The sequence below is a fragment of the Phalacrocorax carbo genome, chromosome 4 (genome assembly GCF_963921805.1).
Source record: "Phalacrocorax carbo chromosome 4, bPhaCar2.1, whole genome shotgun sequence".
In the NCBI taxonomy this organism is placed as follows: domain Eukaryota; kingdom Metazoa; phylum Chordata; class Aves; order Suliformes; family Phalacrocoracidae; genus Phalacrocorax; species Phalacrocorax carbo.
In genome coordinates, this window is record NC_087516.1 from 27,600,571 (window position 1) to 27,672,659 (window position 72,089).

The window sequence follows — 72,089 nt, forward strand, 5'->3', positions numbered from 1 at the left end:
AGTGGCCCAAGGAAGTGACTGTACATTACAGTGTGAATAACTGGGTTTATGATAGCAACAGTGCACTGAAGTGCAGGGAAACGCTGGACAGCACTGCATCATTTCTTCCCAACAATTTTGAAGCAATCAGTGCTAAAAGAGGAAAGAATAATCTGTCATCCCAAGCTTCTCCTTCCTCTATAGATCAAAAAGTACCGGTTTTCTGTTAGCAAACAGAAAGGAAAGGCCTCTCTCCTCTGTTGGTGGTGCCTCTCTAGCCGCCTCTGCACCCGCTGTGTGCCAGCCTTACCCAGAGACTGGCTCGGAGAGCACCTGACATCCCTGTGCTGAGGGTGGCTCACCAGTCGAGGCTCCTCCATCTGCACTAAGCTCTGAATTTCTGTTGGTATAAGGCCAGCAACTTCATCCAGCCTCAGCGTGGGTTCATCGGCCAGTCCAGGCAAGCATTTGCTATTTCCCTACTCCTAGTAAGGTTTTGTCTGAAGCAAACTGAGTGAGGCAATTCTGAATTCTGTTGCTGAGATCCCCAGAGCCTAAATGACTTAATGATTCATCCCCCTTGCAATTAGCTCAGCCATTAAGTAGACCAACCCCCTAATCCCTTGCCCTCCACCTGGTCTTTGTTCAACTCTGGACTCAGTTATGGGTTACAGTTATGTGGAAAAGTCAAACCGGTCTCATCTCTTCCATGTCCATGGATGGCTCTTCTGCCTTCAGGTCTCATAAAGAAATCTTTAGGAAATCATAGCTATTAAACTCTCCTCAGGAGCACACAAGACAAAGCTGATATGTTTCTGTTGTTCTGAAGGCTGTATGAAATGTTATCCTTTCCATTCCATCTAGGATTTAATACTTTTGTATATACATAAATATTTCCTTCACCAAAACTGATATCCACCTTATCTTAAATTAAAAATAGCACAGTGATCCAGGCATTGGATGACTTTTCTTATCAGCTAGTGGCCGTATGGGAAATCACCATGTATGCAGATCGTCTTCCTTATACAGGAGTCAGCCTGCTGTTACCTACAAAAGAGCAGTCGGAAAAAAAAAACAGCTTCACAAGATTTTGGAGTCTTTCTTTTCTCAGCAATGATCTGAAGACATGGAGAACAAACAACATTTAAGGATTTATGAAGTTTTGAATAAAAGACACCCACAGAAAGAATACTAGTGGTAACATTAGCTAGTAATAATGGAACTAAATGAAAGTCCTTTATCTTATTTTCATCACTCTTATTCCCACATGTGAAGTGAGAGCTAAGCTGCATTATTATATGTTATTATCTCTAGAGAATCTACTGTCTACCATCACAATAACAATGTGGTTTTCTAAGGAAAAAAAATGATAGGAAGAAAACTGATTATGATTTTCTCCTCTGAAAGCCAGAGATGCAAAAAGAAACCCAAACCCCTCTAAATCACCAGTAGTCATATTTTTGGCTCAAAAATATATGTCAAAAATACTACACAGTGGAAAGTTTCAGAGAGGCATGCAAGATCTATGCTTCAAGTTAGAGATAGGGTTTTGGTAGTCATTTGCATGCTCAGCAGCAGAATTCCCATACAGCCTACAAGCAGTAACTTGTATGTACACCCACAGAAGAATAAATCTTACCAAAAAAGGGTCACTTACGCCACTTACATGTTAGCATTAATTCCCTCAGAATTGAAGTCTCAAATAAATACAACCAACCCAAAAACCCATGTTGGATGTAAACTGACGTGAAAAACTTTTTCATAATCTAAGAATAAAATTTTAAAAACATAAGCCTACTCACACTATTTATAAATCCTTTTTATTTCTTTATGTGACTCTGTAACTCCAGTAAAACTATATAATTAAATCTCTCTTGTCTCCAAGGAACATTTAAGAAATGTGTTTAAATAAGGTCTCTCACTAATGAAATGTTGACAGCTCAGCAGTAGGACTCAGCAGCTGTTTAACTGAACATAGCAATGCGAAAGGAAGGCCACCACACCCAGCTACAAACGCAGGGAAAATGTAACAATGCAGAATCCGATTATCGAGTTGCGATTTGTCCAAAATATTGAAAGCAACATGTAGGCCCATCATGCCTATGTTGTAAAAAGGCCTGTAAGGATTTTGTATCTGGTATACATATCAATATATGTATTTATGAGTCAAAAGATGACAGCAGTTTTATACGTCTGGTTTTGCACTTTATTTAGCTGATATGACCCTGAGATGCTATCTCTGAACATGGGTAGTCTGGAAAGCATACTTGGGTACTTAAGAAATAGTGATGAGTCACATGAGGAAGGGCAGTACTAAATTGAATTTCACTAGAGTATTAGTTCTTTCCAGCCATTTTATTCCAGTGTCGCTGAATGCCAGATCCTTTTAACCCTGTGCTTGTTTATTTTCATTTTTCAACAACAGGCTCGACACAGAAAGATGGCCTGTGTCTCTAGTGGGAGCTAAGAGAAATAGATTGATGACGAATCACGGGACAGGGTTGAGGTCTCTGTGGCTGCTGAGGCTGTTTCATGAGGAGCTCTGAGAATGGAAATGATTCTCTGAAGCTTTCATGTTGATTTTTTCATCTTTGTTCACAATGAGGAGGGACTATATACAATCCCTGAAAATTAGCCTTGAAAACTACCATGAGTCTGAGCATCGTTTTTCTTTCTGAGCAGAGAATAAATCTCTTTTGAAAGGTCCTAGATTTGAAAAAAGGTTCCTTTGTCATTGAAACAATAATAATGCAGTATGGATACAGGAGAGAATATTCTTCCAAGTGAATCTGTGCCTCCGAGTAGCAGGTTATTCTTCCAAATCTTAACTGATCTGGAAGTATTTGGAATGTGATATTTATGGAGAAGGACTGTTAGATTTTAGGCCAGATTTCGAACAAAGATGTTATAAAGTCCACCTAAAAAGTCGGGAGCACATTTTCACACCTAGAAGGCCTAAGCAGAACTTACAAGAAATGTGTACAAATATTTTGCTCTACCATTAATGTCTTCTAATCTTTAGCTTTTTTTTTTTTTTTTTTTTTTTGCAACACAGCCTTACGCATAGTTTCCAGTATTAATGATGGTTAAACCAATCTGAGATGGGCTCAAGCAGAGCCATTATGGAATCATCAGACAGAAAACAACTTTTTTGTCATGTGTTTTTATGTTGGCTCCACAGCCTAGCAACCCTTTACTTGACAGTGACCCTCAGATGTGTTTTATGCTAGATTCTGGCATCCAGACCTCCTTCCCTGGGACTCTTGTCGTCATCGTTTGGGAGGCAGCTTGGAGGAGAAGTGCACGCTCTGTTCTTAATCCAACATCAGATAGAACACATCTGGACTGCATAAGTGGCCCCACAAACTAGGAGGTTCACAATTCTTCATGGTGCTACTTGGTTAGAGGGAACTTAATGTTTAGCTTAATACCAGGCCAGTACATTATATGACAAACAGTCTGGCTGAGCAATTATCTCTTATGACATGCTTTTTTGTTCTTTGTTGAATTGGAGAATTTTTTCCTGATTCATTGTGTCTATAATTGTATGCTATAAAAGAGATATTTTTCTCTCCCTATTTTTGCCTGTTCAGCTAGAACACAGGAGAAAATATACCAAAGATCTTAATGAAGATCAGCATATAAACTCAATCCTATTCTAGACTCTAAAATTTGTGGCCACCGAAGATTTCGGTGGCCAACTACAGGCTAGTGCTTCTGGAGAGACAGCTAAGTTACATCCTGTGACGATCACTTGCTTACATGACTAGAAAAAACAGAACTACAAACAATGGACTTTGATACTGGCTGTGTAAGTGAGGAAATAAATGATTATGCCTGTTGTCAGAGATATGACATGGATCAAATTTTCCAGCCACTATTCCTACTACTGTAGTCAGTGGGCTAGAAGTATTTGACAGGATGTCCTGAAGAAGAATGGGTCTGTGCCTCATATACCTCAGATATTTAACACGTTTAAGAGCTGACCTTTTACTTTGTTTAGAGTAAATTAAAAAAAAAAGGGGTTTCAGCAGAAATTGAACTACCTCATAGAGATAGAAGCTGTTCAGGAACCACTGCTTATGTGTTTAGCTCAGCAACCTGGTTCTTATAGAAATCTACCATGGAAAAAGCAGAAATGAAAGAACTATGCTGAAGTGGATGTGAATTTCAAGTTAAAGATAGTCATTGACTACCTTTCCAGATACAGTGTAGAGCATTTCTCCCTAAAGAGTTTGGAAATGGAGGCCTTATGCTACCCCCAGCAAAAAGGGTAGCAGAAAGATCCCATATGTCCTCTTACCTCCTTGTGCATTTGTGTGTGTGGCCAAGATACATGTGTTCATTTCCTCATTCATTTAACTCCATTATATAAATTGAAGAAAGAACATACACAACTCACTAATGTAAACAGAAATACAGTCACAGAAAACCCGCCATTCTGTCTAATGATTGTTTAACAGAAGTTAAATGAAATTTACAAATAATATGAAATGGCATTGTAAAGCACTTGTCATATGAATAATTAGACATTATAATAGCAACAGCATGCTCAGTCTGTTCTCATCTGTAGTATTTCTGTTTAGCAGCTGCTATGCCTGACAAACAACTGCCAGATGCAAGAGTTCCCTGATGGGTACTGGAACATGCTCTGTGTGTCCTCCTGAACTTTACTACATCTAAAATGTTATTCTGGACCTGCAGGAAAGTAAACAGATGTTTTGCCAGCTTAGCAAATGGGAATATTCCTTCTGTGAGCAAGAGGGAAATGCACTAAATCTGTTGTAGCTAGAAGCATGTTTAGCATTCACTGTTCAAATCATCTACTGTTGTAATGTCTAGAGCATAGAGTGTGGTATTCACAAACTTTACTTACTTGTAACAGAATAAATAAACTCAACCTTCCACATGTGCTTTTACAAATCAAAATACCTCCTTCCCAACAACAGACGGGAAGTCTAGGGCTCTTGAATATCTGGGTCCTGATAATTACTCTACTAATTGCGCATTAACAATTACAGATTACAGGAATATGCTTCTGATTACTACCAGTGTAATAAAGTTAGAATGTTGCAAGCAGACTCTGTAGAGCAAAGGAAAATTAGGATCACAGGACATGTCACTGTGAATTCATGCCCTTTGTCTGATGATGAAAAACACCAGTGTGAATGGTATCAAATCAGCCTACAGATTTGCTGTATATACTTGATAACCTGCAAATGCATAAGGCAAAATGCCCCCACTTACACTATACATCAAAACAGAGAATATAATGCTTTGTCATGGTGTAAACTGCTCTATTAAAATTATGACATGTTCAGAAATGAAGAAGGCATTTGCTGATTTCAACTTTATTTCTTTCTTTTCTGGACATTTGTTTTCTTCCAGAAGTCTCATTTTCATGATTCAGGTTTCATTTCACTGCTATTTTAATACTACCAATTCTAGCAGTTCTTTATACCTTTTATTTTCCGACAATGGGAATGTCATGAGGTCCATTTTTACAGTAATTTCAAACAGTACACTCTACATTTCTTCAGCAAAAAGCAAACAATTTTTTGCTGCTTAATACACATGGCTAGATACTCTTTCAAGCATTTTGCTACAGTTTAATGTTATTGCTTTGTGGTTCTTTCCTGAGGTGAATCTGGTAGTGCTCCAAACTTACAGGATCTGCCTAGGACAGATTCTCTACTGGAATAAGCTACTGAAATTGAAGTATATGTATGTGTATATATATTGATGATGAACTCTGACAGCTAGATCTCACCTACATATTAAAGAAATTGGGTCAGGGTTATAAATGAGACTAGAGTTTCCTTCTGTTCTCTTCTGCCCCCCTTTTTTTTTTTTCCCTTCCTAATACAGCCATAAAGGTCTTGCTTGGCATAATGTGATTGCTACATTAGCTTAGTTCCAAGCTTTCACCTTAAAAGCAATAAAGAGTTTGGCTCACCTGACCTAATTTCAGTAATTTAAAAAATAAATATTCAGACTAAGCTTATTAGTTAGGCTTTCTCTACATTCTCTTTCATGGAAGAAAGATGGGATGAATTGCCCCCTGCAGCCACTTTCCTGCATGGAGTGTGGAAGATTCTCAGATGTCTATATCAGAGCAGATATTTGTCTTTTAGGCTGCACTGTACAACACCGTCCCCCAGACCTCACCCACTACTATGATCTTGATTCTGTGTCAAGAAGAAGCATCACAAGTCAATAATTAGCAGAAGCATCATCTTCTTTGTTTCTTTCAACTTAGTGATAAATTTGAACATGATAAAATGTGTGGATTTTACTGGAAACCATATTGTTTAGCACATCAAGGTAATGGGTTGGTCCAGTGCCTTGCGAGATGAGACAGAGCCAAAGAAGGGGTAGTGGATGTATATCTTCTTTCCAGGTGTTTTTTTACAGAGTGCTTCTCTATTCAAGAGACATCTCTGTAGTGACAATTTTTTATTCTGTGTGCTTCCACTTTATGCTTGCTGGACCCTCTGGCCTCAAATTAATCAATGGCAGAATGTTAGGACCAAACTAAGCAGAAACAAAAACTAACAATAGCCAAACGATTCAGGAAGAGTCATAATTATGGGTAAGAAATATCTCATTACTGCAAAACTCCGCCACGTTAGTTTTTAATAGACACTGCTCATTAAATGAAATAGCCCTTTGAACAAAGTTTGCCTAGAGAAGTTAGAAAACGATAAACACAAGTATAACAGCTATCAGGGTGCAGCTGGGTAAGTGGACTTAGTGTCAGCATTTACTACAAATTTTATTCTACAGGAGGGACAGAGATGCTTAGTCAAGTTCTATCCTTTCTGCCTTTGTTGACACCATGCACCCAGCAGATGGTACAAATATGTGCATTTCAGGTCTTTGAACTCTCAAATGTCTTATGTCATGAATACAGCCAGTTTAGTGTCTGTAATGTTTCCTGCTGGCTATGTGCACTTATCCCAAAAGTCACATGTTTGCCTACAGCAGGTCCACAGTGGGAACATCAAGATGAAATCTTATGTGTGTAAACACCTCTGTCAAGGGGCACTCTCCACTGTGCTTAACTATTTTTCTGCAAAGAACTGCATCGTGTGTCTCATTTCTCATAACCAGACATAAAAACGTTTCCCAGTTAATAAGGAATAGCCATGAAACTAAGCAATAAACTGATTTCCTACTAAAAGAGAGAAGATGCTAACAGTATTTCCAGTTTTAAAAATGTGGTACTGATTAATTCAGTATTCATGGGTCTAGAGAGAAAATGAAGCTGTAAAGAGTGTGTAGGGAATGCTTAACAGGAAAGTGAGAAGGGGATGGGGTTCTTGATGCTGCTCTAAGGAATGCTTTGCATTTTATTTTAAATGGAGTAAATAAATAAAAAAAAAACCCACCCCAAAACACTATAAGTAAGGGTCATCATGCAAACTCAGAACCAGCCTGGGAGTCTAAGGTGCTCCATGGTACTGAGTAGACATAGCCAGAAACCTCACATGTGGGTTTTTTATTTTTACATCTAGAGCTGGGTGCCTAACATTGCACCAGCCCCTGCTTGTGATTTGTTGGGATGGGGGAATTTTCTTCCCCTGCTGTTGAATCCACCTTACCCTAATTTTCTTTGATACTTGTTGCCCCAGTTAATTAGCTTTCTCCTGTTTCTTTGTTCAGATTCCCTTGGCCCAGTCTCTTGAATAATTGACAAAACAGAACAGAGGCTGTGGTTACTGTGTGGTACTAGCTGTGGCTCAATTTTGTTTAATAACACCGTGTTACTCTGTGCAACAAATTGTAACTAATTGCCTCTCCACTGCTCTGCCAGTCTGTGGAAAGGCCAGCGTCACAAAACACCACGTCAGCTCCCCGCCGAATCTCTGTCAGCTTATATAAAGAGCAAACTTTGGCGAATGAGGTCTGACTGGTAGCGGAAGGAAGGGTTTTGATGAAAGAAACGTGCCCATCATTGACTCCAGTGCTGAAGTTCACGATTTTCACCACAGATGTAATATACATAGACAGCTTTGGCTCTGCAGATCGTGTAAGAAGCTCTTCCTTTCTGCCTTTCTCAGCAAACAAAAACTGCATTCATATAAACTTGTGTAATTTCTGTTATTGTGTTTTGTCATGTGTGGGTTTGAATTTTTATTTTAATCAGTGAATGTAATTCCTCCCTTTCTTGCTTTCTTCTTTAGTGCTAAAAAGTACACAATGGCTTTTTAATATTTAATTGATGAGATCGTTTTACAGGTTTTAGTTTAAAGGTAACCATAGCACAAACGCATCCATTATTAACTGCAGAATGCAAGTGTAGCTTCTTGGGAACCCACTTTAGTTTAATATGAGAACCCCTGTCAACAGAAAACAGCGCTGATATTGTTGTTAAGTGTGACAAACTGGCAAATGCAATGGGCACCACGCTTGAACAATGCAAACTGCTTATATCAATGCAAGAGGTGATGTTTAAAAGTGAGATGAAGGCAGACAGTGAGAGGCTGTCGAGGAAGGTTCGATTCCGTGTTGCATCCTCGCACAGCGGGAGGGTGCTGAAGGAGGTGTATGCTGACGGGGAGGCTGCTGACTCTCTGGACTCCGAGTATGCCAGTAGCTCAGAGACCGACCAAACCAGCCGGCTGAGCGAAGTGGACGGGCAGCAGAACGGACACGTAGGCTCCGAGTGCGACGAAAATGAGGACGATCAGGATGACTTGCTCATTTTAGTAAGAGCCACTAAAGAGAGGGGGTTTGGTACAAAGCGAGTCAACATCCTCAGCAAAAACGGCACAGTCAGGGGAGTCAAGCATAAAGTCAGCGCTGGTCAAGCCCTCTTTGACAATTTGGCAAAAATATTTCAGGTAGGTGATGCCGTCCTGCTTGCTGTAAGCCCTGTGTCTGTCCCTTATAACTCCCCATGTTATTCTTTCCCTTTGTCCAAACCTCTCTCATTTATGGTTTCTCAAACTCTGAATTTGATTCTGCCCCATTCCCAGTACTGTCCACTTGATGTTCTTGCTTACTTTTTCTAGTATACACCGGCTCCGTGCTCCAAATTGACAGTGATGTTTTTCTTTCAAAATTGACCTAAAGTTTGCTGACTAGAAATGTGTATGTTGTGCTTCCCATGTATGGATCAGGAAAGAAGCGTAGCAGAGGAATTAACTGGGGCTTTATCAGAAATCTGTACAGAACCACTGTACAGGGATGTGTCATGTTTCCGCTCCTATTATATTAGTTCCAATGAGTTTAAGATGTTATCTACTGTCCCTTACATGTAAATATGTATACTTGCAAATGCCATTGTGTTTAATCGGCAAAGGAGATCAAATTAGATGCAGGATGGCAGCAATGACAGTTTTCCTATATGAAAATTTCAGAGGAATGAAATATTAGTCACAGGTCTCTTTTATTAATGTCTGTTTTCCATTTATTTTGTAGAAGGAGAAGAATTTCTGTATTTGAAACAGTATATGCCATACTGACACCTTAGGCAGAGAAATATAGACCTCAGAAAAATAAAGATAAAAGTTCTAAAAAATTTAGCTTGTATATATAATTTATCTGTATATGCTATTCAAGTCTGTTAGTCATTATCCAAACAAAAAGGCACAGGTATGGAACCAAACTATTTCTAAAGGTTGTTATAATCCAGAATTAGGATGGTCACTTAAATTAACTTGTAAATGGCTTCAATGCATTGTTTTAAAAGCATTTATGTGGTTTTAAAGCACGGGGAATTTGATACCAGTAACAACTGTTGTTATGTATTGAGATGAAATCTAAAAGCATTTTCTTACTTTGAAGATAATTCATTTCATAACACGTTTAGAAATGGCTACAGATTAACATTCCCTTGCTTCTGAATAGGAATGTATCCTCTATGTTGTACCTAAATTATAACAGTCTTTTTGTTATTGCCAATGTTCCTGTGGAAGATGGATATTTCAAAGATGAATTAGCTGTTCTTTTTTGTTCTTACATCACATAGCTTTCAAATATCTTGCTTTCATTCAAGCCACTCAGTGAAGAGTTTGTCCTTGAGTTCCCTACTCTGATAAAATTTGTTAATAACTCGCCTTTTCTAAGTAGACATGAGTTAGTGTTAACTGGGGCATGTCTGGATTCTTCTCCAACCTTGATTCCAAATACTTTTCTGTGTTTCACAACATGGAGTACACCGGTTCACCTCACTAGCCTCATTCCCTCCTGAAAGCTTCCTGCCACTGCATCAGTGACACCACGCTAAGAAATCTGAATCACCTAAATGAATGGAGCCATCCAAAGACATACGCACCTTAATTAGTGGCTGTGTCATCTTGCTGTTTCTATCTCCAGTTTTAGGCTGGAAGTTCTTCAAGAAAGGTTCATGGACTGAAATCAATGTACTTAGATTGCAGAGAAGTTTCTTTTATTCCTAGCAGAGTTACAGCTAGGACCAGCACGCTTTCCATGCTGGAAGAAAGGAAGACTTGAGAGGAGGCATATCCATCTGATGACTTCAGAAAATGGTATGCAGCCAAGTCTACCACAGAAGTCCATAGATGAAACCTGTAAAATAATGAATGGTTTAAAAGGTGATAAGGATCTTGTATTGACAATATTTTACAGCAGAAGAAAGTGGAAAAAATAAATTATCAGGAGAAAACAAACCAGTTTTTCATACAGCACATAATTAAATCTATGAACTCTCTGCTACAGGCTTTGTAAAGGCCGAAAGAATAGGCAGGCTTTGAAAGCAGATGAGGAAAATATATGGGGCACTGAGAAGCTTCTGCTTAAGCAGGTCTAGATGACTGATTTCCAGAAATAACTGTATATTCTTACCTTAAGCATCTACTGATCAAAGGCATGTATTCAATAATACAGAGAACATCATGATTTGAGGTTTCCACACAAACAAGTTCCCGTTTCCCCAGAGATAAAGTTTGAAGTCTAGTGAAGAAGAATGATTGTTTGTGTATCCTTTATGTCATGCTGTGAGCCAATTTTCTATGCCACATGGTGAACACAGAGGAGAGCAAAGCACAAAGACTGGCTTTCAGACTGATTTGGATCTGCTTGATCCCAATGTGAAACATGATCAAAATCCATCCAAATACAAATCAAGTTATGACCTTTGGGATGAGATTAGAGGATGATTTCTAGTTTTCTGTAAGTATGTCCCAGACAACTAATTGTGCAGTAATACGAGTTAGAGAACAACACGAGTTCTTAGTTCAAACATACAATAATATAGAAATATGTCTCTATTAGAAAATATAACTCAAAATCTCTTATTCCGGGCATTTTTTTGTCAGTTCCTCCCTTGATTATGTGAGGTCATCTGCAGTTACATGTTTCACTTCTCTTAAATAAACAACAGCAGATGTATAACAACAGTTAAGATGTACACAGCCTCTTATTCTTGAGGAGAGCCCACCTCAGCCCCCTTGATGGTTCAGCAGTAGATGACCTGATTATATATTTCTCAGAACCAGTGTCAAAGTAGGTATTTGTAATCGCAGAGTATGCACATGAACTCCTTCTGACAGTCGCAAATCCTGAGCACTGATAAATTCTTGAATGCAAACACTTCTTATTTAGTATTTAATGTATCACTTATTAACTAAAACATGTATGCAAGAAGCCAAATACTGAGTATGTGTTAGTGTTCTGTGATCCAAAACTATTTTTTTGAGATTTTTTTGCAGTGTCAGCATTCTGATTCTTCAGACCACATCTGCAAACTCCTCTACTATGCTATTACCAAAATCCCCAGATGCTCCCTGTGATAGAGAAGAGATCCTTTAAAACAAATCACTTTGCTCAGATATTCTAGGGGTAAGCAGGAATTCATTAACTGGGCTTTGTTTAGTCATGCAATCAAGAGCTTTGATGTTTTCTGTTCAAATACCTGTGCTAAAAGCAATCCTATGTATTTTAATGCTCCATGGAATATTTGGGGTTTTGAATATTTCTTCCACATTTACTAACTACAACCTTTCTGCAGCATTGGTTTAGACAGTTCTTTCCCACAACAGACTCATTTAGAAAAAAATCATATGTTCTGGAGTTTTTGGGAATTTGAAAAGAGTGATGTAATATAGAAAGTATTTCTAGATGAACAGGTAGTTTTTGTTCTTGTTATTGTATGATACAAGCCTGGATTGAGAATGTATGTCTACTGCCAAGTCGATGTGCATCCCCTGCTACATCTTCCCACATCCATGCACTGAGCACTTCCATCACCACCAGCACATCCGGCCACTTCCCATTTCCACCACTCCTTCAGAAGGAACTAGGTCCCCTGCATTAGTCTGTCTGATGACTGTCTGTGTCCCCAGATGTGAGCCGCTGCAGCACTGTGACAGTAAAAGGTCTCCCATCAGGTTGGCCCTGCATGGCTGGTGAAGATGCTGTGAGTGCGGTGGGAGAAGCTGTGTGCTGGGGACAGGGGGAGACAGAGCAGGACATGTCTGGGTGTTATCTCAGCTTCATGACAGGACATTTTGGGGGCAGAAAGGTGGGGAAGAGACCAACCCTACTGATGCTTCAGGGGAGCAGGGTTTCCATGGCAACTGGTCCAGCCTTTCCTTCCCAGGGGTGGATGCCACAAGGAGAGCGTTGACATAGCAACCACATCCTTGGGGCGGAGGGGGTGAGAGGACGTTGCTGTGGCAACGCCTCCCCAGCCCCGCGCTTGGCCAGGAAGGCTGAAGGCCAATCGGTGGTCATTGATGGAGGGTAAGGGATGGTCACACATGTCCGGAGGGGCGTCCTCCTGCGGGGCTGGCAATACAGCGGTCAAACAGTTGGGAACATTCTATTGGTGAGAAACGAACACTGCTGAAAAGTCTGAATAACAGAAAGGGTCTGGAGCTCACAGTCTCCCTGTTCATACACTTCCTTGGTATGAGTGAAATTATCTCCTGCTGAAACACTAAAACTGATGGTGTCGGCAGCTCCGGAGTTGGGGACGTGACCCGCTGATTGCATCAGAAGCATAAGTCCCTTCTCTGAATATCTGCAGTAATTGTGGTCTTATTTCAGTGCTAGAATTTTTGTTTTGTAATACTCTAGAATTAAAATGCAAATGGGCATGAATATTTCCTATATTTTCCCATATAAAGTAGTAGAGAAATGGTTCTTGTTTCCTTGAAATAAATATAATTGTCTTAATGACCAATTTTTATGACTAGGCCATCCCTGTGATGACTTCCAGGTGACACACAGTAAAAATCCTTCAGTTGTCTGGTATAATACTAAGTAGCACGGTGATCATTTCATGCCAGACCAGGTTTCCATTCCAATGTGCAAAGTAATGGAGCTCAGCCAAAGGTTTTACACAGGTCTCCTCTCATTTCCACTGTTTCAGCATGGGTCCTTTCCTCCATTTCCATGCTTACACACTCCACTGGCCTTCCAGCCTCCTCTGAAAGGTCACCTTCTGCTAAATTAGCTACAGTTCTCATTCTCAGGCAGGGCCTGCTGATGTCTATTACAAAAGGGCAGGCCTGGTTAACAAATCTGATTAATGCCTTTGTGAACATTGCATCGGAGGGGATATGGGTGAAGAACCAGCCATAATGTCTGGTCTTTATGACATTTTCCAGCATGGTGTCTCAGGTAGACTTAACATTTAGGGTTTCAAAGTGCAAGTCAGTATTCAGCCCAATAAAGAATTAGCTCACTAATGTTTAGAGAGAGAGGTGGGAAAGAGTTAAGAATCGGGTGGAAGTTTGTTAAGAAAAGGAGAGCTTCCGGGGTAGTTAGGTTCACTTTCATCTTTCTTTACTTGCAGGTGACCTGGAAAAGTGAATACAGATCAGGACACGCAGAGCTTACGAACCAGTAGGGCTAGCTAATACCATAGAGAAAATAAAATGAAAGACAGCAGCAAAAACAACTGTCTTTCAAAAAAGGCAGATGCTGCAAAGTTCTGTTAAGGAAAGTTTCTGGGGCAATAGTACAGGCAAAGGTTTCAGGGCGGGTGGCACATTGTATACCACTCCAGCCCCTGGAGCATATACCACTACAGTCCCCAAAACTCCAGGGAGAAGAGTTAGAGGGGTCTACACATTCACTGGAGAATTTACGAAGTTGTCCTCCTCACTTCTTTGGCAGACGATCAGTGCTGACACTCCAACATCATTAGACTCTTTGAATTCAAAGACCTCTGCTAGGACGGGGCTTTCCCTTCATATTCTCATGCATACACACTGCCCCGTGACTCCCAAATGGGCATAGCTTGCGAAAGGAAAAGACATGCTGGATTGCTTGTGCTTACTAGTAGCAATGTTAGGGAAACATGTTGATAACCTAAAGCTGTAGAATTTGCTGTAGTAATGCCACTTATATGGATGGAGATAAATCCCAGTGAGCTGTAGGTACTTTCTCTGAGGCATAAAGTTTCAGTGAATGTTCCTAGTGTTAGCAAGTCTGGAAAACTAATTATTGAACAGTGTCACACTGAAACCCACTGAAGAATAGGAAAAATTGTACCGACACAGACAGTCAAGTAATTATGAAATGCAGGTTTCTGTTTGTTACAGAAAATTCAGTGTTAGAAAGACAACTGGATCACCACTGGACTGGGCATAGTGTCCCTTCACCACTTCCTTTGTACATTCCTAAGTGCTTTGATCTGTGACCACAGTGCATGGGACAGTGATTTAGCTGATTAAGTCACAGTTAAAACAGGTAGTTTCCAGAGCTGAATAGCCACAATGATTTAAAAAGGAAGATGTTCAGGTCTGTGAGCTTTTAACTGCAGCTTGAGGTTGGTCGGTACTTAGGATATTGGTATTTATTGTTCTCATGTTCTTGTATAAATCAGCTGTAAAGCACCGAGCTCAGACAAGTCTATTATTAGGCTGTTCGTGATATTTTAGGGTTTGCTGGTATTGGACTTGAAATACCTATTTGACATAGACTTGAAATGATCAGTAAATAGGCTTTAAACTATTTACCTCTGAAAGCGATATATAAGCTCTGAGTTAAAAAAGACAACTGTCTCATTTTTCAAAAATGTCAGTAAGGGATGTCTTAACTTTTTCATACACTCAGTGTTGGGAAGCTTAGCAACAAAACCATGGTTACATTTATAATTTGTCCAAGATTAAATCAATAATTGAAGAAAAAAGTTGTTAGACTTCTATGATGGCAGTCTGATCAGCATGTAGTCGACATGTCTAACCTACCTGAGCACTGCATGGTTTCAAAATGATCCTTGCTCTGATGTGCCTTGATCCTTGTAAAGGATCCATAAATGAGGACACTGTTCTTGAGACACTCAGGTGCACTGTATGGAGCTAAGCAGAGGCAAGCCCTGGGGCAACAAACATTTCAGTTTAAGAGGACACAGAACTGCTTGGGCAACTCCAGTGGAGAGCTACCAGGATGATCAGGGGACTGGAGCATCTCCCTTATGACGAAAGGCTGAGAGACCTGGGTTTGTTCAGCCTGGAGAAGAGAAGACTGAGGGGGGATCTCATCAATACCTATCAATATCTAAAGGGTGGGTGTCAGGACGATGGGACTGGGCTATTTTCAACAGTGCCCAACGACAGGCCAAGGGGCAATGGGCACAAGCTGGAACACAGGAAGTTCCACCTCAATATGAGAAAAAACTTCTCTCCTGTGAGGGTGCCAGAGCAGTGGCACAGGCTGCCCAGGGAGGGTGTGGAGTCTCCTTCCCTGGAGACATTCAAAACCCACCTGGACGCGTTCCTGTGCCCCCTGCTCTAGGTGTGCCTACTCAAGCAGGGGGGTTGGATAAGATGATCTCCAGAGGCCCCTTCCAACCCCTACCACTCTGTGATTCTGTGATTCTTTTTTGTGTTTGCATGTTTATATGTGTTTATATGTTTCTTCTTCAGAGGATATAATAAGCAGGTAATTTGGCTGCTTCTTGAGTCACACCTACATCTGCAGGTGAATGAAAATTGTTATGACACTGAATTAATATGTCCCCACTGGCTGCAATATTTTCATCTGTTTAGCATAGGAAATGACTACATAAAATGCAAGACAGCTGAGAACTGACCTATATGCATTTTGCAGTAGAGGTCAGGCATTATTGGCATGAGCAGTGAGGTTTTGAATCAGTGCACACCAGCCTTCCCTGAGACAGAGACACTTCCTAGAAAGGGTCTGTGAAACACACTGGAGTCTCAGGTATTACAAAACTCTGGTAGATGCAGGAGGGAAGCAGCAGGGAGGAAAAGGACATTTTGCACTTCATTAGTACCTTCTCTCTTCAGTTGTCAGAAAACATCATCCAACAACTGACTGGTACTGAATAGAGTCCTCTCGGGATTACCCCAGCTAGGGTCTAAGTGCCTGTAGTCCAAGCAGATTATGTAGCCTCTAATAAAAAGCAGAGCTGCTGCTCTGGGCTGTGGGGGAGAACAGAATTGAATTGGTCCCTCTGTGAAGTCTATGCCATGTGGCCACTTTCCCAAACAGAGTGATTTATTAATAAGCCTCACCCCCTGGCCTTATCCTTTACATGACAGAGGGCATAGCAAAGAAGCTATGGTAATACTGCAGCGAATATGTACATACAGAGTACATAGTACTAGAGTGAATCAAGACTTCAGGTATAGATTCAAAGACACCACAGGCTCTGAAGAAGGACTAAGACGTCAGGCTCCAAAACTGTGATCCTCCAAACCTCTCTTTGGTGCCATACTGTCTCAAAAGCAGCAAAAGCCTTTATTAATGAAAATTGACAATGATCTGCCTTGGCCATGTGCCTCAGCATCTCAGTATTGACAGGACATGACAGTTACCTCCTACTCGTGTCCTATGGGAAACACAAAATAGGCATTCCTTTGCCTGTCTCACCTGCAGGGCTTGATGCAGTAGGTGTCTTCTGAGCACGCCTAGTGGATCAGATCCTACACACACTGTACATAAGCAGATGCTGCTTTGTTACAAATCGTGTCTGCAGGAGGCAGTGGTGGGAGTTGTACTTTGAATTAGACTGTCACAAGACAGCATGAATAAGTGGCTGGAGCAGGAGTGGAACACAGGCTTGCTGATTTTCAACTTGCCATCCCAAATACTATGCTTCAGCATCATGCTTGGCTTCCATTTCTTTCTTTCTTGCTCTTAGGCATTATAGTGATGGCATTGCTTCAGCATGGAGGTATCCTAGAAAAGCTCATAGCCTGTGACTTGCTTGTTAGGGACAAGAGGTAGAGAGGAGACTGAATCCAGGTAGCCAAGACATGAGAGATTGCAGATAATGATGTTCTGCCACCTTGTTTCATCCTCTCTCTCTAAATCTAAAAATACATTTGCTTTCTTTATGAAAGAAAGAAACAGTGTACTGTTCTCAGGCAATGAATGTGAATGCCAAATGGAAAAGGATGCCTTCTGACTGTACTAAGTGGGATTCCTAAATCATATGGGCCTCAGGAAATTCTCTGAGCTAAAAATTGTCATAAACTGAGAGGATATTAGGAGGAAATACCATATACGCTTCTGCCCTCTTACTTTTAATTGTGTGTCTGGTAGAGGACCTGGAATACTAGAAGAACACTGAGTCTGAGCCCGTGTACTGCTCTGGTACTCTTATATAATGTCCCTCTGTGGAACTGCTCAAGAAGGTGCTCAGCCTTTAAATTAATACGGAAAATGCTTCATCGTACTTCAAACTAACTTGAAAAAAAGTGATGTTATATAAACAGCTTATAAAAAAGTTTTAGGATGCTAGTGCAGATTTTCTTCTACTTATTCTAGCAGTAGGAAAACTTTTTCTTCTAAATTCGCCTCTTACGAGAGGGGTGAAAAGGGTGATTAGTCATAATTATTAATTAGTAGCAATAAACCTTCACTTTTTTCCTAGGTGTGGAGCTCAACTCAGTAGCTCAGCAGGACAGTTATGAGAAGATATCTTTGGAAATAGTTGTAAAACTAGGACCATCAAGGAAAGCTAGGGCTATTCCCCTTTCTTTGACATGGAACAACAGGCTGCCTGCTAGCTCATTTGCTGTGTCCTCTCACCCCTGAACATCTGCTTGTCTTTGACACAGCCTACACAAAGTTTGTAGGACACACAAAGCTGAAATAAATTGCCTACAAATATGAACTGTCCTATATGCTTAATTACTAGCAGCATTCTTGGTCATTGACCCCTAATTTTTGTGTACAAATAAATTGCTTTGCAACCAAGTATTTAAGGGTCCTCATATGGGAATAATGAGGAATAAACACGGCTCCTTTATTTAAAAAAAAAAAAAAAGTTCAGAAGAGTGGAGAATTATCTTTACCTTAGTGGTATGGTATGATGCTCCATGCATGTACTAATGCTTTAATCTAATGCCATAGAACTCATTAGCAAAAATACTTTCTAACAAGATAATTGCACTACATTTCCATTTAGAATCACATAGATGACTCTAGGTTTGGGATGGGTCTCAATCATCTGAATCTGAAGATCTCGGAACTGTTTCAGTTCTAACTAGGGTTTGCAAACACACTAGTATTGTAAACTTATAGTAGTATTTGCAAACACAAGCTAGATAAATATGTACATGCATATATGTCTTATATATGGCAGTACACATGCCATACCTCTATTGTGTTACAATGACCCAGGAAAACTGCATTTTAGCAGCTGACCAAACCCAAGTTTCAGGAGTCACCTGCTGCCAATTTAATTGGCATGTTGGTGTCATTGAGGACTCTTTCCTTTCTTAAGAGAGAAGAAACGAAGTCATGCTTTATTTGCAGATAATGCTTGCTGGACTGCTCTGGTCTGTCAGCAGCCTGCTCTGACATTCGTCTACGAGTGTTGACAGTTCATTACACACTACACCAACACAAGGTACATCATTAACAGCTTGAAAGAAGAAATGGTGAAAGAGATACTGCTTATTTTTGGCTTGAGACCTGTGGCTGCAGTGTTCGGCAGCATCATAAGTTTGTAGCTTAATTGCGATAAAGTATGCTTCAGAATGGAATCTGCAGCCAGAGAAGACAATATGAGTTTCATGCATGAAAGCCTTCCTCATTGCTACAACATCCAGTACTAGATAGTACAAAACATGAAACTCAAATCTCACTGAATTTTTCCAAAACTTATAAGGTAAATAGTAATTAGGACAGCATCCCCAGCCTGCTGATTTTGCAGAGTTGGAAAGATATAGCTTCTCATCCAAGCAGGCAATCTTGTGGCTTTGCTTGACACAGTAGTTATGTTGTGGAGAGGCGGCCACAGCACAACTCTTTACAGCTTCCATCACACAAAGCAACAGAATGGTCACAGGCGAGCAGCTGGGATCAATGAGGTAGAGACTCATTTCACACATGGCAAGAAAGAAGACAGAAAAAACATCATTCATTGCTAGTATGAATTGTGGAAAGCATTTTAACAACCTTAGCACAATTTCGCTTTGGAACTATATCTAGAGACACAATCCATCAATAATGCCAGAGGAGTATGCCTTCTATACCACAGAAATACCACATACAGACTTATTCTCTCTCCACTCCCAAGAAATATGGGAAAACTTACTGACCGATATTTGTACAAGTTTATAACATGCAATGTTATATCCTGCGCTGAGAAATCAGTCAATGCTGGTGCAAAGGCAAAGAAATTTTTCTTTACTCCTGGTAGCCTTGTTTGCAACACTGCTGATTGCTAATTATCTAGCAAGTTTTAAAAATAGTAAGAATTGACAGCAGTCATTCACTATTATTTAAAATAACTATTTCCTCACGCGACTTCCATAAGAGAGAAAACAGTCAGTTTCTAAACCTGTGAAGTTACAGCTTTTAAAAGAAAATGTGATCATTTCATGCCCAGCTGCTCATGTCCTGCTCTTGATTTACTACTTATAAATGCAAAGGACACTTCCTCCCAGTGCCACAGTCAACTGTGAAGCATTTAATTGCTGTTGAAGTGGAGAATGCCATAAGAGACAGACAGACAGACAGACAGACAGACAGACAGACAGACAGACAGACACAGGCTAAAATGAGACCTTTAAGCATTATTGCTGGAGCTTCTTCCACCTATCGCAAGTCTTAACCTGCATCTTGACAGCCTCCCTTTCCAGCTGTTGGCTGATACTTTCAATCAGACTCTCAAACATGCAGCGGATAAGTCCAGTTGTTCTTCCATATCCCACCGTGATCCAAAAATATAACCACCTACTCAGTCCTTCCAAGTTCAAACTTAAGCTGTCATGAAGATTTGAAAGAGACAGCAGTCTCTAGGTGACTTGTTCAGGAAATAGACTCTGTTCATTTAAATCTGTCTGCAAAATTTTGCCATGACAGCTATTGTTTTTGTATCTGCTGGGTGGTCAGGCCTTCTGCAAACCTGTCTGCTTGGTGCAAGATGTTCTTGTGGATCCTCATGTGAGACACTGTGGGGTGGAAGGGCACTTTTACAAGTCAATATTTGCAGGTGGGTACAGGTGACTAATACTTCTTTTTTTTTCAGCTGCCACTGACTGGGAGCAGCCTTGGAGCATTTAGCTCCTTCAGCAAGGTAGTTTTATCATCAGCTGCTCTAGCTATTCTCTTTTGAATTCACAAGAGATAAGGGCAAGAGTTGTCAAAAAAGGAGAAACGTCTAGTGAAATTTCTGACCTGTCTTTCATCCTATATCGTTTCTCATTTTGGCAGAAGGTTATGCAACTGGCAGAAAAGTAATCAGTATGGGGTTTTAGCATTGTCTGAAGACAGGATATGATATTAGAATAAATGTTGTTATTGATTTTTCTTGCTGCAGGGGATTAAATGATATCTATGCAAAGAAGCCACTGAAATGTTGCTCCAAAAGAAAAGCAGATGGCCAATTTAATTATCTCAGCATCTGCATTTGTGGTCATATTCCTTGACCAGAACACATTTAACTCTATAACATGATATAGATTCTAGCCCAATTATAAGAACATTATTATATGAAAAGTATGATTATAAGAATACCAATTTTTGTTTTATTTTAAAATGATACATCTCTGGGCCAAATCCTGAATCAGACTAAGGTATGAAGCTGCTCACACTGACCTTGCTAAAAATTTACTTCAACTGCAGATGTGATGTATACAGAATATCTTACTTGGCACCTATTTTGACTGACAGGTTTAGGAGCTGGTATAAAGCATACAACCTGCTACATTCTGATTTTCAGAAATTTTACCTATTTGGTTAAAAAAAAACCAAAAGAAAAGCTTACTCCTTAGATTTTTTTCAGCAACAAAGTCTGTAACTCTGCTCCATAGAAAAGTATTCTATTTCACTCACACAGAAATGGTGGCTGAGTAATCACTTCCCTTTTGTACATCAAGGGGACTTCAGCTTACCAGGTGTCTGTTGGAAATACAATACAGCAGAGAGGAACCAGTCTAGGAGGTTCCTGTAGTGTGTGGATGATAACTACCTGACACAGCTGGTGAGGGAGCCAGCTAGGGAAGGTGACCTGCTGGACCTGTTGTCTGCGAACAGAGAAGGACTTGTGGGCGATGTGATGGTTGGAGGCTGTTTTGGGCATAGTGATCATGATGATAGAGTCAGCCAGCTGAATGTGAGCCAGCAGTGTGCCCAGTTGGCCAACAAGGCCAACAGCATCCTGAATCGTGTCAGGAATAGCGTGGCCAACAGGAGTAGGAAAGTGATTCTCCCCCTGTACTTGGCTCTGGTGAGGCCACACCTTGAACACCGCGTTCAGTTTTGGGCCCCTCACTACAAGAAAGGCATTGAGTTGCTGAAGGGTGTCCAGAGAAGGGCAACGAAGCTGGTGAAGGGTCTGGAGAACAAGTCTTATAGGGAGAGGCTAAGGGAACCGGGGTTGTTTAGCCTGGAGAAGAGGAGGCTGTGGGGAGACCTTGTCGCTCTCTACAACTACCTGAAAGGAGGTTCTATTGAGGTGCGTGTTGGTCTTTTCTTCCAAGTAACAAGCAATAGGAGAAGAGGAAATGGCCTCAAGTTGCATCAGGGGAGGATTAGACTAGGTATTAGGAAAAATTTCTTCACCGAAAGGGTTACCAAGCACTGGAACAGGCTGTCCAGGGAAGTGGTTGAGTCACCATCCCTGGAGGTATTTAAAAGAAGTGTAGATGTGTTGCTTAGGGACATGGTTTAGTGGTGGACTTGGCTATGTTGGATTAATGGTTGGACTCGATGGTCTTAAAGGTCTTTTCCAACCTAAACATTTCTATGATTCTAAGGCTAGGAGCAGCCACAGAATTGGCTATTCTAGGGCAGAGCTGGTTTATGTATGCTGTCTAGGAGTTGCATTCTCTGTAAAAGAATTACTATTACCTTATTTAATTGTTTTCTGAGTGAGAAGTTCTGTTGTATAAGACAGACTGACCCTGGGGTGTAATTAATCCATGGTGAAAGGCTGAAACACCTGCCAGTGAAAATACAGTAAATTTTCAACCGAGCTAAGTCTAACTGGTAAGAGCTTTTCTGAATATTTTTTTTTAACTTGCTGTTTCCCTAACACTGGGAAAATCACCAGTTGCAGCACTGGTGCAAAAAAGGAAGAAGTTATGGACTATTGTGTTGTTTCCTATAATATTCTGGTATATTGAAGGTAAGTCTTAGGAAAACAGACCCATTCACCACACAAAGTATAGCTTGGCAAAGAAGGAAAAGCCATGTAATATCACGAGCAGAATCTCACCAGCTAACCATTTTATTCTCCAGTCAGAAATATGAATCACATTTGTAGAGAAGCTCAACGGACTAGAATTAATTTTCAGAGACCACTAATGCCTTTTAATTAATCAAACTGTAATTGACATTTGAGAACTATAAAGGGTATCACTGCATGAGTAAACTGCACCTGACTATGTTTAAATGTAAAATGACTGAGTCAGAGATCCATGTATATATGTATGTATGCATTATTATTATGTTATTGTTAGCATCTATCAGTCTCACTAGCAGTCTAAGGGTACACTGGGAATATTTTAGAAAGGATGAGTAAGGGTCTGGTGAAAGAGAAGAGAAAAGAGAAAGAGGGAGGGGATAGCAACCTGTTTTTTTTAAACTTCATCTGCCTGCCAGAGAACAGTAAACAGGGTTTTCCAAAGCTACTGCCAAGTTAAAAAGAAATGGGCCAGAGCAGACATAGTAATTTTCATGACAGCCATTTGCTGCTGATCAACACAACTCTGTTTCTCTTCAGTATGAAATGTTCTACTGAGTGAAGCAACAGTGATTACAGACAGATGGGACCAGCGTGCTCAAACCAGGACTCACTCGGAGCCATGCTGTTTGCTAGCTTTTCCACGTAATCTGAGATATCAAAGACCCTCACTTTATCTGCCAGCCCTCAGCAAGTCCTGCTGTAGTCCACGTCTGGCTAAAGCCATCCTTACTTACAGAATATTGTCAAATGAGATGCAAGCTACCCAGTGATCCTCCATGGACAGGCAACTAAAGGTTCAAACATCTTGAACAGTTTAACAAATAAAAAACAAAAGAAAAAACTGCTTATGCCGAGAGAAAATAGGATTTGGGCCCAACAACTAAGGGAGCTGTTTAAGACAAATATATTGTGGGTTTTTTCAATAATTAAGGGTGATATTATGGGAGACAGTATATAAGTAAGCAGCAGAATTACTACCAAAGTCTGAGTAAGTGGAAGTACAAAACAATCCCGCTTAAGATGATTAAACGTATTTGAAAAATCCTACTCATATTATTAAAAAGCAAGCCCCAAAGTACCTTAAAATGTGAACTGACTGTAAGAAAAACAGCTATGTGAGAAAAATAACTAGTCATTTATTCAAGTATTTCATACATACAACAAATATAGGCAAGTCTAGATATATTTAAAAGTCCTTTTTGGGCAAGTGACCAAACACTAAGTGCTAGTCAGAACTCTTTCAAGTCGACTTATGTGCTCTTTTCTTTTATTTGCAGTCCTTCTTGTTTTGACTAGAACAAGAAAATGAAAGGCCCAGAAAAAATGAAAAGATTGAACAATATTTTTTAAACTTGAGAGAAAGTTCCATTTTAATGAAGTCCAATCCCCATTTTACTCAGTCTGTTTCTTCCTGTTGCAGGTGATTAAGAGATAGAGGTGAAATAAACACTGAACAAGTGTTGAATAATGATTATTTCCCATACTCCTACATATAACTTTTATCATCAAGTAGTAACTCATAACTAGAAAGCAAGGAAATTAAATGGTGTAATCTAGGACAAATCTTCTAAGAAGAGAGGCTTATTCTCAGATTTCCAGGACTTGCACATTGTTTAGATTTGTATAATTAATATTAACATTCTTTTCATGACCTGTCTGTGATCCATTGTTTCAGTTCTCTGGTCTTTTACACTATGTACAGACATAGCTTTCGGCAGGCAGATGCTATGCAGCTCAAGCCATACATTTTTAATTTACTGATGGCAGCATTTCTTTAGGCGATGTGCAGTAGACTTTCTTTTTTCTCTTACTTTAATTAGTTTCTGTTTGAAGGTACTTTGGAGTAGTAACAGTGACCTTCCAATTTGCCTGTTCTATAATTTCATGTTGTCACAGAAAATTGGTAGGAATGATAAATTGCGAATCTACCATTTTTAATTTCACATTTTGTTTGGCATCCCAATTTTCCAGTTGCTTTAAAATGCCTATATCTTTCTCATGTCAAAGGCACATTCCATAAACTTTTCTGCTGGTGTTTTGTGAGCAGAGTCTTCAGAAAACTGTCTCCAGGTAAACAGCTGCAAACAGCCAAAGTACAAATTAATCTCTTTTTCTTTCCTTTGTCATTGATGCAAAGCAGTCATAAAACCTTACTGGAATAATTTAAAAACTATGGCCCCTTAGTTTTGCATAGATCAGACATGCTCCTGGAGCCAAAATGACTCTAATGGGCAATAAAAGTTCAGGCCAAATGGTCACACGATTCATGCAACAACACAATGTTGTATATTTTCATAGATGTCACAACTGTATTCAGGCCTGTCATCACACAGGCCGTATCTGCCAGAAATAATATTCTTCTTGCAGAAGTGGAAAGTTTCAGTTTGACCACTGATAAGCCACCGTGCTTCATAGCTACCATGTTTTCTGTGGACTGGGTGTGAATTTTAGTGCAAGCTATTTACACATAGTCAAATACCTCATTATTTTAGTAAATACTTTGTATCTGATTATTTTTGAAGGAATTCAGTTTACATCAAACAGTGCAGGAGGTGAAACAGAAAATTATGTTGAGTGGATACTGGGAGTAAATGGGTAAAACAAGAGATTATTGGTTGGGGAAGCAAAGGTCCTTCTCCTCCTTCAGATGGTAAAGGTAACTGAAGTGTCTTTGGAGAAACCTCTCTGGGTAAAGTTGATAGGATCCTTGTCAAGTTATTCTGTAGAGGTCTCAAGCAGTAGTTACGCAAGGTCTGTGACTGTGAATATATGGGATAGGCTGGAGAGGAATAAAATAGCAACACCGATATTGTAGAGGGAACTCAGGTGATATACCAAATACTTGTGGAGAAGAACTGAGTTTATCCATGGGATCCTGGAGGAAGCTTTCTGCTATCTGGATTCACAGAGAAATCTTGGAGGGAAAGGGAAAAGCTGTGATTGTCCACGTCTGGGAGCCTGAAAAGCTGGTATAATGGCTGTGGAGATACTCTGGAATGATTTTAAGTACCCTGTATTTTCAGTGTTAAGATGATTAGGTAAATGTGTTCACTTGGATTCACAGGACTCCTCAACAAACCTACCAAAGAGGGAAGTGATGCTTTGAATGAATCACCTTTGAGACATAAATTGCAACCAATACAAAGCTTTGAAGGTTTTGGCTAAGTTTCTTCCTGGCTTAGCTTGTGACACTAGGTTGCACCAGAAAGGCAGAGTTCATCTGAAATGGTGGCATTCTACGTGCTCCATGGCAATGCATGGCACTGATCTTCGTGTGAAAGGATACATGTGACACTTTCAGCAAGTAAGACATATCCAGAAACCTGGAAACTGTTCACCAAAAATGATCCTAGGTTTGATCTGGGGAGGTCTATCTGTGTAGTGATGTGAGTCCTCTGGCGGGCTTCTGTCCCATTTTGCCTGATTCATTATATGCTCAGTCCTACTGAAACATAATAAGGAGGCACTAGCCACTTCTGAGCTGGCGCCATGGAAATCTCTAGCTCCCAGCAATTCTTGCATCCTGCCTGCAACAGAGGTGTGCAATTTTGACCTGATGTAAATCTTATGAAAAGACAAGGGCTGCACTTAAATCATCCCCTCAATAGCTGCCAGAAATGTCAAGTGTGGCAGTGAAGTACTTTGTCTTGAAAGAATAAAGCAGAAAGTGACAGGCAGGAAAAAAAAGGCTTCTGTGTACTGGCAGTGTTGGAGGAAGCACAAATCTTTACTGGGGGCCTGGGGAAAACTGGATGTTAAAGTCGTGGGAGAGGACTTTGACCTGGATGAGAGATGAAGAGCAATCACACTTACTGGAGGGAAGGGAAGCCAGCCTGCAATCTGGTCAGTTCTCCGAAGTAAAGCAAAAAAGGACTAGGGAAACAAGAGCTTTCAGTTATAGCTTGAATTCAGGTTTGGCAGAGCCAGATGAATGGGAGGACATAGGTTGTTCTTCACACCTGTTGGTGACCAATATTAAGAATAATCCTTTTGTTCATGCTTTCAATTACAACTTAAAAATACCTATATTTTAACCACTTCTATGGTGAATTTTTTTCACAACTTTGTTTTATCCAGAAGACCAAACTTTAGAATAATTTCCTGGCAGAACTTCAGTCCTGACCACAAGGGAATTTGAAGTTTTGTAAAATTTTTGCAGTTTTTACCATTGAATTTTCCTGAATTTAGCTCCTCATCTGTATCTTACTGGCACAGCCTACTTCTTTAAGAAGTGGTATTTAAATTTAACAAGCATTTCTAATTAGCATTAGTTATATGCAGAAAAAGATCCAAGAAGCAAATCAAAGAGCTGATGTGTAACACTGTAACACAATTTTGCAGAAGTATAACTTTCAATTTCCTGACCCAGTGATTACATCAAAGAGAAATTGTTTATATCGCTACTCAGATGGTTCAGCTGAAAGCCATTTATCAAACACAGCAGATAACCAAACATTAGTAAAACTAGCTTATAACTCTCCTACTAACACTGCACCTGTAGAAAACAATTGTTTCCCTGGTTGGATGCCAGGTTACAGCATACCACAGTCAGTCTTTCAACACGGAGTAGGCAGAAAGGGGAAATACGGAATAATCCATTGCCAAAGAAAAATCGTCGTTACGGCAGGTGCTGGCTGAAGTGTGCATGACTTTTCTGTATAAGTTAAGGTAGGTATTAAACATGTTCATATTAAATATACTGTAAAACAGCTATGAAATGTGAAAACTACTTATCCAAAACAACCGCATTTCCCCACTGAGAAATGATTTGTTTTGCTAGAAAGAAAAAGCCTGATAGGTTAGTGTTGTTCGTTGTCTCAAAGGAGCCATTTTGCAAATACTGCGTTTGTAAGTAAAGTAATCCCAGCACCTTTCCTCTCGTACAGGAAGTCTTGTTACTCTGAAATGAATTGATAAGGGAAGAGGAGGAAAATAGATGAACAGGCTGTTTATGAGAAGCATTAGAGCAATTTTTAACTTTCTTTACTCTCCCCTTTCCTGATCAATTCATTTCAGGGCTGACATTACAGTTATCAAACTAACAGATGAAAGAACAAGGGTGGATTGTGCCGTGCCCTGCCACTGAAGGCTGAGAAGCAATCAGGCTCTCAGTGAAGGTGAAGATCAATATCAGAACAAGGAAGTGTATTTTCCATGTGGTTTGAGGCCACTTTGCTCACCCAACAAGCCAGCGCTGTATTTGGTAAAATGCACACACTGAGAAACTCTCATGGAACTTTATCCAGGTGAATCTTCACTGATGTGTGCTCAAGAAATCATGGTCCAAGAGCTAGAAAAATCACTGTGAAGTTTACTTCCAGTCAACCTTCTCAGTGACAAATATTTTCCCTTTACATAGTGTATTCTAGGAAATACTGCAGTTTCATTTGCTTTATATAGCGAATGCCTTGTGAACAGCAGAACGTTCTATCACATTTACATTTACAGGGCTGAATCTTGGATTTTGGCGGCTGGATAAAAAACTCCAAATGTATCTATATGATTAGTCAAACTAATTGATATAAAATAATCATCCTGGAATAATGCTTTCCATGATTTATAATGATTGATGTACTCAAAGAAACTAAAACAATGGGACAACACCCAAATCCTGATTTTAAGTGCTACTTAATCCAGGAAACATTTGGCTCTGGAGACATATTCTGTAGGTGAGATCATAATAAGGCCGAAAGATAGTATTTCAGGTTTCAACTACCTATTTTGGTGTAAGATCCCACAACATACTTTGCAAATGAATGGGAAAGTTATCAAGTGGCTTTCTGAGACTTGATTAAGATAAGGTTTCTGACTGCTGCCTTAAAATTGCACTGGGAATTTCCTGCTTTAAGTGGCAAAGAACTGAATCTGTCTGCCATAAAAAATAATTACATATTATTTTTGCATGGTGATTGTGCTGGTCAATGAAAATTTTCTGAAATCAGTTTCTCTGGCTAGTGTTGTGTAAGAAAATTGCACTGTCCTGAATTATGCATCAGATCTTTCTGATATGGCTGGAGTAATAAAGATTTTCTTTATACTCGTAGTGGAAGTTTCAAAGTTATTGACACTCCAAAGGTTATACAGGCCAACTGTAAAAAGATTACCTGTGGGACCATTTGCCTGCCTCTAATATAATATTTTATTGCTATTTGCCTTGTGCATCCTAATATTGTATTTTTCTTGGTGTCTTTATAAGCTTGATGAGAGGGGAGGAGGATGCTGGCAAACTGAATCACACGGATCTCTGCAACAATTAAGGGTTTTAAAATAATGGAAAACAATGAAGGAGTCAGTTAAGAGATATCCACAGTTTGGTTCTTATAACCACCACTAGATTATCTGAGAAGGATTTTTTGATTGCGTTTTAAAGATAGTGTAACAACATGTTGTCAGTTAACACTGCAATTATATTTCACTTATAAGCAACATTTTTGGCAGTTATGCTGATAGATATAAAACAGTGTTTGATGGGGAGTGTATCATTTAAAGGCTTTTCTCAACACACCAGGATTATATTTGAAGGCTTTGCATAGAAATTGAAAAAAAGAAACTGCATTTTGACAATTTCTCAATATCTGTTGTTTCCGGGTCAATACTTTGGGCATTATTGCAACTTGCTGTAACAATTTCTTCTATTACTCTCCATGAATAGATGCAACTGGCTGATAAAAAAAAAAAAAAAGGGATATGAGAGATAATACTTAGCTGAAATGTGGTTTGATCCTCTAAATGCTTAGATTTAATCAGCTATAAAATACATTGCTGACTATGAAGCACAAGATAGTTCAGGGATGAAAAATACCCTACCATTTCTTTTAAGTCACTGTATTACTTTTGGAAAGAAAAGAAAGATGAGATCTACTAATTTGATGAGGACTGTAAGGTATAGAAGACAGAAACACTCAACTAGTGTAAACAACTCAGCTACTACCTGTCTTACGTCCCATATGCCAGACTGCCTAAAAGTAGCTTCAGTGATGCTACAGACAGTCTAGGTACAACTTCTTTGGCTTCAGGTCTCTTCTGCTGAATACAGGAATAGTTCAAAGAACTGCACAATGTGAGAGGAGATTGTTGGACACTCCTTTTTCAAACAACTTCTAGAGCCTCATGTAAACTGCTGAGGACAAAACCGTTTTCAGTAGCTCTCACTTTTTCCCCTTCAGTCTTTGTGGGCAGTGTCCTTGTGCAGCAAAGAGATGCTTCTCCTTTCTTACAAACATATATAACATTGCCAAGGGTCTTCCCAGAGGCTCTCTTTTCCTCTGGGAAGAATTTCTTGGAGGTGTTGAATTGGTAAGTATGAAGAGAGAGAAACAAGGAGCAAGCAAGAAAAAGAGAGAAACAAGCATTATATTACAGTGTTAATTCTTCCTGGAAGAACTGCAGACTAGGTTAGAATTACTCACAGGATATCTTTTGCTTCTGATTTTCAAAAGTTTCACTTATTCCTAGAATATGCAGAATGACATAAATAAACTAATAAGAAAATACCTAAAGCTCTTCCAACGCTTGATAAATAAAATCCAATTAGGCATGGACAGATATGGATCTTCTTTCAACTAATTTGAACACCATAATAAATGTTGCCCTGGCTGACTTCCACAGCATCGCTGTGCCTTGTTGGACAGGAGCCACTTTTTTCCCCAGTCGGTGCCACACCTGTAGCAGGCACTTTGACTTCAGAAAGTCTACACAAGCAGAGGCACCACAGTCTAGCAGAGACCATGAACCCCAGGGAGGTAAACTGTTCTCTTATCTGAGCTCGGGTCACCTGAGAGCAGGCTGTAGCCTGGTTGTATGGGTGTGTGCTGGATGAACGGTAATAAGGACATCAGGAGGCGAGCTCAGTTGTAGTCTTTGTACCTTCTGAACCTGCTGATAGCTGAAGCATTACAAAGAGCAGGGAGAGGCAAGGTCATGGTCTGCACTCCTTTGCTGTGGTATTGTAAGTGTTGTAAGTATTTTTAATGCTTTGAAATGAAAACACTTCAACATCCCCTGGCACCTTCTGTGCCAGAAGATATGTGGGAAACCCTGCAGTGGCAGAAAAAAGGTATGATGTTATACTGTATTATTTGAGGAACAAAACAAGTCACAACACACATATACATGGTATTAGTGGATGGAAACCCCTCCTTCTGGTTTGTTTTTTTTTTTTAGTATTTAGTCAAGTGATTTTATGATGAAAGGAATGGTATATCACTTGCAATATTATTATTATTACTTTTGTTCTTTTCACTGACATCCCCAAAATTGATATACGGCCTGAAAAGTACAAATGAATTACAAATATATATAAATATAATACACCCATGTCTTAAGTGTAATATCTATTTTATGCTGCAGTTGTTGAGCAATTCTGAGGATGCCAATGTTAAGGAGGTAAAACTGCTATTTCACAATCAGCAGTATGCGGTGGGTGTGTAGATAAAGGAGACGGCAGTTGCCCAGGAGTTAGAAGACCAAAGAATTCAGGTTCTTGCTGGATCACAGCCCTTCTCTATAACTGTGACCAGCTCCTCGGAGTTGAAACTGAAATGGGAAAAAATGAGATGTTTCATGCCCTGTTTTGGGACACTCAGTCAGGCAGAGGAGCCTGTGTTCCTATACAGGTTTTGGAAATGAATGTATTCTTAGGGCTGCTGTTTGTGGGGGAGGTGAGTGCCAGAACACAGGCAGACAAAAGGCACACAAGTATCCGTGCTATTTTAAAAGCTGGGAGAAACAGTGGCCTGACCACTTTCTTGGGTAAAGCAAAACTAGTATCTATATTTGGGAGTGTCCCGGGCTCTCTGGCTACCTTGTCTAGGAGCGCAGCTCTTGGTGCCCTCACTTGTAAATTGGTATCAATAGATCTTCCCAGATTGCTGATGGTTATGAGGATGATAACTGGTGATTTCATTTCACTGTCCCAATCACACAGGACCACAGGATAAGAGAAAGTGTAGTGTTTTGGCAGCGATGTATTCAAGAGAAGGTCAGCACGCGCTTTGACTTGAGTATAGGACTTGCACCGTTGCAGAAATTTAGCCTTTATTCTGCTGAGCTCTACTAAAATGCAGTTTTCTGAATTTGTAAAAGTTCAAGTTCTGAATTTTCCTGACTATTCATAGAGTGCCAGGTCCTTGCAGACAACGCAAACAGGACTACAGTCTTAACATAGTAAAACACTTAAGAGAGTGCTTTAAATTTAAAGTCCGCAATGTGCTTTGCTGTGTAAGAGCCCATGGAGGGTTGGAACTGCAAACAATGAAGTAGAAGGGAATGCGATTTTGTACCGAGAGCGCACACTGTGGCTGGGCACCACTTGCAATGCCTCCTGTGTGTGTAAATAGATCTTACCTGCCAAAGAAAAACATTTTACTTTGGTTGATGAGGTCTGTTTGTTGGAAGAGGTCTTCTGGCCAGTGAATCAATTCTTCCTGAAAAATGCCACTAAACCTTTAATTTGAACCAGGAAACCAACAGTGACAGACAGAAGGGACTGGTTCACAAAGCCATTAGCATCGTACTATGTTGTTGTGATGGCAAATATTGTAATTTTCACTAGAACACAGACCTTCGACCTCCAGCCTTCTCATTCAAAGAATGTTGCACATTTTGGTCTAAACAGTGACATGATGAAAAGTAGGCTTTTAATTAAATGCGATACATTTTTGAAAACATGTATGTTCTGGTGAAGTGTCATGTAGAAAAAAACTGAAACATTTTGGTGATAACTTTTTACTTTAAAATAATCTTTCAGAAAGTATTCATTACTTTTAGTATACATTTGAAAGCCTTTTAAAACTGAAGAGCTGGTAAAAGCCTTTCAGTCCTGCAGAAGTGAAATGTTTAAATTGATTTTTTTTCCTGCAGAACTTTTTCAACAAGAAAGTCACAGCTGTTTTCTTCCCTTCTGTTTCTGAGTGGGAGATGAAACCAAAAAGTCCAGAACAAATTTTGATCAGAAAATTAGTGTTAGACCATAATTCTTCTTACCACTCAGTTATTGATACTAATTCAAGCTGTAAGCTATGCAGTACCAATTATGAAGTGAACAGCTTAATTTAAAGCTTCTAGATATGCAAGCATACATAAAAATATATATGTATGCACATATATACATGCATACATATACACACACACACATATTTTCTCTTGCTCAACATTTTCCTTAGATCATGAACGCTGCATTTACTCACTGAAGCATCTCTGGTGCAGGGTTTGTAACGTGCTCTAGATTCCTGCCTCAGCTGACTTAGTGGGCAGCAGATACTTCTGCCAGTCTGATAGTATCTAATTACCAAGCCAAGGGGTGCCTATTTCAGTAGAACACTCTGAGATGTTGAAAGATGATATTCTGAGACAGCGAAGGGCATATCAGCCATTGATTTAGGTCACAGAAGCAATTCACTACTGCATGAATAATATCAGTTGAATGTTATATCCAAACATAGTAAAAAACTTTAAAAATCTCATATGTGATAAAGGTTGGTGTTAACATTTCAGCTTTTGTCAAAGTACTGTACCAGCCCATTAATTTTAGCAGAAAACATATTCTGTTTTTGCTAGAACACAGTTGCTCATATAATGCCTATAATGCAAAGTACAGGGGAGGTCTGGGGTGGTTTTTTTTGCATTTGTTCCTCTGTACTTTAAAAGACCAAGTGCAAATTTGTGGGTAATACCACCATTAAAATAAATTACATATGGATATGAACATAAATAACTATTATTTTCACACCAATGAGGTTAAAACACATGTTTATGCCTTCTATCCAGCCAGAGGATTAAAAAAAAAAATCTCATTACTACTTTTGTAGTGTTGCTGCCATAGTTTTCATTTGCAACCAAATAAAAATGAGGTTAACACCATGAATATTCTTCGTACTGCTGGGCTTGTCTCTTTACTTGCTTGCAGACACGGTCATATACAAGGGTTTTCAAAACGAAAATGTTACCACTGTTTTAGGAACAATTGCTTTATGCCCAAAGGTCCACCAGTGGTCCTTACACCATGAGTAGAAATGCATTGGCTTGGACAACTTCCTCTGCTCTCCATTTGGCCAGTTCTTAGTTGTGCCGCAAAAAAATCCTCATTATGAGTTTTTTTCCAAAGATCAAGAGCCACTCGAAGCCAGAAAGGCAGACAGAAAACATCATAAGAGGTAATTAAAGAAAATCTATAGCCTTGGGAAAGTAATTAATGACAAATATGCTGAAGAAATCATCTAATATTGTTATTCAATAATTCATTTTATAAATTCCCTTCACAAATAGGAGTGTGAGGGATATCTGCTCAGACTGGGGGCACTGGTCCGGGCCAGAATAGCTACGGGACCAGTAGAGAAACACAGACGCTTTTTCCTGCTGCTTCAGTTGCAGCTGGATCCAGAAGCCAGGGTTAAGATACATTGGGGAAGGGCTGAACCCAGAGATGTCTGTGGGAGCTTTATGGCGTGCATATTTAACTGGCTATCAGAAGCACCATGGTAAAACCCAACTGAAACAATATTTTCAGAGCTACTAAGTCCATTATTGTCATGGCATTTGTTATACAAAAAAGGTAAATTCTCAAACACATATTTTAGGATTATGATTCCCAAATGTTTCCTCTTTCTGCAGCTCCAGTAATACACCAAGTTTTTTTTTTTTTTTAAATAATGAAACAACTTGGAGATTCACATATTCTGTAATATATTTGTTGTTGTACACTTACACTGGCTACCGGGATTTCTTTTTAAAAAAGGTTCAGGTTGTCATATTTGAGTGACCTTCTCTCTTGTTTTATCATTTACTTTGTTTTGTTTCACCTTCTCTTTTATGTCATATTTTTCGTGTTTTTATTTCCACATATAGTTTGTACTACTCTTCCTTTGTCAGTATCCTGACATTTTGTCTTCTGGTTTGTTATCTCTTTTTGGGTATTTCTGTCTTTTCAGCCCTTTTTCAGTCCCCTGCATCCCTCTGTTTTGTGTCTTATCTACTTGCTCTATTAAGCCTTCTCTTTTTCATCAGCAATTTCTTTGTTCTGTGGCCTCTCTTGATGCTAAGCTCATGTATTTAGCCTCATGGGATGACATCCCTCATGCTGTTTGCAGAACACTTGTTCAGTTAATGATTACTTTTAGTTACAACCATGTCAGATGGATGCTGGTGGGATGGCAGAGGGATAGGTTCCCCCTAGGTGTACACCAAAGTGTAACTAACGCCTCTTTTGTGAAAGCCCTGATCTACCTGGTAGAAAAGTCTGGGAAGAGGCTGAGTCATGAGCAAAATAGTAAAGATCTTAGGGTTTTCTCATATTCAACCACGAGCAGGATTGAAATTGTGCGACATTTGGGTTTCCTCTCTAGATTAAGAATAAAAGGGCAGCTGTTCCTGAGCCACTGGGAGTGGTGTCTGTGCCATGAAGTGATGCAGGTCGCAGGTCATGCTGCTGCTGGTGATGCCTACTTGAAGCTCCCAAGCAATATGCAGGCTCTTCAGGCGGCTGCCGTAAACCAGATACTGCCTTTGGACCCTTTGGGAGATGTTAGCGCTGTGCTGTTAAAATAAAACCTGTAAATGATGTAAAGGATCATTACTAAGGCAACTTTATTTCCCTCTGAAACCTTAAATCCCTTTCTTGGCAGTCTTTCTACATGGACACCTTCTCTGAAACACACTCTTGGCCCATGTACATGGGGTTTTCTGAATCTGACACAAAAGTTGCTACCTCAGGCCAACTTATTTCCATAAGCTTCAGGTTTCAATAAGAATCCCACTTACAGGAAGTGCGAGAAAGTGATCAATGTAAGTTGCTCTAAATCTTTTGGTTTGTTCATCTGTCCAACTTCCACAGCCTGAGTAAGTTTTATCATGCTCATTAACCAGAGAATTATCTTCTCTTTAACTTCAGCTAAAGTTTTATGTGCATTTTTGAGTTATATGAGATTATTCTAATTGAAGTTTCTTACACAAAATTGTAAGAGTTCATTTTCTAAAATGTCTATTGATTTGTTTACATTGCCTATCATTTATTATACTTTTGCCACAATTCCAAACTAGGAAGGAAAAGCGCAGTGTTCAAACATTATTCTGCTGATTTACTTCAAAAGCGTATTCTAGTCACTAAATATTACAGAGTGTAGCTATTGAGTTGGGAGTGAAATAGGAATTAGCATAGATTCTCATTAAGAAAAAGACTGTAAATCTCTCTATCTATCTTGACTCCCATTTTTAATTACCAGTGCAGTGCAAGACAGGTGACAGGAAGGATTTTCCCTGGTACGATAAAGTCCTGCCAAGGACAAGTTCTGTGGATTTGCAGCACAGAAAACAAGGTGTTTACTAAAATTTCCCTAAAGAATTATTTAGTCAATGCCCTTGATATTTCTTTGCAGAGCAAACAAGGGTATTTCTTCATTGCCACATTAGGAAAAATAAAGGAATAAACATAAAGGTGACTGTGCGTATGTACCTTCCACTTGATATCTTTCCAGATCACTTTTCAACTTTCCATTTTTCCATGTCTTATTTGTATGCTGTAGGGACATCACAGCCCTGATGCTTAGCTAGATAATAACTGTCTGTATCTATGCTGCCAGCCTCTGGTGTCTGGGAACAAACAGCATTAGAGATTAGAGCTATGAAGGAACAAGAATTTCCATCCTGTTGAACAGTTTTCCACTTCAAAATGTATTTTTCACTCCAAAGAGGAGAAAAAAATGAGTATATGAAATTATCTTTTGAAGGAATATTTTAAGAACTCCTTTTGGTTACTTCTGGAAAGGATGAACTCCTCTTCCTTCCAGCAACCCATGCATGGTTACTAAAATATTTGGCAGTGTTTATGTAGAGTACTTGTCTTTTTATTAGAGGACGAGCTAATCTCTGCACTTGGAGTGTGTGGACAACAGGCTGGAGAAGGGTCAATGCTGCAGGAGCAGTATAACAGGTTTTCAAACTAGAAAACAGGCTGGAGAAATGTAGCCGCTTTTTATAACGTTTGCTCCTATAATTGAATTTCTGACATCCATTCAAAAAGAAATATATAGTGACCTATCACAATATGCTTTCTTCCCAGAATGGGAGACAGAAAAGCGATAAATTACATATGTTTGCAATTACACTTCCAGTGATCTAGAAGTGGTCTGTAAAACCCAAGTCTTTTCCCTGAGAACTCTTCACCATACGTCGAACCTTGTAAACACCTTTCCAAGCAGAATATGCTTTTTGCAATGACTTTATTCTGCATTTACATAGTAAGATAAATCATTACTTTGTTATTTGCCAAAATCTGCAATGGCATCTACCCAATTTTACAACTTTGTCTTTACAGTTATTACATGACATAGTTCATAAATTATGTACTCACCTGTCAAGGTTCATTTTCCATAGATTGCTACAGTGTGTTAGAGGTATCTTTGCTTATTATTTTCTACCTTGTGGTTTTATTCCTGGAATACTACTGAAATAATTAAATATAATTTGATGAATATAGCTGGTAATTTGTAAAGCTTGGAAATGCCTTGCTACCTTTAAAAAAAGCTAGGATTTTAGCTATTTATCTGAACATAATATCTGTTTATAGCACTCTCTCTTGGACAAAGTATCCCTGTAGTATTTAGCCTCCCTAGTAGTTTTAATTCCAGAAGCAAAAAAATGCAGCATAAACTTTTACATGTGAAGAAGTGGGTTAGAAAGTAAAATCTGAACTGTAACATGAAACTTATTGCAGCCAAGGGAACTGTCTCCCCTCACTGCAGTGGGCTTTGAGTCGGGCCCCAAATACGCACAAAATGTCTTTTTTTATTGTTGGTTGGATGTTAGAGTGATTTGGTGTGGATCCACACTAAAAATTAGAGATATATCTGTTCCCTTTTCAGTCATAATGTCGTTCAGTGTGGAGAGACCTAAGTCTTGGCTCATGGATGTGATGGAGTTTAGCTTAGGCTCTCACCCTTGCTTAAAATAGGCTGTCAATAACACTTGAGCTGACAAGTTTAGACTTAGCCTGGGTACTACCAGACTGTGTTTGTGCAAATAAACATGAGTCACTGTTATAACAGAATCAGACATCTCTAAAACCGGCAGGGTCAGAGGAGTCCTACCTTCATGTTACTATTGTAGCTCTGAAGAATTTGTGCTTTAGTAGATGAGAGGGGATAAACCCACGGCATCGTATTTTACTGCTTGGGGAAGGATGGGTGACGCTGTACAGGACAACAGCAAAAGGGTGATGATATATTCACATTGAAAGTCCACCAGCATCTAAAATATATCTGTTTCTTGAAAATGTTGGGCTTCATTCACCACCTCCAAAGCTTTCAAAAAAAAGTAAAGTTGCACCTTCCTTGGATAAACAACTTAAATAATGCCTTAAGTTGGTGACTGAAAGAACTTAATTCCTCCCTTTCCATCTTTCCATTTGAAAAAAGTAGAATGTCGGATTGTGCTTTCAAGATGCAATTTTTTTGCAGTAGTGGTTTTAATGAAATTGCTCAATAATTGGAAGCTGTTAACACCCTTTTAATGTAGTGGGAATTATTTTTTTTTCCAGGTATCCACAGTGCTAGAGTTTGGCCGCATAGTAATTTATACTACCAGCCTTCGTGTGGTGAGAACGACTTTTGAAAGATGTGAACTGGTTAGAAAGATCTTTCAAAATCACAGAGTTAAATTTGAAGAAAAAAACATTGCCCTGAACAGCGATTATGGAAAAGAACTAGATGAAAGATGCAAGAGGGTCTGTGAAGTTCCCTCACTCCCTGTTGTGTTTATTGATGGCCATTATCTTGGGGTAAGTAAAGCATGAGCCTATGTTTTATTCTGCAGTCTGTGAGAACAGATGAAAATCTTCATGAATGACAAGTAGGAAATTTAGAAAATTGTTTGCCATGCTGGAATGATGGGAACAAAGACAGAGATCCCTTTGTGGTATGTGCTGCACAGATCCACACTGATAGGTTTGATCAGAAAATGCAGAAGATAACTGGGGAGAGGCTATTAAAAGGCGAATAAGATGCAGTAATACAATCTAACTATGCCATGTTTCTTAAAAAATAGCTTATCTTTGCAGTTGAAACCATGAAAATCTAGAGAAATGGATTTTTTGCCTGTATGTATGTATGTATTTTTCCTGTATGTATTTTTCCTGTATGTATGATCGACCCAGGAAGATGAACACACATAACATAAACTTGTCATTTAGTAATATCTTTGTTGAATATGAAACTAACAGCTTGGCATGTCAGACCTTAAACATGCATTGAATTTTATATGATGTAGTCTGTATCAGGCATCTGTAATCAACTGAATATTGTTTTAGGTACAGAATTGGTTAATACTTAATTTTAGAAAAGTCTAGCAGTAAGAGAGAGAGAAAAACAGCCCAACTCTGCCCTGTTGCAAGACATATGCTCCAAATGGAAAATTATAATCCAAATTTGTACTCTGGTACTCTGGGTCTAAAAGCCTGTTGATATTTGAAATCACCTTTTTCATTGAGGCCAGCCTGACTTTTGAAATGTATTTCTCAGAAACTGAAAAAATCAGAGTTTAAAAGAAAAAGATTCTGCCAAATGGCACAAAGAAAGCAGCTTGAGAGCTCAGAGAAGGTATTTGTCTCGAGCAGTAAAGAACTAGCAATTAGCACCAACAGCGAGACTGTGATTTGTGAAGGCAAACTATATTTACACACAGCGGGGTTATTGTGTTTGTATTGCTTAACACTTTCACTTTCACAAAAGATTTAAGTAATGAAATGAAATGTAATCAACAGTCAGGCATAACTGATACTGGGCCTGTATAAACACTTAAATCTCCCCTTTCTCCCCTTCCTAGCTCATGGAGTGCTCTGCTCAAGGCAGGCTTCCCCAAGCACTCTAACAAATGCATTTGCTGGCACAGGGCTCACCAGACCACTGCAGCAACTGTAAAATCCCTTAACAGTGATTTTTGCTTCCTGGCAGAGGATGCTTTTATCAAAAACCTGAGTTGGAGAGTTCTTCAGCCAGCCAGGCAGTGCTGTTCCTCAAAAGTATCTTAAAATTCAACAGGATTCAGACTAAGATTCACTCACCTGATTATCACATTAAAAATAAAAGTAGTGGGTTATGACCAAGTCCAAGAAAATCTCAGTCCGTGTGTGATTAATTTGTCAAAAGAATTAAGTTAAAATACTGAAATGGATTGAATAAATTATTTGCTCGGCTCTAGATCAAGCCTGGTTACAGTCATTTTGATATGACGGATGGCCCATTAATTCACTGCTTTTTTTTTTTTTTAAAATCATGGGAAACTTGTCTTTTAACAGAGGAGCAACAGTGTAACAAGCAATACAATCTCCTTAAAACTGTATAAGTATTGTAAGAGATGTTTTGGAGAGGTATAGAAAGGAAGGCAAGTGAATTAGGAAGCTAGCTGTCTGTGGGAGAGACAAATCTAGCTGCTGACAGGTACTCAGCAGGTTTTACCTCCTGTAGGTAGAAAAATGAAGAAAGAATTTGGTGCTCTGGTCTACAGACATTTATTACAGCATAGCGACTCCACTGACATTGTTTAACACATAGGAAAAATAAAGTATTGATCTGCTAAAAAACAGAACAAAATCAGACTTGGGGGGTATTCTCCTTTTCTTTTGATTAAACTAGTGAGGCACACTGTGGTTAAATGGAGCACACTTCCGCTCCAGAAGAGGATTAAAGTTATTCCACATAACAGTGGTGTTATTTGTGGACAATCTGCTTTGCAGGCAGGGAGCGGTCCAGGAGACGCCTGCCCTGCTCGTGGGGAGCATCACGGCCAGGCAGGGCGGTGGCAGCCCTTTGCTCTGCCAGCGTGGGTGCCCCTCACCTGTGCTCGCAGACAAGGTTTCTGCTCTCCACTGCTCCCCACTAATTATCATCATACTAGGGAGCACTGCTGCTTTGGATCTGCTGCTACAGCATCACTCTAATGTGCTTCAGCTGAGATGAGCCAGGATGTGAAAAGCAAGTTCAGTGTGAGCGGAGCTGACCCAGGCAGCCCGCTGTGGCTGCCAACGGGAGCACCGTGGCTGGCAGGGCACTGGGAAGGGGCAGCCCCGGCGCTGAACGTGTCACTCGCGCTGGCAAGGGACCTGGGCCCACACATTCTGTTTGGCAAATGTGGCAAACCCCTGTTATTTTATTGCAGCTTTTATTTCTTTGTCTTAATATGGCTTCATAAGAGAGGTTGGCATTCATTCGTTTAGGGAGAGAAATAAGGAGTGGGGGGTGCTTTGCGTATCAAGAAGGTCTGGCAACAAAGTAATCACCCCCCAGCTGTGTCAATGCCTGGTGGATGTGGCATCTTAAGAAGACAATGCATCAGTGACCCCAAAGGCAGTAAGTTGCTGGAACCTGTGGTGGGCCTGTGTTTCATTAAAATGTGATGGAGAGCTAACGACAGAATTTGGTCTTGTTGGTAACAGTGGACATTTCTATAATGCCTTTCATGATAATTATCTTCTGATACGCAAATGCAACACAGAAATCCAGAAGCCTGGTGTGTCAGTAAATTAATCATGCAAATTTTTTTTTCCTCTCTCTTTTTCTGTCTCTCTTTTTAAAATTTTGAATATTTATTTCCTGGCAAATCCCTCCCTGAAGGAGATTGCATGTAGCAATACAAAGGAGAACCTATATTGAGGCAGGCACCATTCGATGAGTCATAAGGAAAAAAAAACAAACCCAGCGCCTAATTAAAATATGAACAGTTTTGAAAGGGGACAAGATTATTTTTTATGAGATAAATGAAATAAAAGCAGCAGAACACAGCATATGTGCGTCTGATAGAGTATATGGTATCTGAGCTGGTCAGAATCAGGGAGAGGGTTGATAGAGCACTGCAGGCTGTGTGGATAAATCTTCACTGCACTGTGGAATTTATCACTGCCTGCACAGGGGGAACAAAACAAACCAGCGACTTGGGCAGAAGCAATGGAAAAATCATATTTAGCCCCTGTCAAGCAAAGTCCTGCGTGCTGCAGTACAGCAGGATTTTTAATCTTCTCATTTTTTCAGGACTGAATCATTGTATTTCTTGACACAGTCTACATATCAGTCTGTCAGGAGATTGCAGGTTCTTTCTGCAGCATTCTCTTTACCAGCTGATCTAATCCCTCCTTTTCACCTGAGGCTGTCTCCATCTGAAATGGAATTATGCCATCTGCTGGGACACCAAAGCAGAATAAAGAATGACTTCCAAAAACCAGAAAGCAACACAGAAGAAAATAAAAGACGGAGCATTAATTTAGACTCTTACAAAGGCACCCAGGACTGTTAGAGGTTTACATTATGGAAAGACTCACTCTGCTGGGAAAGGGATGAACATATAAAAGGGCAAATGGAGTCATCTTTAGTAAACATGTTAGCTTACTGCATAATAGTTTTAAAATACATTTATTTTTCACTTTAAATATGTGACTGAATTCAGTATTCACCTGCCCTATAAACCTACTAGAATCGTCTTCAAATATGTGAATTTAATAATTTTTTTTCTGAAGAAACTGTTTCCTTTTTAATTTTCACAGCTGTAATGAATCCACAATGGCATGAGATTTACAGTAAAATTATTTTATTTGACTCATTGGTTATTACTATTTCCTAAGAATGATGAGGCTACTTTTGTAACTGACTTTTAGAAAATATGTGTGTAACGTATTTTTTGGTATGCAGGTAGTAACAGTTCCCTTTTTGCTGCTTTCCAGTGGCTGTATATTATTAGTAGCTCTCAGTTGCCTCCACGTTTTGTTAAATACATTCTCCTGGTGTTCACTTGATGGGGTGGGTATGAATGGCTCTGTGGCATAAAACTGTGATGCAATTGCTTCAAGTCACCTAACACTTTCCCACTTGCTTCTTCCATTTTGCAATTTAACATTTCAGGAACAGCACGGTTTAATTAATCTGATAGTTCTTTGCATATCAATCTTTCAGTTCTTTGCAGAACAAATCCGATGTTTCTGGTGCTGGAACTATACTGCAGTGTCAATTTTTGCAGTTCACGGGCAGATTTCCAGGCATTTAATCATACTCATGCGTGTCTGCTGCCAAGGGACACCTTGTTGTGAGAGGCGTAGCGTATAGGCTGAAGAGTGTGTGAGCTTTGGGCAAAGACAGAGGTATAAACATTCTGTCTCCTTGCTAAGCTACAGTGAAAAAACATGGCAGGTCCACTAAGAGTAAGGCGTGCAATTTCATTCTGCTGCCTTAGCAAGAGGCCTCTCCTGTAAACTTGGCACAAGTATGTTTTTAAGGAGATAAGGGGGGGCAACTTACCTGCACAGCAAATGTGTCCATAGGAAAGATGTTGCAGGGCTGTGCTATTTTTAATCTGTGTATAAGGAAATGTGGGGAAGAGAGGCTGCTTCCCAAAATCAGCAGGTGTTGTAGTACAGCCAGATGCAGAGACATATACCTGTATGTGTTCCTTGATGAAGAATTACATCATGAAAATGGTAATGGGCTACGTCCAAGACAGGTGAGCAACAGACTAGTTTAGTGACAGGACAGAGCTGGGGCAGTAGGAGATTTAACGGACCTTGAATTTATTCTAGTTCTGCAATGAATGGGACTATACCTTAAATATGATGCTAATTTCTGGATGTTCTCAAGAGAAAATTGGGAAAATATTTTGAAGAATAAAAATGGTCTTGAAAACCTGTTGAGTGATTTTGCCAAGTCTCTGGCATTTCCTTGCCAAAAGAAGGGCAAAGACCTGCCTGCAGCCCCTGGGCTCCTCCACCATGCTGGAGAGGTACTGAAGTTAGTAGCTAAAGGATTCGCAGGCTGATGCTTTGAAAATTAACCGGTTAACAAAACTGGAAGCTCTCTTTTCCCTGCTGCTTCTCTAAGTGTTATGGCTACTGTCCTTCATGCTCCTTATGTGAGTCTTAGGAGGGACAGAGTTTTTTATGTTTCACATCCCTTTGTGGGTAATTGTGGACTGAGTCAATCTGGGGAGAAAAAGAAAAGCCTCACTTTGTGGTCAGAAAGCAGCTATTGGGCTCATTTAACAGCCGCTTTAATTACTCTATTAATTATAGACTCTGTGTGTTAAAGATTCACAGATCCAAAGGGAAGGTTAACCTCTGCAAAGTATCTTTTATTCAAATTTCACCTGAGGCAGCTGTTAATCAGGAAAGACATGCTGAAACACTTTAAAATGTTGATAACCATTTGGACATTTAGTTTTTAATTTTAAAACCATAGTAATGAGGCTTTCCACTTTGAAAGTAACACAGCTGGCCGACTGAATGTCATGTGAAATATAAATCCTTTAAAATATGAATCTATAATGGGAAACCTGTCAGACTTTTAATTATCCTGCTGCAAAAGCCAGTCAGTGTTATCATAAAGCATCCCTGTAACACGAAGCAGAAGTCACAGGAATGCTTTTGCCAACTGTTGTCGCAGAGAAGAGATCCTTTCCTAAACGGGGGCAAATCAGGGCTTGTCTGGCTTAGGGAATATGCTGTGCTGCAATTACAGCAATAAAGCTGCAAATCTTTAATGTCTCTGCATCTGACGGGCTGCACAAGCTTTGTCTTAAGCCGCTGTAGCGTATGTGGGCCCCGAGCTAATACTCTGTGGGCTGCCTTGGCAAGCCCTCACTTTGTTGTGCCAATCACTCCTATTGCCTGTTCTGTGTGAAAGCAGAGAAAGATTAGAGGGCAAGCATGAAAGGGGCTGACAGACTGCTAAAAGCTGCTCTGCTGGGGACACAGAGCGCCTAATGCGTATGTCGAAGCTGATACAGCCTGTGCCCATGATCTATAACAGACTTCAACAGGAAGAGTCAGCACAAGTAAGGCTAGCTGATCTGAGTCTCCTGTCATCTGCTGTGACTAATTAACCACAACTAATTACCTTGTAGATACTTCTTTTAAAAAAAATTCTTTGGAAGTGTAGCACTGTAAGAATCACATTCACTGCACAAATGACACTCACATCCACTAAAATATTAATATTTTGCTTTTTAACTGATATTAAAATCATCAAACACAGAGCCAAATGTGCTTTAATTTTGTACAAAGCCAGAGCAAAAAGACCTTGCACAGGGAAGCTAACCTTAGTAGGGTGACATACAAAATCCTTGGCAACGTTTTGGTGGCCTTTAATTGGCTTTTGGGCTACACATTTGTAACCTCTGCAGTCCCCAGCAAGGGAATACAAATGGTTGGACGCTAGCATGTACATTACTGTTCCATATGTGTTCCCTGTGGTCCCCAACAGCCTTTCCTGTACCTTCCAGTAACAGGGAGAGCAGTGCTGGTGGGCAGCTAGGACTGAGAGCCCCTGCGGCTGACTGTGGGCAGCGTAAAGTAATGGCCGGTCTCAGCCTTATGCCAGCATCCCACCACATGTCAGCACCGGGCCAGCATCCCACTGCGCCTCAGCCCTGTGCCAGCGTCCCACCGCACCTCAGCCATGTACCAGCGTCCCACCACTCCTCAGACCTGTGCCAGCATCCCACCGCACCTCCCAGCTCATGCTGTGAAATTTAACAGTCTGGGCATGCAGGGGCTAGCAAACTGGGGCATTGAGACAGCATGAACCTGCCACCCGGTCTAGATGTGGCTGATCACCCTGAGCAGGGAGAAAGGGCTGTGCAGTTACCTCTGCCTGTGCCTCAATTTCCTCAACTTTTGTTGTTTTCTTGTGATCCGCGGATTAAAAGTGTCTGTAAGTGTTTGGTAATATGTAGTGAATAACATATTATATATATGTGGAGTGAATTTGCTTACGTAAGTGAAGGTAAGCATTCAAATGTGGCCCTCTAATTAGAAGAAAAGGGGAAAAAAGTTTTACATCATCTTTGACACTTTCATTTTGTCTGCAGTAATCCCTTAGTACTTACTTTCAGAAGGAAAAAAGAAAAACTACTTCAGTATGCCTTGGTTCAGATCACAGAACCCCTCAGAGGCCTAATGTACTCAGACTAAATTATTATTATTCATTGTTGTGTCTGACTTTAATGTTGTTATAGTATTTTCATTACCCTTTTTCTCCTTGTGTTATACATTAGGCATATTATGTCTTAATTCAATGCTCAACTGCCAGAATATTTGAAATACAATTTCCACATCTCATTTTGCTGCATTCTCTGATGTGTTGTATATTTATATAATTGTAATTTTTGACACAGTAACTAGATGTATTTTTTATTCTGTCAGGAAGCATACCCTGTAAAATAAAGTGAACATAATCAGAATTTAGAAGCTGTGTCACTTTTTACAAAAAGGCAATGCAATACAACACCTGGTAATGAACCATGGGCACTTCTATCAGAACTGTGATTAGATTCTCCTCTCCTAACTTTCCTAAGGTTGACCTAATTACAAAATACTTAATGTGAGTCAAATTTGTTCTCAGGCTGTTTAAATTTTCAAGACCACATCTTCTGATTGCCTCTTGTCCAGTTATGACTGGGATGGAGTTAATTTTCTAGAGCAACCTGATATGGTTGAAGATGTCCCTGCTTACCGTGGAGGGGTTGGACTAGACAACCTCTAAAGGTCCCTTCCAACCTAAACTGTTCTATGATTCTTCATAGTAGCTTGTATGGAGCTGTGTTTTGGACTTGTGCTGAAAAGTGTGTTGATAATGTGGAGATATTTTAGTTGTTTCTAAGTAGTGCTTACAGTAGTCAAGGACTTTTTCAGCTTCCCATGCTCTGACAGGGGCACAAGAAGCCGGGAGGGGACACAGCTGGGACAGCTGACCCCCAACTGACCAAAGGGATAGTCCACACCATAGGACATCATGCTCAGCGTATAAAGCTGGGGGAAGAAGAAGGAAGGGGGAGGATGTTTGGAGTGATGGTGTTTGTCTTCCCAAGTAACCATTATGCGTGATGGAGCCCTGCTTTCCTGGCAATGGCTGAACACCTGCCTGCCCATGGGAAGGGGTGAATGAATTCCTCATTTTGCTTTGCTTGTGTGCACGGCTTTTGCTTTACCTGTTAAACTGTCTTTATCTCAACCCATGAGTTTTCTTACTTCTACTATTCCAATTCTCTCCCCCGTCCCACTGAGAGGGAGTGAGCCAGCGGCTGTGTGGGGCTTAGCTGCCAGCAGCCGGCAACTAAGCCACGACACTGCAGTTTTTTCATGCTAAACTGACTGACTTTTTTCTTCTTCTTCTTACTAACAGGGTGCTGAGAAAATTTTGCTAATGAATGAATCTGGGGAACTGCAGGATCTCTTAACCAAAATTGAGGTAATTGTATTTCTGCAAATAAATATAAGTAATGTACATTGAATATTTTTAATGGAGAAGATTTTTTTTACCAGTTCCTTTTCTTCTGTTATAAACTGATGATTGCAAATGGTTTTTGTTGTTGTTGTTTTTCTTGTAGAATGAATGATATCATAGTAACACAGCCCATTAAGTTTGAGAAAACATGAATGGTGGCAACGTCAGTCCAAAATGTCCATCTCTATTTTCTCTTGGTTTTGCCACAGCAGGAAAGGGAAGTAATTTTCCCTTTCCCATAACTTTTGACATCATCTTTGATATTTAACCTTCACCACACCCTGGAGGAATCAGGCCCCTTGTGTGGATGCTGCACCACTTCTCTGTGTGCTGCAGTGAACATGCTGGGAAGCTGCCCTTCTGCATTCTGGCTTGACCTAAAGCTGGACATGTACAAAATCTGGGCAAATGCTGGAAGTGCACCAATTTGCACAAATTTCAAATTGCAGGTTTTCATGCCTTTTTCCAGCTCTTAGTTCCCTTTGTCCATTGAAGTTCTGTGGGGCAAATTTACCTTTTATTGTGAACAGTTGATGCGTGTTCCCTGAGGATAACTGAAGTGTGGGTCTGCTCCCATGGCTTTGCTGCACGCTAGGATCTCTACTGGTCATCACTTTTCTGCTGGTCTTGTGCTATTGGCTGAACAAGGTGTTTTCTATTTGGCTTTGGATAGCCTGCAACAAAGAATATTTTGGGGAGACGTGTGTGATAATATCTGGGTTACATGGGTACCTGTGTCCTTAGAAAAGGAATGTATTATGATTATTAATCTTGTTACTTTGAAATCACACCTAACCAAATTAAGATAACACATAAACTTCAAAATTATGTAACATCAACATTAAAAATAGATAATGAGTATATGATATTTGTAAAATTCACTGATGAAAGAGCAAAAGAAAGCTACATTTAACTGATTTAGACCCAAGGTTTTTCTTTCCCTGCATTTAGCCGAACTGCAGCATATGCTTTCCTAACATACTTGCAGTAATTCTTTGTATATTGTACATCTTTGAGTTTAATGACAAAATGAGTATGCTGGTTTCTTACAGCCAGTCTCCTTCCTGAATTCGTCCAAAAGTTCCAGTCAGGCTGAGTCCAAGGGTTGTTCACTTCTGTCTTATTCAGGAGGTACATTTAACACTATCCAGTAAATCATGAGCTGCCTTGTCCCTTTGCAGTGCGGGTGGTACCTTCTGCATTTGTCTGGCCTGTTCCTTAACTCAGCAAAACTTTCCTTGCCTCATAACTCAATATGTATTTCTGTATAAAATGCAGAACAACCTGCTGGCCATATTAAACCATATTGAATAGCTAACCAGAAAATATTAAACAAATATATACATATGATTAAAACAAGCAGCATTCTTGTTGTCTGACTATAAAGGTTAGCCAATACATCTCTTTAACATTTTTCATTACTTCGGAATGAAATGTCCCCAGATCCTGCCCTGGGGGGGTCCTATAATGTTGTTACCTAGCCCAATGTGTGTCCTAATCTTGGGACAGAAACTACATCTAAAAGACAAACAGTACCAGACCACAGCAGACTATGAGAACTGCTTACTGAATACAAACACTGCTTCAAACTGCAACATTATTGCCTGGGTTTTTTTTTATTACAAAAATGGCTTTGTTACAATTGCAGGGGGCAGTCAGGTTTCTTCATTACTGAAGATGCAGAGAGTGGTTACACAAAATGTCATCTCTTCAAGAAGGAAATCGCCATTGTTCAATGAACTAAGCTAAAGCAATTTTGTATTTGTGGTTTTTGGGTTTTTTTTGTTAGTTCTTTTAACTACATGGAAAAGTAGTTAGTTACAAGCCTAACAAGTGCTAATGAATGTAAAGATTACAAATATTATTCTCTTGAAGTTTTGAGATTATTTGCAATAATTTCCAATGAAGTAAAACACCATCGTAAATTTTGAAAGATGCTGGCCCTCCTGAGATAAAAAGAATGCTAATTTTACATTAAATACTTCCAAATATTGCTCCTGGAGAAGCTAATAGTAATAGGAGTTGTTTGCCCAGTGGAGAAGAACAGCAAGTTTATGAGCTACAGGACAAAAAGAAAAAGTGCCTTTTTTGCATATTCATCTGAGATGTCAATAGAAGATTGCTATTATTAACGATTTTGCAGAAATCTCTTCAGTTTTCTCAATGAAGCTACAAGAAGGACTACATTATCTGTACATATTTTAGTATACTCTGGTAATAATTTGTGACCAATTTTTTAGTGGTGCATAATTCCTCAGACTAATACTAGCAGAAATTGCATGGATTACTCTTGTTTGTAAATAAATTTGTAAAGTCTTTACTCAACAGTGCAATGTTAAATCCACATATCTGTGCTGTGGTAAGTACCCAACATGGTGCACCTTTCATTTCTCTGATATAGAACATTAAAGCAATCATTAAACAAACTAGCAACATTTTCAGCAAGTGAAACTTAAAAATATCTTTGAAATCTCTTCCTGTGTTCTCCATTGTCTTTAATCCAAAAGAAAATAGAGTAAAATTACTGTTTTACTCAGGAATTAGGGCAATTGAGGGGGCCCAAGCCTTGCTTACAGCAAATTTCTCCAGGTATAACTGTTGAATATTGATGATCTTTCTCTTTTATACTTAACACTTCAGCATTCTACATCCTTAAATTTGAATACACCACTTATTTCCTCAAGCACTACTTGTCAGAAGCTATGAATTGCTTTTTGATATGATCAACTCTGTAATAGGAACAACACGTTCAGCATGAGCATGCAAATGCTAAAAGTCATAATATCTTAACATACAGCCTAGAAAATATAATGCCAACATAAACTGCCTGGGGTTTGGATTCAATCAATGGCAATGCTTCCTAGAATTGCTCTAGACCTAAAGCTACATCAGAGTAATGTATTGAAGCTAGTCCTTTAACTAGCTATTTTGGCAAGTATAAACACAGGCTGCTAAGATATAATGCGACTGATGAACGTGCAGTGAGCCTCTCTGACCATGGCGCGTGGATCTGACCAAAGGAAAAGGCAGACATACTGTGGTATAACTTGGGATGGGGTGGTGGGTATTGCTCAAGACGGGAACCAGAATGTATGTTCTCAGCTGTCCTGGAGCCCTCATTGTCCTAGAGCTTACGGTGGTTGATGATGTAACATTTTTGTCTTTCTTTCTTCTTTGAACAGAGAGTCCAGCACCCTCACGAGTGCCCCTCTTGTGGGGGCTTTGGTTTCCTGCCGTGCTCAGCGTGCCATGGGAGCAAGATGTCTGTGTTTCGGAACTGCTTTACAGACTCTTTCAAAGCCCTCAAATGTACCGCTTGCAATGAGAATGGGTTACAGCGCTGCAGGAGCTGTGCAGGCTAAGAATGGCATCTCCACGTGTACAAAGTGCTTTTATGGTAATCCACCAGTTTGTAAAATGATTTTTTTTAAATTAATCTGTTTATCCAATTCAGTCAATAAAAATCAATTTGTAGTATACTTCTGCTGGTTTGATCGTTGGAGCCATTTAAACTTCGGTCGCTGACCATCACATGAACTCTGAATGATATTTTTCTACGTTCTTTATAGAGAGATTTGTAGTCTCCAAAGCTTATTGTATTGTCAGCCCTTTGGATGTGAAGCCTTCCCTTTTCCTATGGAGGATCATCATCAATCGTATGAGTTTCTGCTTACAGAGTTCTGAGTCATGGCCCCAAGATTACAGCAGAATGAAACTTAACCTTCAGATTATTGAGCAGCTGCAGTTTAAAAAAATCAGAGAGAATAAAGACTTTGTGATGTGGGCTAACCCAAGACCATTCCACCTAGCACTTCCCTGAAAAGTTGCTATGGCCAAACTACAGCCTGAATTCTAAGTGGCAAGAGAGGAACAGAAATATTTCTTAAAAGTCCCTTGAACCAGCTTTCTCTTTTAGTACTGCTTTGTGTTCAGTACTAAATTAATGTTGTTAAAGTTACATAAACATTTAACATTATAGATGTTGATAACCATTATTGTACTATCTCAGAGATTTATGATCCTCCTTATCACAATAGATCCCACAGTGATCAAGTGAGAACACCAGATAGCCTTATAAATTACATAGAAAGTCATCATGGATGAGATTTCTGCTTTTTTAGCTTAGTAACTGTTATGGTTCAAGGGCTAGTCTGGCGCGAGTGCTTTAGAGCCACTGGTCTATGACCAGACAACGCCACCACTGTATATGCCTTTGTCATTTTTGGTGGGTTTCCCCAATACAAACACAAAAGAATTAGTCAGTGGTTAATCTGAATGGCCTGTGGGCTCTCCACAACGGATAAATTCCAGTTTGAAAATGATTTAACATTCATGCACTTCCACAAAGTACTTTTTAACAGGGTACTTTAGTGGCTCACTTTCTTCTGCTTATGTTGACTTTGCACATCTTCCTCCTGTGGCTGCTGTCAGCCTGTACTGACAATACAAGAAATACAGAGGTTTAGCAGCTTCTTGAAGTTTGATATTGGCTAGAAAAGGCTTCCGTGGTAGGCATTTCATCCTGGCCAAACTGCTTTAGCAAATGTTAGGTCATGTCACTTTCTGCTTGTTGCCTCATTCCTTGTAAAGCTGTGCTGGTTGGGGTTTGGGTGAGGGCAGCTGGTTTTACTAGAGGCTGCTTACTCTTGTGGGGGACCCTGTTTCCCTTCCTTCTTCCCATACAACCTCGCTTAATTTGTCTGTGATAAGAAACCCAGCTTTTCTTTCAGTTCTTTGGGCACAGCACAGCTGTGGTATAAAGCAGGATAGCTACAGCTGCACAAAGTGTGGCTTGCAAAAAAACCCTTCTGATAACATTTGTGCTTCCTGATGCATTGTTTCCCTCACTTCAATCAACAGAAAACTACTTTTCCTCCCCCTCCATTCCACTTGCTATATCTAGAGGTGGTAGCTGGTGCTGAAGAGTTGGACAAGTTGGGCTAACTTATCTTTTTGAACATCTGAATCTAAAGGACTTATGCATATTCATGAACTATTGAATGTACAGGTTTGAACGTGCCTGTAAGATCCTACTACTCCCACAGCTTCTAAAGTGAGGCTCAGAGGGAGTGTCTGGATCTTCTGCATAACACGAGAGAGATTAAATTTTCTACAGAGGCCATCCACAATGTAAGCAGCACCCCAGCTATAAAACTCTAAATTGCAGATGTGCTTAACTTATTTCTGCCTTGGTAAGAAAAAAAGAAAGAAAATACGTTCCTTTATTTTATTTAATACTGGCATGTAACCTCCATTTCTGGCTAATACTGCAGTTGAGAGTGGTGTGATAGGGAATGAAATGTAGCAAAAAGCAGAATACTGATGCTTAGAGTATCATAATTTCTGATGCACGAAAACTTAGTTTTTTAGTTGTGAACATGCTATGGATTTAGGAAGTGAGCTCATTCACAGTAGTGAATACTTTGCTTAAATGGCGTAAGCAAACTTGCCTTCAAGGGAAATTACTATTGAAGAAAATGCCACTGTGTTTGTGATACTGTAATTCCACAGTCTTCACCACAGAAAAGACATTTTGCTTGATGAAATAGTCCATATCACCACTCTTCCGCTGAAGCACTGCATGGCCAAATTACTATAACTTGTCAAAGCATGTTAAACATTTTCAGGCAAACTGAGTTCTTCATTCATCTGGAATAATGGCTTGAAGCTGGTTTTCCCACCTCTCACACAATCAGAAAATGAATTCTGTTCAGAATGAGGCAAACACACTGAATTCAGTTTCTTTCCTGATTTATCTCCAGGGGCCATACAGGAAACCTAGAGAGAGTGTCCTAGCCTAGGCATGACCCTTCTAACAGAGGCACTTAACTCCTACAAGAAAAGATGAGACAAAACTTCCTTAGTTTTCTTTTGAGGAGTAATGATGACAGCAAAAGGTCACATTTTGTAGAATCTTTTTTTTTTCAGAGGGTTTTTATGGGAGACTAGATGATAATAAAATAAAACACAGGACAAGTAATGTTCACAAATAAAGTGTTCTTCAGACACTATATATTTTCAAGAACAGTATAACAAATTTCCAGTACTAGAAAAGTTATTTTTTTCTTCTGTCATCAACTGAATTACCAGCTTTTTCTCTCCAGATGTATTTACCCTGTAGCAACCTGCATGAAAACCAAAACCAAAACCAAATTTTTTTTGCAAGAAGATGTTTTTGCTGCATGGTTTACCATCTTTGCTAGGGTTTTGGGTCTGGCTTCTCAGCTTGCTCAAACCATCCTAGAAGCACTGAAGATGACAGAATGACAACATTACTAAGGCAAACCTAGGGGCCAATTTAGGGGTATGATGCTTTCAGGTGTGAGAGATGTATCAGGCAGCTATTAATACAACTTTTAAGCCAGTCTGAGAACCGGCACGGAATGCAGCTCTGTTCTGATTTACACCAGCATTGCATCTTTACTTTCAAGGCGTTAGCAGCAATCTCCTCTGATAGGACAAGTCAGCCTCATTCAGCTGCATCTTTCTACAGGAAATGTTCTATTTCTCAGTGCATCAAGCTCTGCTCATCTTATTTCTGACCCTTGTTGCCCCTCTGGGGTAAGGATCCAAGTAGATGTTCTCTGGTTGACATCTCAGTGTATTAACATATATGAAAGCAAGTATCAGAGAGCGAGGTAATCCTTGGGCTGTCTGTTTTGCGAAATAATCTTTTGATCCTGAGAAAGAGAAGGGTTTGGAGTTCTCAGCTCTGTAGCTCACAGCATGCTTTCCAGTGGGCTACCTATCCCCCATACTGATATGCTACAGCCATCAGCAGGCTTGCCTTATCAGGATTCATGTCCTGGGACATGACACGATGCAACTTTGTTCTCTGATTTTTCTATAAATTTAATAAATTTAATTTTTAATTTCCTCTTCGCATGGGCTCCAACAGCTGGTTACTTTCATGAAAAAGAACTGCAAATTAGAAACAAATGCTGCAGGGGACTGGCTTACACATCAGGGCCATCTGAGGTCTTGCGTACTTGCAACTTCATGGATACATGCAGGACCTCCCATGAAAAAGGCTTCTGCTGACTGACAAAGGTATCAGTTCAGGTATAAGCAACAAAGACTCTGTGAATATTGCTCTGGGGACTGTATACATCACTCTGAATAACTGGCTAGACAAATATGATGTTGCAGTATGTAATGACTTGCAGAATACACATGATTTGGTGATCTCATGACACTTTTGAAAGAGGAAAACTGAACTAAGTTTGCCTAACTAGAGAAGCTTAAAAAGAAAATTTAGAACTTTTTAGAACAGAGGGGGAAGTGAAGCAGAGTCAGACAGAGAATACTAAACTGCTATGAATATTATTTTCTGGTTAATTTTTGGGAAGGAAACAACTGCCCATTGTGAGGCAGAAAGAGGTATATGGGTACCTTCTAAAACAAAAACAAATGCCAATGTGGTAGGGATTAGCAACTGAATTAATACCTGGCACAAGGTCTTTGCAGAAGTCAGGTGCCTGTTCAACATCTATATGCATTCACTCACGTGTGTTCAGACCCATCTGAGATGAACAAGTATTCTGAGAAGTTGTGTATGTGAATTTTCAGTGAACAGATAGTGATTAGGAGCTTCTTTTGAGCTTTCTTTTCTCCCTGCTGGCTTGAAGTTTGGATTCAAGGCTACAATAGCAAGTTCTCCTCTACAAGTTTTGACCTAAAACCTTCTTCTTGTCCTCCTATTATTAATATTAATCTGATGAATTCTAAGAAAGGGATGAATGTCCTTAAAGCATTTGGCACTTCTTTCCAAGTAAAAAGCCATGTCATACTGAATAAAATAATAATATTTTAAATTTCAACACAAGATCACACATTGACAAATCTACATGTGCTTTCATTTTATGTGGTCTCGGGATGGATTCTGAGGCTTATGACTGGTCTCCATAGAGGATTTTACTGTTCATTAAGAATAGAGTATAAGGAAATTTGTTACTCTAAATAGAGAGGACCCTTTTAAGCAGTGTTTTAATCATCCTCACTTTGTTTTCTTTTTAATAACATTGGGGCATTGGGGTAGAACAGAGCAGTGGCACAGGCTGCCCAGGGAGGGTGTGGAGTCTCCTTCCCTGGAGACATTCAAAACCCACCTGGACATGTTCCTGTGCCCCCTGCTCTGGGTGTGCCTGCTCAAGCAGGGGGGTTGGACAAGATGATCTCCAGAGGTCCCTGCCAACCCCTACCATTCTGTGATTCTGTAGTATTTCAGGGTGATTCATATCTCACTTGCACTGTTTAAGAGCCTAGAGATTATAAATTTTATTTAATAACACACTATTTAATAAACATTTTTGGTTTTGCTATGTTGGGGAGCAGTTTACTCTATTAACGCCAATGGGCATCTTTTCCTGTGGGAAAAGTCCAGCCATTTTTAATAAGAAACAGTGCACCTGGGAGCTGATTTCCATTTAATCTCTGGTTGTTTCTTTGGTGTACTACTTCTAAAGATACATAAACCCAGGACTGTCTTACCTGTCAGCAGCCTACTGTAATAAAATATTTTATATTAATTTAGACCCAGGAGAGTTTCAGCAGGTAATGCTGCATAGATGGGCTTGGCCTTTTAATTCATATCTAAAAACTATATCAGACATAGAGCTTACTGATCTCCAAACCTGATTCTAAAGCTTGCTAATCTCAAACACAGTCCTTCCAAGTCAATGAGACTTAAATGCTTGTTTGATTGGGTCCAGCCTACCTTCCCTTTACAAGTGAAGTATTGTGAAATACAGCTACTGAATTAATGCTACGTACTGTATAGTATAAATACCTCTTAAAATAAGAATGTGGCGTGTCTAGAGACCTTCCAAGAAGTTCACTCGCTCTGTGAGTTAATTTGCCACACCTGGGAACTCATAATTATGAATGAAAAGAACGTGACAGGTCTTGAAACAAGACTTGAAACAAGACAAGAATAGAATTCTTCTGTAAGTAAACATGTATTGGAAGAAAACCTCCTACTTTTGACTACAGTGTCACATCTAAAATGTAACAACGAATTCTTGAGAGTTGAATTTTCTCAAGGATAAAGATGGAAAAATTCATTCTTGAGAAATGAATTTTACTGAGCTGAGTTTTACAATTTTTTAAGTATATACATAATGGAAGACACTTCAGGTATTTTTCTAGGTATTGCCTTTTTATTATTACATTAAAATTAATTTTATTCACTTAGTCTGAGATACATTATTTAACCACAAAAGCATTCAACAGGAAACATTTATGCACTAAATAATTTAGTAAGGAGAAGAATTTAGATTGCTTAGCTTACTTTAAATAATTTAGAGATGATAGTAAAGGATACTGTAATCCAATAATAATTTGAAAGGTAAAAATTATTAGAAATAAATCTTTATGTTTGATCCTATTTTTCTTTCTTGCACTAATTTGCTTAGGGGTGATGAATCAGGAAATAATTACATTAGAAGGAAATGATTGTGAAAAAAGCTTGCAATTTAAGCTTTTTCTAGCTTATCAGCTCTACTTTGAAAAATTGATTTCAAATGAGTTAAAAGATTTATGAAATCCAATAAGTTTTCCACTCAAGAAAAGCCACACTGCAATAAGACATATACTGCCTGTCTCTTTTTGAGGCCTCATATTTTTTCTACTGATGGAAGGAACACCTTATTGAAAAGAAACCTTTTTTTAAAAGAAAAAAACCCACAACAATCAAACATTAAGTACAACAAAAATTGTTATCCTTTAGTGACCTGAAATTTGAAAGTATATAAAAGAAATATGCTGTATGGTAATGCCCTCTTGTAGCTGACACAGAATTATATTTTGATCTGGAAAAAAAGACTTGTGACTACACAGAACAAACAAGGGTAATATGATCAGTCAGAAGGGTTGACTACACGTTGTTATTTTTATTAGTGATTATGATCTGTTCAAAGCAGGCAAATGATCAATAGAAAATCATCAAATGTCATAACTTAAATGCGAACATTCAAATTACTTAAAAGCTGCTATTTTACTTTATAGTATTAAAACTGGTGGATTTCTTGCCTGTCAGATACAGGAGAAATTAATTTCTTGTCTCAAGTCAGGTAGATTATAGATGAGTGAGGATGAAAAATCTCCAAAGCATCTTCTAAACCTGAGTACTCTCTGAGCTTACTCCCAGTACCAACTTCATACTCCTACTTCTGTTTGGGGTTCTGCCCCTGATTTGGGCCAATGCCTGAGACTTTGAAGAACATCTGGACTGTCTTACCCCCAAAGTTCATTTGTGTGCTAATTTTCCCATCCTATGACACATGGGAATAGCGCACAGTAGGACAGAGATATATTCCAACAAAAAGTCTGCAGACATGTGGGATGATATAATTATATTAAACTGGATGCAATAATAGAGCAGCAATGGCAATGAGGGCTTTATACTGCCTCAGGGATATAGCAGACAGACAGGGTGTAAGATCAATACCGCAGTCTGCAAAATTAAAGAACCTAGTAAAAATGTGTCACATTTTTGTCAAATATAAGTACAAAAATAATAAACAGTCATCATCATTACTCATATATTTGAGATATTGTGATCATTGCTTTTAGTGTTATGGGAAAATCATGTTGCCTGTCATTACAGCTTGATGGTAATAGCTGATGCTGATATGTTTTCCCTTTCATAATAATCACAGAATAAAATTTACTAGAATGCTATCAAACAACAGAACTGTACTTTTAAACATAGGATGATGATGATGATGATGATGATGATGATTATTATTATTATTATTCCCTCCATCAGATAAGAAGTCAGGAGAAGCAAGAGTAACTAAAACAAGTTTCACAGAAAAATGTATCAGAAAGTTCAGTCTGCGATCCTCTTCCTCAGTGGTTTAGCGAGACCCCTTAATGTGCTTTCTGCAGGATGCAGAGTTTCACAACAGGGCTCCTTGCTATTTGCTGTCGTATCTTTGTCATACCCCTGGCAGTGCACACAGTGCACCAAGACAACTGGTGCTGTGCTGCCTTTTTCCATGTCCCACATTCTTTTACCAGTTTGGGACATAATAATCCTAAATTTATCACTCTTTTCTCACATTCTGAACCAAATGTTCACATCTGGTGTCAAAGCAAAGTTAACAATAAAGTCCTCTCCTCTTTTTATAGTCACCATATCTGATCTTCCAGGACATACTTCATGAGCAATATGGTTTGAAAACCCCTATAATATTTTTCTGCATTTATTCTCCACTCCTTTATCAGGTCTATGATGGCAATAAGTCTTTCCTATTGTAGCCTATACTTCTTGCAGAGCATCTGATGCTCAGTAATGCCAAATATGTCGTGCTGCACTTTACACTTACCTTCAGCCAACTTGGTATATCTACTTATTGAAGGATTTACAGCCTCAGGGCCTAGCCACAAATCCTTTTGTTCTGTCTTGGAGCTTTCCTACCATCTGTCTTTGCTGTACTATAGCTTATGGTCCAGAATACCTTGATATACCATAACTTGGTTTTAGAATTTGATCCTGGATTCACTCATTTCATCTTCTCTCCATCAGTTTATCCATCCTGCTTAATAGAGGTAGTGTATTCCATCCTGTTCTCCTAAATCCTCAGCTGGTGTCAGCCTTTGTCCTTCACTCGTCCTGACAGCCACTTTGAGTGGGGCTACTAGCCTCCTGTAACCAACCCTCTTCATCCAATATACACCTGCAGAGAAACAGCATAAACCCAAAGCAGTTAATATCTTTTTCTTTATTTGCTTAAATTCATAGTGAACTTTATTTTCAAGAGTTTTACTAAATCCCCAAAGCACTTCTTTCCCAACATGTCATTTCATATTGATAATAACAGTAATAATTATAAACTGATAAAGGACTTCCTGGCCATGAATCTGCAAGTATTTCATAAACAGCAAAGATCAGCACAGTAATTCTGAACGGCAAGTCAGATTTAACATCCCTGTTTTGACATCCCTGCCTGCCTCAGAGGCACTGAGGAAGAGAAAATTAATCTGAATCTTCAGATAAAAACAATTTTTGCTGATGCCCGGATTCTTGTAGATGTTATCAGGCAGAAATTGGAATACACTGTCTTCTCCACCTAAAAATAATCTTTGAAATATTTCCTTTTTTTAAAAAAATTTAAAGTTTTTCCGATAGCTTTATATCTGACAAACTAGCAATTTCTGTCTTTCCTTCTTTCCTTCCTCTGTTGGTGTTATCAAATACCTAGAAATAATTAAATTGTTAAACATAGCTATAACATGTCTGTTTTAACTTTATTAATCTGATTGTGTATAAAAATCAAATACGTTGTGAAGTAAATGGAAAATTTGAACTTTCTCTTGTAAACTTGCTACCTAACACTGAGCAGCAGGTTCACCATGTCATCACTCTTCATTAGAGATAGATGTCAATAGTGACCTGCTGGTATCAAATTTGGTATAATTTTAAAATATTTATCTTTATTTGATTCTGTGACATTAAAAATCACAGAATCACAGAATGGTAGGGGTTGGAAGGGACCTCTGGAGATCATCTTGTCCAACCCCCCTGCTCGAGCAGGCACAGCCAGAGCAGGGGGCACAGGAACATGTCCAGGTGGGTTTTGAATGTCTCCAGGGAAGGAGACTCCACACCCTCCCTGGGCAGCCTGTGCCACTGCTCTGGCACCCTCACAGGAAAGAAGTTTTTTCTCATATTGAGGTGTAACTTCCTGTGTTCCAACTCGTGCCCATTGCCCCTTGGCCTGTCATTGGGCCCTGTTGAAGGGAGTCCAGTCCGATCATCCTGACACCCACCCTTTAGATATTTATAGGTATTGATGAAAGCCCCCCTCAGTCTTCTCTTCTCCAGGCTGAACAAACCCAAGCCTCTCAGCCTTTTGTCATAAGGGAGATGCTCCAGTCCCCTGATCATCTTGGTAACTCTCTGCTGGACTTGCTCAAGCAGTTCTGTGTCCTCCTTAAACTGGTGGGCCCAAAACCGGACACAGTACTCCAAATGTGGTCTCACTAAGGCAGAGTAGAGGGGGAGGATAACCTCTCTTGATCTGCTGACTACCCTCCTTTTAATGCACCCCAGGATACCGTTGGCCTTCTTAGCCACAACGGCACATTGTTGGCTCATGGTCAACTTGTCCACCAGCAGTCCCAGGTCCTTCTCAACAGAGCTGCTTTCCAGTAGTTCAGCCCCCAGCGTGTACTGGTGCATGGGGTTGTTCCTCCCCAGGTGCAGGACCTTGCACTTGCTCTTGTTGAATTTCATCAGGTTTCCCTTGGCCCCGCTCTCCAGCCTGTCCAGGTCTCGCTGAATGGCAGCACAGCCTTCTGGTGTATCAGCCACTCCTCCCAGCTCAGTATCATCGGCAAACTTGCAGAGGTTACACTCTATCCCTTCATCCAGGTCATTGATGAATATGTTGAACAGGACTGGACCCAGCACAGACCCCTGGGGAACACCACTGGTGACAGGCCTCCATCCAGAGTCTGCGCTATTGATCACGACCCTCTGAGTTCTGTTGTTGAGCCAGTTGTCTGTCCACCTCACTGTCCACTCATCCAGCCCATACCTCCTTAGCTTGCCTGTGAGGATGCTGTGGGAGACAGCGTCAAATGCCTTACTGAGGTCAAGACGGACGACATCCACTGCTCTCCCTTTGTTGACCCAGCCAGTCATGCCATCACAGAAGGCTATCAGGTTGGTCAATCATGATCTTCCCTTGGTGAATCCATGTTGACTGTTTCCGATAACCTTCTTGTCCTCTACATGCCTGGAGATGACCTCCAGGATGAACTGCTCCATCACCTTTCTAGGGATGGAGGTAAGGCTGACTTATAAGTATTAAGTCAGACTGAGTTATCAAGTGAGGCTGACATTAATATTTTCCGCAGTCATTACATTCTGAGTGTTTTTTACATGATAGCTAAAAAGGATCAGACCATGTCTGCAGAAGCAAGGATTTATGTTTCATAATAAGGGAGATTGTCAGAAGTTTTTGGAAAACTGTTTTGAGCATTTGCATTTAGTGATACTTTTTTTCTCCTGCCAGCTGCAGTTGAAGATGGCTGCAAATATTTCATCATTTCACACAGAGATATAAGAATTCCTAAGTGCTGTTTCTATTGCCCAAATACTGGAAAATGTCTTATCCATGAAGGACCACTATTAACATAATTGCAAGAGAAAGAGCTTAATGATGACACAAGCGTTAGCTGGATACTTTGTCTAATTGAAGGAAAAATAACAACCACCCTTCATGGATGAAATATTTTATGTGCTTTGCTATTAAATTAAATCAAACAAATTAAGATTATTAACTAACTATATTTTACCTTCCTACTCTCATGCACTTTTGTTCTAGAGCTTGTGTGCAATCTGTTCAGAAGGTTTTCTTTCATTTGAAGGGGGATTATGAAAAAACAAGTATTATTTACCACAAGTGACACCAGTTATTGGCTAAAAACCCACACAGATAAAAACAAAACTTGGAATAATAAAGCCTTCCTTTGTTTCTCAAGAAAGTAATACAAACCCTTGCCCCATTGTCCTCAGCAATTTGCTTTGCATGTGGCATTCTTATTTGTATTGCAAAATTCTCAGAGGCAGGCCCAAAGCTGTGTTTGGAAGAACCCTTTCCTGGCACAATACTTACAACTTGCTATAGACATTACTGACCAGACCAGTTCACAGTCTTCATTAGCACTTTCGGTCCTGCGTGAGAAATGGTGAAAGACTGCAGCACTTAGCAGAGGCTTTGGGTATCGCATTACGCCCCACGTACAACCGTGCCTTCTCCAGCCCGCCTGTGGCATGACACAGCGAGTGTCTTGAATGCTGCCACTTCTAATACAACTCCAAGAATTGGCCAAAGTCTGTGCCATAACTGGGAAAACACATCAGATCATAGATAATGCTCCTGCATTTCACAAAATAAACTTTACTACCTGTCACATTACTCAACCCAAACATGATTACCATGATTTTTTGTTACAGTTTAGAAGAATCTTCTTTTAGCATTTCACTTTATATGATCTGTTTTAAGCTTAGAAATTCCTACTGGTAAGTGTGTATAGACCTACAGCTAATACAAAGCATTTCAAATAAGACACAAACATTTCTGTTCACACCTAAAAATACAAAGGAAATTTAAAAGCTATCTTAAGCATTCTGTTTAGAATGAGAGACTGGTGTCTTCAGTTACATTTTCTCAGTAACAACTTTTTGTTTCAGAAAAAACTCTGCAGAACATTGTTGTATACACAAAATATATGTTTAATCACTAGCACTGTTTATATTTAGTAATTAACAGATGTCTAGTAATGACATTATATGCTGGAGAGTGAAGTCTACTCTGTCAGTATAGTTCAGCATGAAATAAAAAAAGGTAAGGTGAACTTGTTTAAGATATTCTAATACCTAAATGATCAACAGCAGAGCGAGTTCTTTTAACTTAGGTCATATAGTATAGAATATAATCTAGTATTCATACCTTTATAGAGATATCTATCTATCTATCTATCTATCTATCTATCTATCTATCTATCTATCTATCTATCTATCTATCTATCTATCTATCTATCTATCTATCTATCTGTCTGTCTGTCTGTCTGTCTGTCTGTCTGTCTGTCTGTCTGTCTATTTTATTCAGGTAACGGTTGTGTTGTTCTCTGACTCCTGCTCCAACAATTTTAGATACTATAACCCAGAAATAACACTGAATTTGAAAACTCCTTTCACTTCTGGGAAAATTCCTCTAATTCAGACCCCAGAATCCAGCAGAGCAGCCGGATAAACCTCAGATTTTCTTATTCTTTCGTTGTGCTATGCTAAGAGCTGGTCAGGGACTGCTGATTTTTAATGACTGATCTACTTATTGAAAGGTGCTGAGTGCCTCCTCCTCATCTCTTCAGCAACGATGCACACGGCAGAACATTATGAGCATGTCCAGCCTGACTTTTAGGGATGTCTCCAAAGCTGCCCTCAACATCAGACGCAAGGTCTGCCCTGACAGTGGGCTGAAAGTGTGACGCTGTGCAGGGGTGGAGCCTGCCCTCTAAGGCATGGTTTGTCATATGCCTGACACATGCTTGTGGTCAATATAGCCTTAGTGTAATGAACACATGTTCTGCTGAATGGTCTAAATATATAAGCAACGGAACCCTGGAGGGAGAGTTTGCACTTTTTATATAACTTGTATCTCATAAGAATATGAGGTTTTCAACACATAGCTCCTTCTTTAGGTTTGAAAAAGACCTAACTGATTTCAGAGCTAAATATGAGTTGGAAGCAATTCATTCAGGTTTATTTAGATATGCATTGGTTAGACTAAAGGCATCTGGTTTCTGAGGAGAGAAGGCAGTATCAGGAGGTGAAGGAGTGGGAATAGGAAAAGGTGAGATGATAAAGGTAGTTACCTCTCAGGGGCGAGAGAGAAAAATAGCACATAGCCTGCTATGGACAAAGACAGGGAAAGGGATAATATAGTGTGGCATAAAAACAGTATTACTTTTGACTTCATAGTTTTGGTGTCCAGTAGAATTATGAATTTTAAATTACAGGTTTGTCTTTGTAAGGTGTTTTACAGATCTTTCTTGAGGATTAGGATACAACAATTGATGAATTGGATTAGCTTCTCTTTTTGTCTCTAAAAGCAAGGAGGTAAACTGGAAAGCTTGTATTCTTGCAGTGCTTGAATTCAGCAAGTACAGTCAGCATTATTTATCCTGGACCATATGCATTCACGGAGGTTGTAGGGACAGTCCTTCCTGCAAGGTCCCACGTTCAGCCACTTGCCCCTAGCGCTCTCCAATAACACTCCACCTAGTAACGGTCTTAATGCCAATTCTTACACATGAGCAATATTATACCAATTCAGCACTTAAATTAGTGAAATTTAGTATGACAAGTAAAATTTTATGAGGAAACAATGTTTGCCCATAACAAGCAGAAGCTGTGTGTTCAGCTGGTATCTTCAAAATAACCACAAATAATAATCCTTCCACACATGTATATGTTCACATAAGTCATTTAATTTTAGTTTTTTGTTACATTCAAGGCAAATTCAAAAGAACCAATAAATTATTGTCCTAAAATCATGCTGTTTCAAATAATTCCAGCATTTGGCTGGATCCTTTATAACCTTTCAGTCACTGCACAAAGGACAGATTCTTCACTGCTTTTCTTCTCTTCTGGCCATTTTTTTTCATCTCAAGGACAAGGGGAATTTGCAGACTGTTTTCTCCTCCGGTGTGTTCTTAGAGGCACAACCCCTGTGCAGCCCTGGAAGGCTTTTTGCTACATTTTACTGTGACTGCTAGCTTTTCTTTCTATTATGGAAAGTCTTCAGTAATTTTCTTTCCTTTATACCAAAGAAGCTTGAGTTGCTCACAGAGATCTGGGTTTTCCCTTATCAAAAGAAAATAAAAAGAAACAGCTACATTCCTGGATTGAGCTGGGGGAGAATAACTTCACACAGACTCATTACTCCCTGAGTAGGGAATTACATGAAGTTTTGACATCACGTCAAATTTGTTGTTTGCTAGATATTTTTGTGTTCTGGCAGGCAAATGCTTATATTGCTACTCTGGACAGTTTCCCTCTGAAGTAGACTGTGAGAGTTAAATCTTATCCCTTAGGTTCCTGGCCAGTTCCTTTCAGGTATCCTTGATTTGTCTCTAATTTCTACTGTGCCAGTAATCCAGCTAAGATAAATAAATAAGGAAAATTTGCATATCCTGTATAAAAGTTATATTATGCAACAGTTAAATTCCTAATTATTAGAAAGAGTGAAAAGGTATTTTGGTAAAAAGCATTATTGGAATCATAGTCGCCGAGTGTAAGTGAGGAGGGACTTTTTCTTTCCTTCAGAATTAATTGATTTTTTTTTTAAATGGCAGGGAAAATTAACTTAATTAAATCTATCAGAGCTTTGTAACAGATGAAATTGCTGTCTCAGTCCAAAGTCAATTATCATATTAAATGCACATTGAAACTAATAGCAATCCCAAAAATGGTATGTAAGTAGTGTTGACATGTAACTTTACACTAAAGAAGTCAGATAGATCTCTGATGACACTGTGGTCTCATGTTGCCTGTAATAAAGAAAGAATGAATTAACTTGCACACTAGCATTGACTGTGAATGCCCTTGCCGTGAAATTATTACGTTCCTCTTTTTAATTTTTTTTCCCTGTCCTATGATATTGGAACAAATCACCATTCAGCGCAAAGAAATTCATAATAGCTATACTACAAGCCATGTCCTTTCTTCTTAATATAACATAATTGATGTAGAAATTTTATTTCTGGGGAGCAAAAGGACTAGGCAGACTAGTCCTAACCCAGAAGAAGTCTGTTAGGCAAACCAGAGTAGGCAGTGAGACTGTGAGACCTATAGCAGGAAAAAACAATGATACATAATAATTGTATTTTCTTTTACTTATGCCATGTGGACTTTTATGCAGCTTCTCTCAAGCTTAGGCCTTTTAGCACTGCACCTTCTGCTGCAAACTCTTCTTTGTATTGGCAAATGAGATCATCTACAGCAGTTGAACTTGTAAATGCATTTTTAGGATAGTTTCTTGTCAGTACTGATTATTCTGAAAAAAGAAAGGATTTGAGGCTGTACACAGTCATAGCTGTAGATAAGAGAGAGATTGGGCAGAAGTGTTGCCTAGATGCGTTCAAAGTTATTCGCTCTAGAGATAGTAATTTGTGGTTCTATTTTTACTTCATTGGGAAAGGTAATGAAATCCTGAAAAATATTGCTGGAAAATGGCAGACTGCCCATAGTAATCACGCAAAGGGGACATGTCTTCCTGATTGAATGCAACATAAATTGTGGCACAGCAAAAGGGATGTTGAAGGACTTTCAGAGCAATCCAAAAGAAATTGGGAATAGAGGGGAAGAAGTGTTATTTAATTCTGGGGAAAATATCTTTGAAAAATAAAGAGCAGCCAAGAGATGTCATTGCTTTCCTCTAACCTTGCCTGATGATGTAGCTATATAAATGATGTAAATAAGATGGAGAGTGTTGTAAATGAGAAGTATGTTCAGCAGGACTTAACTGGCAGTGAAACCGTTCCTGTTTTAAATGAAATGTTGATTTCCTTTGGATTTTAGGTTGCTGCTGAAAAGTAGATGCTGGTTGTTAATGTACCTCTTTTACTCCAGGGGTTTACTTATGCTAAATTAAGCTGCTCTACGCTCATGACTTAAGTGCATATCATATATCACAGGAGATCAGTTAGATGAGTTGGCTGAATTTTAATGATGTAGGGGAAGAAATCCCCTTTGTGAGGGTTCCTGGTGACCCAGTGCAATAGCTCAGATGTCAAAGCTGTGCAAATATTTCTTAACATCACTTGGCCCTAAATCCATGTATTTTTCTTGGAAGAAAACACGAAAACACTTTCTACTTAGATCTTCACACCTAATGTTACAAGTGGCCATAGTATCTGCCCTTACAACAGGCCCTGGCCTATTATGTTACCCAGTATATCAATCTGAAATTTGACACAAGGGAACTATGTAACCTCTGCAATATGACACACATTGGAACTATTATCTCAGCAGCTAATGGTCTCTGTGAAAGGTGAATAAAATATTGACTGTCAAAAAGGAAAAAAAAAAAGCTGATGCTAGTCTCAGCTTTGAAGGTACCTTGACAACTTTGGCACACATTCGTTATAGACCTGGAAGTCAACAAAGACTTTTTAGAATATTTCGGGGATTTGGCTAGTTTTCCATCCTCAGAGGTAAGATGACACCAATCAGAGAATGAAGATAAATAATTTGTCTATTGCTAAATCCTTGAAAAATTATGGAAGAACCAGGTTTTCCAAGTAAAGTCTACTTCTTCTCAGCTGAGGAATAGTAATAAGCAAATAGAGAGGAATTTATTAGTAAGGGAATACAAGAGATTTGTTGCTCATGGAAAAATGGAGAGCATATATATTTTGCCATGTTGCAGTTTAACCCTAGCTGGTGACTGAGCAACACACAGCCGCTCTCTCACTCCCCCCTGGTGTGATGGGGGAGAGAATCTGAAGAGTAAAAGTGAGAACACTTGTGGGTTGAGATAAGAACAGTTTAATAATTGAAGCATAAAAGTTATGATGATGATGATAATATAATACATAGAGCAAGTGATACACAATGCTATTGCTAACCACCAATGCCCAACCAGTCCTAGAGCACTTGCTCCCCAGACAGTTTTCTTCCAGTTTATATACTGGACATGACATGAAATGGGATGAAACATCCCTTTGGCCAGTTTGAATCAGCCGTGCTGGCTGTGCCCCATCCCAGCTTCTTGTGCATCTCCATCCTTCTTAGTCAGTAGAGCATGAGAAGCTGAAAAGCCCTTGACTTAGCGTAAGCACTAATTAACAACAAGCAAAACATCAGTGTGTTATCAACATTCTCATACTAAATCCAAAACACAGCACTATGCCAGCTACTAGGAAGAAAATTAACTCTACGCCAGCTGAAACCAGGACATGCCACTAATTCCAAAAGATTTCATTTCAGAATTAAAATGATACTTTGCAATATACTGCATTAGTTAACAGGCTTGAAGAAAGTAAAAAATAAGATACCTAAGTAACTCCAAATACCCAGACCTCAGGCTGCTATTTCTTTAGTCTCATTTGACAAATACAGGCCTACTGACAGAGCTGCTGAGTGCCTTTAGCTTGAGTACCTCTTGAAGGACCTCTTGAAGCACCTCCTAGAAGAGGTCCTAAGAGACCTCAAGTGCTTTCCTTTGCTTTGCTACTGCTGAACTGAATCATGGTGAAGGTGAGCAAAAGATAGGAAAGAACCTGCCTTTGGCAGGATGGAGCCTAATGCCTCCTTTAGATCTGCACTGTTCCTTTTGAGTGACATGTGCTTGATATTCCTCACCGAGAAAAGGCAGAGTCATGTGTAGGTGGAATTACAGCCAAAATCTGCTAGATATGGTTTGTGCTCTGAACTTTCACATCATGATGACAGCTATTTCTGGAAGTATGAAATACACTGTTTGTAATACCTGCAGTGAACTGCAGGGATTAGAAGAAATATTCCCAACAATGTACTAAAAAACTGTGATATCACAACTTTGATGAAGTGGTTTCCAGACGGAAACAGCATCTGGAGCGCAGCAGAGAAAAATGTTTTTCCACTGTAAATGGGAACCTAGCAGAGTAGGTAGAAGTTTGTGTGGGATATGCTGTATATTATCAGTGAACTTTTGTCCGGAAAGCATTTTATTGTCAGCAGTTTTCAAGATACCAGAAGTAATTCAAAATGGTTAGGAAGCTCCTTAATGACCATACTGTTCACATGTTGGGCAAAATTTGTAGTCATGCTGAGACAACTAGTGATATTATGGACATGTCACCATACAGTATTACAATACACTTTTGTCATATTATTGTTTTTTTCTGATAATAAAAAAATGCACAAGAACAAAAAAATAACCAACCCAACCCAATCCCAGGGAGCTGGCTGAACTTGCTGGTTGTTTGGGAGAGTTTTCAGCAGTCACAGTTGTTGCTGTCCCAGGCAATGCAGCTCTGCAAGCTTAGCCTCAGGGTCTCTTTTATCATGATGGCAAGTGTCACTGCTTTTCCCAGAGCTGCTCTTGATTCTTGAGGGCTCAAAGCTAATGCTCTGTACCACAGCGTAAAAGGGAAGGATCTGTTTACTTGCCTGCTGCTTTCTCCGCTGGCAGCACAATTCCCTGTTTCCCTATTCTGTTGCTCAGAAAGCTTGTGTTTCTTTGATCAAAAATGAATCATAAGAAAAAGGCACAGTAATTTGAGAGAAACAATTCCTGTTTGAATAAGAAACAGAATCACTAGAGTACCTGAAATCTTCAGGGCAGTGTAAGGTTAAAAGTGGAGGACACAACCTCCAGATCTGGCACAGTGGGTTTATGTTGTCAGGAGTGTAATTAGTTGCCTGTGGATAAGGGCTGCTATTTTTTTTCAGGAAATACATTGCACAGAGACAATCCACACCATCCTCCTGGTGGACAAGGAGATGTCTGGTGAGCATCAGTAGAAGCTGAGGACCTTCATTCACAGGCAGTTACACCACAGAAGAAGAGGCATCCCAGGCCGAGATTAAAAGGACAGATAATGAACTAACACAAAAGGGAGCAACTTATTCTGCTCTGATGTCTCTAAACCATGGCTTAAAAGAATCTTCTTCAAAGAAACCATCTTCTTCAGGAATTCACTCTTTTCCAGCCCAGAGGAATGACCGAAAAGATTGTTGCTGTGATGTTTTCTGTTCTGACTGATTCAAATACTACTGCATTTAAGCTAGGAAAAAATAAATGAAAATAAATTTTTAAAATGTTCATGATTATTTGGATGATATCAACAGGTTTGAAAACATAAGAGTGGATCCATACTGTTTGGATGACTGTAAATATATGCAGATAATCTCTTCCGAATTGAAACCATACCTTAGAATATCTTAAGTAGGGCATGGACATGTTAATTATACACACATATGTATATATTAAGTATATACTGTTGATATAGCATCTATATGTATACACACATATTTTAAGAGTAACGTTTGAAACACAAGCAACCATATGGGCCTTTGTAAGCCTTCCCTTTTGTGCTTTGATGTGCATCATCGACTATTCATCATGCTTGTATTTAGAGTGCCTGCTTTTTAGAACACCAAATCATCCCTTATGTTTTCTGTGAAATATATTTATTTGGGAAAATGCGAAAAATAACAAGAATATTTACAAATAATATTTTTATATGAGCTTATAATTTTTGAGGTCTTCCAGCAACTCTCAGAGTTCAATAAACAAGACTGATCATAATTTATTAAGGCAGAGATTATTTTTCCTCCAGACTTGGCTCTGAAACAGAACCAAACTAAAACATTATCTTTACAGGGCATTTTTGCATTCTGGCATGAGATGGCAGATTATAAAGATGCTGATGAATTCATGCAAGAACTTATCAAGCTGGAGTTGTCTAGAGAAAAAATAATTCTTGTCACAAAGAAAAAACATGAAAATACATTGATCACTGATGATATTATGAACTGTAGATGAAAAGGGAAAATAAAATGTGCTCATATGGAATAAAAAAAAAAGTACTTAAATTTATGTTTTTCCCCTGTAACAACAAACTCTGCTATTACAGTTTTCATTTGGCAATGCTGATAAATTCATATCAGATAAATGTTTTAACAGTAATTACTTAGCTTTCGGTATGTAAAGATTTTAGGCTGGGTTATATGGAGGAAAAAAGCTGCAAGGGTTCCTAATTTCAAAACAATGTTGTTGCTCATATTAATTTTCTTTCCTTCCTCCATTCCCTAACCCCACACTGACTAGGCACAGCACTTCAAATGTGAAATAAAAAGTACTGTAAGGCATACTGGGCTCCTGTAATTCCCACTGAAACACCACTAAATAAAGAAAAGCTGTTGGGTATAAAACCTGCTGATCCTTAGGGATGACTTGGAGGACATTTTGCCTTTAATAGCTTCATCTCTTGCCAGGCTATAACTCACTCACTTATATTTCTGTCAACATTCTCACCAATGTATGACTATGACTTTCATGAAAATTACTGTAGTATAAAACTTTCTTTACTGTGTGATCTTAATTGATTGATACACAGAAGCAGAAAGACAACAGAACCATGATGGCATATTATTTTGCCCTCTGCTCTCAATAACTCTGTCTGCTAGGAAATAAAATGACAGGCAGCACCTTTACAAATGATTTTTACATGCCTTTGAAAGGATGGTAAGCCAAAGAGCAAGTGACCTTAACTAGCAGAAATCTACAAAGATATCTTAGAAAGGCACCTGAAGTGAAACATGTTTGGGCCGGGGTTGGTCAGTAAGTCCAACCCTTGCTTTTGTGAGTAGGAGAGTTGATACGGCAGGGACTGCTTTGAAAAATAAGGCTTTGCAGGCTCTGAGCACTGGGAAAGCACTTAGAGCCTAGCATTTACTGGGGGACACTGCCATCAATATGACAACTGTAATTGCCACGCAGGAAGAACCAGGTATTTTTGGCTGTGTACATTAGGTTATCTGGACCACATATTAAAACACAAAGGAAGACTGAAGACATTTTGAGGACAGCTTTGGCCTTACCCTGACGGCAATGACATTTTGGTGAAGGAAGCCCATGGGAGCAAGACTGAGGCTGCCGTATGCAAGTTGTGGAAGAGAGGTGGAAATGAAAGCTGCCTTGCCCCAGCGCGGAAAGCTCGCTTGCACTGACTGAATCAGTGTGTGGTCACATTGGGACCAGCTGGTTATGAGGGAATTTAATTGGCTTCGGCAAAATTTAGGAAAAGACAGATGTTGCAGGGCTGGCTGTGCTCCTGCAACGTGATTGTCATAGTGTAATTTCCCACTGGTGTGTTTCGCATCCTCAGAAGCCCAATTAACCAACTAAGGTTTGCTTGCAGTGAGCAGAACTAGGAATGCACTGGTTTTCCTTGGGGCAGCTACTGGCTTGTTTTCTGCATGCAAGAAAAAGAAAAAGTTGTCTTTTTCAGTTAACTGAACCACAGCACGAGCACTTCATACTGGCAAGGCTTTAAAAAGAGCCTATTCTGTATATTCACAATGTCTTACTTCTCCAGTGCACTCTAATACTTTCCTTTCAAAATGACGCAGTCAGGATTTTTCATCCCTTTTGTTAGGCAGCACATAGCTTTATATCTGACTCAACCCCTCCTAAGCCATTTCCAAAACACATTGTTTCTTTAGCTTTGCAGCTCTATGATCACTTTCTTCAGGACCTTAGACCAAGAGGTCTAAGCTATTCTGCTTACTTTTCTTGTCTGGATTCCCCTACTTCCCTTATATCTACCAAAACCAGCTGTACTACAGCCAACTCCATATACACAGCATCCTTTCAATGCTTTAAAGAGTTCAGGGAAGGCATCAGAGGTGCTTTGTCCTATGTGAGCTGGTCGGTGCACTCTACCTCTTCCACATAGTTAGAAATGTGTTGAACGCTGCCTGTATCATGGGACAAATCTGAGTAGAAGATTTAGATTCTTCCTCTTATTGTCACAGTCTCCTAGTTTTCTCCTACCTTCCTCTAAGACAAGCTGTGCATTTGAATTTCTTGCTAATGGTGGTCTGAAGGAAGGTGATTGTTCTCATTTGTATCAGCCACATGACATTTAGTCCAGCCATCAGCATTCATTTTCTGTGTAAGCCTTGTGCATTGCCAAAGATACCACAAGGATACTTTTCATACACCCGTGGCAGAGAACATGGGCTGAGTGACCGGACTGTTTTATAG

General features: G+C 39.4%; 1 protein-coding gene across 1 annotated transcript; it reads left to right on the plus strand.

The window, feature by feature from the left end:
- The first annotated feature begins 8,429 nt into the window (after positions 1-8,429).
- On the plus strand, positions 8,430-50,177 carry GRXCR1 (glutaredoxin and cysteine rich domain containing 1). The gene is made up of 5 exons (XM_064450833.1): positions 8,430-8,825; positions 10,748-10,750; positions 38,097-38,336; positions 46,714-46,779; positions 49,998-50,177. The coding sequence occupies exons 1-5, from the start codon at positions 8,430-8,432 to the stop codon at positions 50,175-50,177; spliced, it is 885 nt and encodes a 294-aa protein (XP_064306903.1).
- Positions 50,178-72,089: the final 21,912 nt, after the last annotated feature.

Coding starts and splice junctions, on each gene's coding strand:
- GRXCR1 (XM_064450833.1), top strand. CDS start 8,430: ATGTTTAAAAGTGAGATGAAGGCAGACAGTGAGAGGCTGTCGAGGAAG. Junction 38,337..46,713: donor TTGATGGCCATTATCTTGGG/GTAAGTAAAGCA, acceptor TCTTACTAACAG/GGTGCTGAGAAAATTTTGCT. Junction 46,780..49,997: donor ATCTCTTAACCAAAATTGAG/GTAATTGTATTT, acceptor TTCTTTGAACAG/AGAGTCCAGCACCCTCACGA.